The sequence below is a fragment of the Neltuma alba genome, unplaced genomic scaffold (assembly GCF_004799145.2).
Source record: "Neltuma alba isolate B1F8T4 unplaced genomic scaffold, ASM479914v2 tig00012612_pilon, whole genome shotgun sequence".
NCBI classification, from domain to species: Eukaryota; Viridiplantae; Streptophyta; class Magnoliopsida; order Fabales; family Fabaceae; genus Neltuma; species Neltuma alba.
In genome coordinates this window covers 1-64,602 of record NW_021637056.1, presented here as the reverse complement: position 1 = coordinate 64,602, position 64,602 = coordinate 1, and the positions used below count along the sequence as shown (strand labels likewise).

The 64,602-nt window shown below is 33.8% G+C and overlaps 2 protein-coding genes and 3 pseudogenes across 2 annotated transcripts; 1 reads left to right on the top strand and 4 right to left on the bottom strand.

The window, feature by feature from the left end:
• The first annotated feature begins 1,562 nt into the window (after positions 1-1,562).
• Positions 1,563-3,921, top strand: LOC114729186 (glucan endo-1,3-beta-glucosidase-like; annotated as a pseudogene).
• A 17,640-nt stretch (positions 3,922-21,561) lies between these two features.
• On the bottom strand, positions 21,562-25,114 carry LOC114729187 (transmembrane protein 256 homolog). Its single transcript, XM_028916162.1, has 5 exons — positions 25,036-25,114; positions 24,825-24,895; positions 24,634-24,714; positions 24,456-24,499; positions 21,562-21,864 (listed from the first exon to the last, which is right to left on the bottom strand). The coding sequence occupies exons 1-5, from the start codon at positions 25,082-25,084 to the stop codon at positions 21,765-21,767; spliced, it is 345 nt and encodes a 114-aa protein (XP_028771995.1). The 5' UTR covers positions 25,085-25,114; the 3' UTR covers positions 21,562-21,764.
• Positions 25,115-27,699: 2,585 nt separating this feature from the next.
• LOC114729184 (3-ketoacyl-CoA synthase 2-like) lies at positions 27,700-38,300 on the bottom strand (annotated as a pseudogene).
• A 5,486-nt stretch (positions 38,301-43,786) lies between these two features.
• On the bottom strand, positions 43,787-45,274 carry LOC114729185 (3-ketoacyl-CoA synthase 11-like). The gene is made up of 2 exons (XM_028916161.1): positions 44,666-45,274; positions 43,787-44,554 (listed from the first exon to the last, which is right to left on the bottom strand). Exons 1-2 carry the CDS (start codon positions 45,272-45,274, stop codon positions 43,787-43,789), a joined length of 1,377 nt encoding a protein of 458 aa, XP_028771994.1.
• A 7,370-nt stretch (positions 45,275-52,644) lies between these two features.
• On the bottom strand, positions 52,645-54,056 carry LOC114729188 (3-ketoacyl-CoA synthase 2-like; annotated as a pseudogene).
• Between the last annotated feature and the right edge of the window lie 10,546 nt (positions 54,057-64,602).

Genomic DNA, 64,602 nt, shown 5'->3' with positions numbered 1-64,602 from the left:
TAGTCCTTTATCTTTACGTAATATTTTATTTTGATCCTTTAATTTAAAAGTAATTTTTAGTCATCTAACTCTATAACCACTAACAAAAAAAATGATGATATTAAGCTCTTCAATATTGATAAACTATTACCAAATGCTAACATATTAAAAAATAATCATGATTATTAAAAAAAATTATAATTTAAGACTAACAATTTTAAAGTTAAAAGAACAAACGTATCTTTTTTTAAAATTAAGAGACTAAACTAAAATCTTATATAAAATTAAAGAAGCAAATATATACTTCAACCAAAAATTTATTAAACGTAGGTTGTTACTTCCTACTGTTGCTAGAAATAATAAAGAGGGCTTTGAGTTTTAAAACAAACGTTAATGTGACAATTTTTTTTTTTTTTGGGGGGCCAACAAAACTTTAATCCTATTTCAAAGGGTTAAAACGCTTTCGCCGAACTCAATCAAGCACTCTGTTCAATGCAAGGAACAAAGGAAGATAAAGGAAACAAATATGCATCAACATGAAAAAAGTTGGAAAAATGACCAAAAAACTGTCAAAATAAAAACATTGTAAATAAAGACTCATGACATATGGGGTTTAATAACAATAATATAGATTTTGATGGTAATTTTGTGAACTGGTTTTTTGTACAATTTTTTTTTATTTTGATGCTCTTTTTTTTGTGATTTTTTTAATAATCATCATTTTCCACCGTCTCAGATAAACTAAATAAAAGTATAGAACTCTGGAATGTGCTCGGAAAACTCGATATATTATACCTGCATGATGCATGTACGATCTGTAGTTTCCAATAATAATGGGAAATGGACAAAATTACAATCAGAGTAAACAGTGAAATTTATTCCAAAACATGACCATGTGAGCTTCTGAACGTTACTAATAATAACAACAAAAAAGTCCTCCTCCCTCTAATTTCTAACCACTTTTCATTCCCAGTTTCCAGTTAAGCACGCTCTTCTCCTCACTATCAAGTACTAACGTTACAATTTCCACGTAAATCCCTTTTCCGGCCCCTTAATCACTATTCACCTGCATCTCAACACGTGGCGCCATCCCTCACGTTGAGATCACATCATTATGCTGCGCCTGATGAGTACCGTACCCCCTTTCCCTCTGATTTCACTGTTCACAAACGTTAACATCCCTGTGCACAAAACGGTCGAGTTGTGTGGGGCCACGTGACGGATTACTATTGAACTACTCTAATAACCAATAATAATAATAATCCCCATGTGGTGGGTCCCCAATTCTCTCCCCCTCCTTTCTCCTTCTGCGCCTCTTCCCTGACGTGAACCCTAAACACTACCTCCATTACTTTGTTCATCGCCCTCTCCCCAAGTTGCGTTCATTGTGGTCCCCATCATTCTCTGTCCTCTGGTTTCTGTCGCTGCCACAATGTGGGTCCCCCGGCCTCGTTCCGCTCAATACCTCCATAAATAAAATGAGCACTACTTTCGCATTTGTTCTCGCACACACACATCCACTTCGCTAGTCCCGGCAGAAATTACAGCGCGAAAGTTTCCGCATTCTCTCGTCTTCAACCCCTCACGTGCTCTGTTCCTGCCGCCACAACCAGAGCATGAAGCCCCTCATTGTCTCCACCATCTTCTTCCTCATTTCGCTTCACTCTTTTGCAGGTAATGCCCTGTCGAATCTTCGCCATTTGCATTGTGCTTGATGGAGTTTTGTTCATTTTGTTTGGTTTCTCTTTTTTTAGATAATGCTGAGGAGCTTGTTGGTTTTTTTTTGTTTTCCCTTCCTACAGATGCTGGCTCAATAGGGGTGAACTATGGTCGTGTGGCGAACAATCTTCCGTCGGCGTTGAAGGTGGTTCAGCTGATGAAATCTCAGGGAATAGAGCGCACGAAGGTATACGACACCGACCCCGCCGTTCTTAAAGCATTGTCCGGTTCCGGTATCAAGGTCACTGTAGATCTGCCGAACGAGCAGCTCGTCCAGCAGCGAAAAATCCCGCATTTGCTTACGCATGGGTCCAGAGGAACGTGCCGCTTACCACCCTCACACGCAGATCGAAGCCATTGCTGTCGGAAACGAAGTCTTCGTGGATCCACATCACACCACTAACTACCTCGTACCCGCCATGAAAAACATTCAGCAAGCTCTCGTCAAGTACAATCTTCACTCCGATATCAAGGTTTTCTTCCCCCATTGCTCTCAGTGCTCTGGGAAACTCGTACCCTGCTTCAGCTGGATCATTCCGGCCCGAACTCATCGAACCCGTTTTCAAGCCACTTTTGGCTTTTCTCCGCCAAACAGGGTCGTATCTAATGGTTAACGTGTACCCATTTTTCGCTTACGAATCTAACGCTGACGTTATTTCTTTAGACTACGCATTGTTCAGGAACAACCCGGTGTGGTGGATCCCGGTAATGGGTTGAAGTACTACAACCTCTTCGACGCTCAAATCGACGCCGTTTTGCCGCTCTGTCTGCTCTGAAATATGATGACCTTAAGGTCGTTGTCACCGAAACGGGATGGCCCTCCAAGGGAGACAATAATGAGGTGGGTGCCAGCGTAGAGAACGCCGCTGCTTACAACGGCAATCTCGTCCGTAAGATACTCACGGCGGGTGGGACCCCCCTGAGACCCAAAGCAGATCTCACCGTTTATTTGTTCGCCATGTTCAATGAGAACCAGAAGCCGGGCCCCACGTCGGAGAGGAATTTCGGTTTGTTCTACCCCGATCAGAAGAAGGTCTACGATATTCCCTTAACCGTGGAAGGTCTTCGACACTACCACGGTCAACCGTCTTCGTCGTCGTCGTCGTCGTCTCCAGCTCCGGCAGGCGGTCACCCCCAAACATCGCCGTCCCCCGCTCCTCCTTGTCAACGGCGGAGGAGGGTGTCCAAGAGCACAACGGCGACCTCGTGGTGTGTGGCAAATCCGGATGCCGGAAAAGAGAAGTTGCAGGTGGCTCTAGATTATGCCTGTGGCGAGGGGGGTGCTGATTGCCGCCAGATCCAGCCAGGTTCCACGTGTTTCGATCCCAACACCCTCGAGGCACACGCGTCGTACGCTTTCAACAGTTACTATCAAATAAAGGCACGCGCGGGTGGTAGCTGCTACTTTGGAGGAGCGGCGTACGTGGTCACGCAACAGCCTAGTAAGTACCCTATCAAAACCCTACTTTTAACCTTTGGTATAGTAGTATATCTTGGTAGATTCTGATCAGGCTTAGAGTAGAAAAGTGGAACACTCAAATGCTAACGTGAGCCGAGTGGGCGGAGTGACATAGGGTTAATAAGTCCGCGACAGGTCAGTGGAAACGTCAAAAAGGCACGTGACAGGGTTGACAGTGAGGGAATCTTTTGCAATGACGTGTCGCGACTTTATTGGGTAGAGTGTAACTTTATTTTTTGTGGCATGATCATTAGGTCCTTATACAACATCGGTAGATGAAGATGTCTTTACTGCAACTTTTGTGTTACCGAGGGTAAATTTAAGAATACAGCGTTTAGTGGAATACGGCGACATGAATAAATAAATTTGTGAAATTTACTAGGACTGTTTCCGCCCGGCAACGGTAAATTTAAATACTAATACTGTACGGAACCAACTATTAAAATAAGGACAATGGAATTGGTGAAATTTGGTGACCTGACAGGTCTGAGAGTCAAAAAGATTGAGCTGTCCGTCACTCAAGTGTCATTCACATAGGATTCCAAAAATGACCTTTGGTGAAGGAAAAGACCAACTTGATTTCCCCGTTGTGTTTACAAGTTATTCTCGGATTTCCATAATTTTTGTACTGACAAGTGTGTAATTTATTTGGGCTTGCTTGCTGCAGAGTATGGAACCTGTGAGTTTCCAGCATGATGCCGCTGAAGATGAATTGAAGAGAACTGACATCCAATATATAAAGAATATACAATGACACATTTGGGCTGATTTTGCTGTGTAAAAGGTTCGGTGGTTGAGCAGAAAGGGTTAGGATGGGGAAAAGCAGTGCGAGATATTTATTACAGTGTGGCTGTCTGATGATTTAATTTTTTGGGGTTTCGGAATGTATTAATAATGACGATGCCATATTTGGTGGGGGTTTGGTAGTGTATTAACTTGGAGGAGACCTCATTTGCATGTAGCTGGAACTTCACTCTGTTGTACTAGTATATATATATGTTGAGTTGGCTGTTCGTTCACCCTAATTAGTTTAAACTACTATCATGTTTTTTGTTTATAGCAGATTGTGTTCAACGTTCTTGTTCTTCCACTCTGCACAAAACAACTGGACTTCTCGCATGTTAGATAGAAATAAACATAACATACATACACAGCAGATTTTCTGATAGACAGGTAGGATTAAACTGTGATTTTCTACTTGTTGCGGATCTTTCATGATACTAGCCTGGAAGGTGCAATGCTTTAGTGAAAGCAACTGGGAAATTGAACCAAAACTGGCTATGGTTCGGTTCAGTTCAGTGTCACTTGAAAACGAGAAATCCAAAGAACGATTGAAGTGGGAGACAAGGTTGGAGGTTGAATGGAATGTGTTGGTACTTACTGTGGCTCTCTCTTTAAAGCAGGGAGATGCTCTGCAACTATAATCTTCCTTCTTTTTACTCAAAAGTATGCTTATGATGGGGATTCAGATCATTTCAGTATCTATAGTACTGTTTTTCTTAGCATCAAAAGGTTTATTATTTTAAATAAATCTTGTTATCCTAGGGAATCATGGTGTAGATGTGATTATAACAAGAATAGATAAAGTATATAAAAGAGTACGGAGGAGAATGAAGGTAAGAATCCAATGAAAAATATGACCTAAGTGGGGGCACCCTATCAATAGGGATATGACTACAGATTGCAGAATCCAATTTTTTATCTTTACAAAAAATGCAGCTTCAACATGCAATAATGCACTTTCATACCATACCCACTAACTTTTTATTTATTTCCTTATTATTGATTTATAATTTACATCTCCTACTTGTACCAACTTGTTCTTTTTTAGTCCTTCCCTCAAAATCATCTTTTTTTTATTTTCACTTCCCCACTTGCCTTCATTTCATCATTTCTTTTTATTTATTTTGTGCTGGTTTTCTACATCGTTTTGAAAAGGAAAAAAGGAATTATTTCATGTTGGGTAAAAACTCCTAGAGTTGGGGCTTTATTGGATTTTGAAAAGATGTATATGAGTAAGTTTATGATCACATCTTACTCTGTAATATTATTCTTAAAACATTGACTTCATGGGTTTTTAATAAATTCATAAAAGAACAGGTCATTTAATTTTTAAGCATACTTTCCAACAATTTCTGGGGATTATTAATTATCTTCGGGATTTTATCCCTCATGTGTCAAATCATACCAGCCAGCTGTCCAAACTTCTCAAAAAGAATCCTCCCGCGTGGGGACAGAGCAGACCTCAGCTGTCAAGACCCTCAAAAGAATTGCACAGCAACCACCTCCAAAATAATTTTTTCATTTTCTTATTTATGTAACAGGAAAAAGTTATTGAATGACCCTATGACAAAGAAATATAAAGGAAAAGCACTTATTGAATGACCCTATGACAAAGAAATGGTAACAAAGCACAGCAAATCAAATATACTTATAAACTAAAAGATTTCCATCTGATTGAAGTCTTCACTATTCTTTTAAACAACACGATTGCAAACTTAATATTAACAAATGAACTGAATTTAATTTTTCTCATATATTTATTTATTTATTTTTACATTGGTTCCAAAATTCTAGAAATGGTTTCCGCAAACCTAGCTAGTAGATAAGGGGGACAGGAAAACAAGTTACTGTAAAAAGGTAACCACAGTCCACAAGCCACTCTCGCTTGTCAAAAGGGCCAGTTTTACGCTTTAAAACTATTAGTGTGCCCTCCCCCTTTTATTCTCATTAATCATTAAATAAATATAATAAAATACAATAAATAAATTGAGTTTGCCCTTTTCATTTTAGTTGAAGCCATGCGGCAAAAGCGCCATACAGGAACGCACAAAGATTTGTTATACTACTATCCAAACTAATTATAAGAACTAGTTGACTAATTTGAGGAGATTAGAAAAGTAAGTTATATTAGTTATTTGTCTTAAATAGGTATTGTCTTTCCTAAAATATCTTGCTAATCAAGTATATTGGTTAGAACTATCATTATTAGAAAGAACTATTTTGAAAAAATGTAAGACAAAGTAGATTAAGATTTATATTAAAAAACAAAATAAAAATCAAACAAAGTTTTATATTAAGGACCGGAGGAATATTTAAATACTATCTCCTAAATACTACATCCGGTCCTTAATATAAGTCTCATTTTGATGTATTACCTATTTTGTAATGTAAATTACATTACAAAATGAGTCTTATATTTTCGAGTAGTCGAGTAATATTATTTTCCCAGTTAATCTAACCTATTTATTATTTTGTGCCATCTTGTGAAACGTGATTGGGATGGTAATAAATATATTTTATGTACTTTTTTATTCACACTTTTTTTTTGCATCAACTTTACTTTGTTCAATTAGGTTTTACTTAATTTTGCTTTAATCCGACCACTATTTTCAACAAATCACACATAAAAAAAAAGCTATTTTTGTTCATCAAAATATTAACATAGACCTTTGCATGTCTTTTTTTTGGTTGCCGAATTTGATAATACATATGTGAAGCATCGATCATTATTAAAACAGTTTGAAAAGTGGAGGCTTGTGACTCTTACGTAGAGCCATTTTTATCTTCTAAAGGCCTTCCACTTTCTAACTAACAATGGCATCAATCATATTAAAGTCTAGTTACGTATTCATATTTATTTGTCTTTTTTTAATAATTGTTCAAATGATATGATAAATATGTAATGTCAACAAGTATACATGTTAATGCCAATAAGCATTATATTAAGGTACTATACTTTGAAATATTTCTCAATATATATATAATATCATAAAATATTTGGTAATACATCTAGTATTTGAAATATTTTTTAAGTAGTGTGTATGCAAAGTATCTGTTTAGAGTACTCTTAGTACCAAAAAATTTTTTTTGTTACATCCAGCACCAGGAGAAAAAAAAATACTTCAGGGTGCTGGTGAACCTAAAAAATATTTTAGAATGCTGATGAATCACAAAATATTTTGAGGTGCTGAAATGAAGTTGAGAATATATTTCAGAATATTGAATGTACTTTAACCATAAGCATTCTTTGAGGTATGAGACTTATCATAGTCCTAATGAGCTCGAGACATAAATTTTTTATTAAAAGATAATCCCTGCATTATTTTTTAATTAAAAAATTGAATAGTAAAAATAAATATATAAAACTAAATATACAATTTTTCCCCTACATAAAGCTTTATTAGCAGCACCTTCGATTATCCCTTTCAATGTTCATAAATAAAATAAAAGCATGATGTTATTTAAAAAAAATTAATCTTTTAGTTTTTAATTTTTAATTTATTATAACTTAATTGTTTATCTTTGACTTAATGGAACTCTATTTGACTTTTATATACTTATCTGTAACTGCAACTCACTCTTAACTCATTCTATGTGGCCGCCAACTCAGCTCCCTGGGGACTTTTAAATTAGATAAACTTTAAGCAAAGAAGAAGGTACGGGAAAAAGTGAGGGCGGTGGAAATGAACGGGATACGCTGAGTGTGATTGTTGGTGTTGCACGGTGGCAAGTCCCAACCAATTCGAGGAGACGCTGCTCCAGTTTAGAGAGTCGGTATATGAAAAGGTTTGTTTGGGGGGGGGGGGGTATGACGGGCAATTTGAGTCAAGCACCGGGAGTGGTGGGCCGTGCCGGCACCGGCATGTGGTGGCTCTTTTTGCTTGAAGGATTCTCTGGTCGGGTGGTGGCTCCTTTCTTATGACAATACCAATGCTCCGGTGCCGACAGAGCCACCCGTTCACCGAACTCTCCCGAAACTCAGTAAGAAATATGGCTCCGTCATGTTACTTCACTTTGGCACTCTCAAAGTTCTGGCGCTCTCTTCACCATTCGCCAGAACGGAGTATATGCCCCTTGGGATATGATGATCATGGTAGCGGCTTTTGGCGGCAATTGAACGTGGAGCTTTTTCTCTGTCTCTGAGCTGACTCGCCATATTGAGCAATGTGAGAGTCAAGGTGGATGAAGTCCTGCTCATGGCAACCTGGGGCTTTTCACAGAGCTTAGATACACATTCACGGGGATTGAACACACCACCTTCCATTGTTTTAAAACTCATTAAATAGAAATAAACATGACATACATACAAAACAGATTTTCTGATATTTTATGCTTATTGAGGATCTTTTATAATACTAGCCTAGAAGGCGCAATGCTTTGCTGAAAGCAACTGGGAAATTCAACCAAACTGGCTATTGTTCGGTTCGATTCAGTGTGTCACTTGAAAATGAGAAATCCAAGGTAGGATTAAAGCGGGAGACAAAGTTGGAGGTTTGTATGGAATGTGTTGGCAATCCCGTGGCTCTATCTTTGAAGTAGGGAGATGCCCTGCAACTATAATCCTCCTTCCTTTTGAGATGGATTACTGAAAAAGTATGCTTATGATGGTGATTCGGATAATTCCAGTATCTATTGTACTGTTTTTTTAGGATCTTGGCCTCATCAGATGAAAAGGTTTAATATTTTAAATATATCTCGTTACCTTGGGAAACATGGGAGACGTGATTATAATTTATAGCCAGAATTGATAGAGAATAAAAGATTACGGAGAAGAATGAAGGTAAGAATCCAATAAAAACGTGACAAAGTGGGGTCACCCTATCATCAGGGATATGACTACAGATTGCAGAATCCCATTTTTTATCTTTTCAACAAATGCAGCTTCAACAGGTAATAATGCCCTTTCATACCATACCCACTAACTTTTTATTTATTTCGTTTCTACATCGACGGGTGTAAATGACCCAAATCTTATTATTCATTAATAATTTACACCTCCTACTTGTACCAACTTTTTCTTATTTTAGTCCTTGCCTAGAAGTCTTATTTTCACTTCCCCACTTGCCTCAAGGGATCTCCATTCACTTCATCATTTCTTTTCATTTATTTTGTTGGTCTTCTACATCATCTTGGGAAAAAGAAGAAGAAGAAGGAAGTATTTCGTGTTGGGTACTAAAAACTCCTAGACTTGGGGTTTTATTGGATTTTGAAAAGATGCATATAAATAAGTTTATGATCACATCTTGCTCTGTAATATTATTCTTACAACATTGACTTCATGGGTTTTTAATAAATTCATAAAAGAACAGGTTATTTAATTTTTAAGCATATTTAAACTATTTGATATAAATAATTAAAATATTTTTTACATTTTCTTATTTATATAACGGAAAGACAATTATTGAATGACCCTATGACAAAGAAATGGTAACTAAGTACAGCAAATCATCAAATATACTCTTAAAACTAAAGATTTCTATCTGATTGAAATTATCACTATTCTTTTAAACAACACGATTGCAACTTTAATATTAATTTTTCTCATATATTTATTTATTTTTACATTAGTTCCTGAATTCTAGAGATGGCTTCCGCAAACCTAGCTAGCAGGTGAGGGAGACAGAAAAACAAGATATTGTTAAAAGGCAACCACAAGCCACTCTCCCATGTCAAAAGGGCCAGTTTTACGCTTTAAAACTATTAGCGTGTCCTCCCCTTTTATTCTCGTTAATCATTAAATAAATATAATAAATTATTTTTTGGCTAACAAATACAATAAATAAATTAAGTTTGCCCTTTTCATTTTAGTTGAAGCCATGTGGCAAAAGCGCCATACGGGAACGCATAAAGATTAGTTATAATAATTATACTATCTTCAGTGTTAATTATAAGAGCTAATTGACTAATTTGAGGAGATAAGAAAAGAAGTTAAGTGAGTTATTGTAATAAATACGTGTTGTCTTCCTAAATACCCTTGTTGATCAATTATATTGGCTAGAGCTACTATTGTTAAAATAACTACTTTGGAAAAAAATACATAAATATGAGAGACAAAGTAGATTAAAGCCTTATATTTATGATCAAAATAAAAATTAAATAAAGTCTTATATTAAGGACCGGAGGTAGTATATTATTTTCACAGATAATCTAACCTATTTATTATGATAATAAATATATTTTATTTACTTTTTTATTCGCACCTTTTTCTTTTGCATCAACTTTACCTTGTTCACACTAGGTATTGCTTAATTTATGCTTTAATCCGACCACTATTTTCAACTAATCACACCTAAAAAAAAGCTATTTTTGTTCATCAAAATATTAACATAGATCTTTGATAATACATGCCTTTTTTTGTTGGCCGAATTGATAATACATATGTAAAGCATCGATAATTATTAAACAACTTGAAAAGTGGAGGACTTGTGACTCTTACGTAAGAGCCATTTTTATCTTCTAAAGGCCTTCCACTTTCTAACGAACAATTAGCAAATTCATATTTATTTGTCTTTTTTAATAAATGTTCAAAAGATATGATAAATATATAGTGTCAACAGCTACACATGTTAGTGTCCATGAGCATTGGGTTGAGGTAGGTTTAGCACTCCAAAATATTCTTGCATACATCTAACATCTTAAAATATTTTTTAATATATCCAGTATCCTGAAATATTTTTTTAGGTGAGTCAAGTATTATAAAATATTTTTTGATGCATTGAGCACCTCAATATTTTTTTAAGATATATCCAGCACCAAAAAATATTTTTTGGTGCATCCAGGGTGCTGGGTGAACTTAAAAAATATTTCAGAGTATTAGATATACTACAAATAGTTTAAGGTATTGGATGCAGTTGAGAAAATACTTTAGGGTGCTAATGCACTTTAACCCATAAACATTCTTCGAGGTATGAGACTTATCATAGTCCTACTGTGCTCCAGACATAAAATTTTTATTAAAAGATAATCCCTGCGTTATTATTTAATTAATTAAAACATTGAATAGTAATAAATAAATATATAAAACTAAATATATCAAATTTCTCCTTACATAAAGCTTTATTCGTCAGCACCTTCCATTATCCATTTCAATGTTCATAAATAAAATAAAAGCACGACGTTATTTTTTTTTTAAAAAAAACTTGTTTGGTTTTTTATTTTGAAAACAACTTTTTGTTTTTAAAAACAAAAAGAACATAAAAACTTGTTTAGCAATTTGTTTTTAGTTGATTTTTAAAAAAAAATAAAAAAAATAATATGTTTTTAAAAACTGAAAAACCAAAACAATTTTTATATTTTTTTTTGTTTTTTTTTTGTGTTTTTTATTTTTTGTTTTAAAAAAATGGGAGAAATCTTTTTCTCTTATCCTTTATCACTTACCACTAGCACTATCAATGATAACTACCATTTGTCAAAGTGTATTTTTTTTTTCCAAATGTGATTTTTTAAAAATTATTTTCCAAACAAAATTTTTTGTTTTTTTTTCCAAAACTCGTTCTTAAAAACAATTTTATAAAATTATTTGAGAATAAGAAAACAAAGAACAAAAACAAATAGGCTCTTAATCTTTTAATTTTTTAACTTTAATTCATTTATAACTTAATACTTCATTTTTGGTGATGATGTGACTCAGTAGTTCTACTTTGACTCATTGTCAACTTTTCATTTTTTATGTTATTATTCTGCATCTGCAACTCACTCTTAACTCATCCTATGTGGCTGCCAACTCAGCTCCAATGTGGATTTTAAATTAAATAAAAATTAAACAAAAGGAAGAAGGTATGGGAAAGAGTGAGGGCGGTGGAAATGAACGAGATGTGGCTCAGGTGTGATGTTGGTGTTGCGCGGTGGGGAGTCCAACCAGTTCGGGGAGACGTTGTTCCGGTTCAGAAAGTCGGTATATGAAGTGGTTTTTGGGAGGTAGACGAGCAATTTGAGTCAAGCACCGGGAGTGGTGGCCGTGCCGGCGCCGGCATGTGGTGGCTCTTTTGCCTGAAGGATTCTCTGGTCGGGTTGGAGATGAATTCCGTCACTCCTTTCTTATCAAATACCCATGCCCGTTCATCGAACTCTCCAGAAACTCAGTGAGAAATATGGCTCCATCACGTTACTTAGCTTTGGCACTCTCAAAATTCTGGCGGTCTCTTCACCATTGGCCGTCAAAGAATGCTTCGCCAAGAACGGAGTATACGCCCCTTAGAATAAGATGATCATGGTAGCGGCTTTTGGGAGCAATTGAACCTGGAGCTTTTTCTTTCTCTATGAGCTGACTCGCTATATTGAGAATGTGAGGATCAAGGATGCATGGAGTCCTGCTTTTGGCAACCCGGCGCTTTTCATAGACCTTAGATACACATTCAGGGATTGAAAACCCATATCTCGTCCGCACCTCCTCCTATTGTTTAAACTTTATTAAAAACATCCACATGGGAGGTGAGTTAGCAGCCACATAAGATGAGTCAGGAGTGAGGTGCAAATGACAAGGACAATAATATAAAAAGTGAAAAGTTGACGGATAAGGGATAGGATCCAGCAACCTTTATTGGTTTATTCAAGGAAGAGGCGCAATGATTAGTTGTCTAGGGTGTTTTAATTATATTAGTTATATTTTATGTATGTCCTATATTGTCACACACGTTTCTCTATGTTGGTTGTTTTATGTTTATCCTTCATCAGTTGCTGTATGGGTAGTTATTATCAGTTATTAGCAGTTGAGGTATTAAGTATTAGTACCAGACTTGAAGCAGTAAGGAATATGACGTATTATTCAGAATTATTTGGTCATGTCTAGAATTCAGATTCTGGTTCTAGTATCTCCCCTCTTCCCTTCTTCCCTCTTCCTTTTCCCTTCCTTCCCTCTTTCTCTCTTTATCTTCCCTCCCTCACAGACTTTCCTTCTAAATTCTTGCAAAATAACCTTCAGATTCTACCAAATTGGTATCAGAGCAGTAATTTCCTCTGGCCTGATGGTTAATACCCGCAACTCTTCCAACAGTAATCCACCCCTTTTACCAGACCCTATTTTAGAAGCCCCTAATCCACCCTCAATGTCCAACGAAACTAACCCATCTTTTTCCCCAAACAAGTTGTTCCAACAATTGTCAAACATAGTTAATAAACTAGACCAGTTAGATGCAGACTTTTCAGAGATGAAGAAACAAAGCATGAATCATCAAGAGGCAACCAAGCAGTTTCATGTTGAAATGGAAGATAATGATCAAGATAGCCCATGGTGGAGTAGAGTACCTTCTAAGCGTCCTCACTCTAAGGTTGAATTCCCACGGTATGAAGGGCGGGACCCACGTGGATGGGTAATGAAGGCTGAAAAATATTTTCGTTATTATCAGACTCCTAAAGATTTAAAGATTGATGTGGCAGCAATGAACTTGGAGGGTGATGCTTTGGATGTATTTACTTGGATTAGTTCTGGAAGAACTATAAGACATTGGGAAGAACTAATTCAGATTTTTCAAGAGCATTTTGGACCTGCAGAGTTCCAAAATCCAGATGTCTATCTGTGCAGCATTAAGCAAGTGGGAACTGTACAAGATTATAGACAAGAGTTTGTTCGCCGTTCATCAAGGGTAAGGGGCTGGCCAGAACACTGTTTACTGGGTGTGTTTATTAATGGGTTAAAAGAAGAATTGCAAGTAGAAGTTAAGATGCAGAAGCCTCGCACTGTATACAAGGCAGCCAGTATAGCCTTAGAAATTGAAGCTAAGTTATTGGCTCAACAATCAGTTCGATATAACCAGCGCTCAAGCATGACACGTGGAGCTGATATGTCTTCTGGAATTAGGGAAAATAAAAATTATGGCATACAGAAGCAGTTACCAAATACGACAGTTACAACTTATAGCACTAACAAGCAGTTATCCTTGCCTTATGGGAGCAGTAACTCAGCGGTTACTAACAGTTATGGCCTGACAGAATCAGAGAGGCAGTTGAGGAGAGATAAGGGCCAATGTTTTCAGTGTGGAGAGAAGTTTGCTCCTGGGCATAAATGCAAAACAGCCTCTTTAAAACTAATGGAGATATCTGAAGAAACGGAAAATACAGAAACTGGAGAGATGGAGGCTTCTCAGAATCATACTGATGACCTTGCAGAAATTTCCCTACATGCCATTCTAGGGAGTTCTTCTTCTGCTGCCATGAAACTTCAAGGCATTTTGAAATCAAAAAATATTCTGATCCTTGTAGACAGTGGTTCAACTCACAACTTCATTTCTGATAGAGTTGTGAATGAATTATGTTTACAAGTGGAACAAATCCCTTCGTTTGGAGTGCAAATTGGCAATGGGAGTGTAGTGTGTTGCAATTCTATTTGCAAACAATTGGAAATTCAAGTTCAGAGTCTGACCATCAAGGAGGATTTCTTCCCTTTTTCTCTGGGAGGAGCAGATATGGTGCTGGGAATCAAGTGGTTGGCTTCATTAAACACTGTGGAGGCTAATTGGCAGAAAATGTTCATGATATTTTGGGTCAATGGAAAGAGGTATAAACTCCAAGGGATACCTAGCAAGACTTCTACTATTGCTGCCTTGAATAGTTTTTCAGCACAGGAAGTCACAGCTTGGACTGAACATCGCTTACAGAATTTGCTGGACTCTTTTGATGAGGTATTTTTTGTACCTACTGAATTACCACCTATGCGTGAGCATTTTCGTGCTATACCTCTCTATCCTGGTTCTGCACCTCCAAATATCAGACCTTACAGATATCCTCATAGCCAGAAAAATGAGATTGAGAAGCAGGTGGAGGAACTACTTTCTAAGGGGTTTATCCGTGCAAGTGTTAGCCCTTTTGCTAGTCCTGTGTTGTTAGTAGAAAAGAAAGACAGAACTTGGCGCCTCTGCATTGATTACAGGGAGCTAAACAAGATTACTATTCCAGATAAGTATCCTATACCCACTATTGATGAACTTATTGATGAACTACATGGATCTTCCTATTTTTCCAAGATAGACTTAAGATCTGGTTATCATCAAATCAGAATCCACCCTGATGACATATATAAAACTGCATTCAGAACCCATTCTGGCCATTTTGAGTTTGTGGTCATGCCTTTTGGCCTTACTAACGCTCCTTCCACATTCCAAGCTGCTATGAATGACATGTTCAGACCCTATCTCTGCAGATTTATCCTTATGTTCTTTGATGATATATTGGTGTATAGTAGCAGCTTCCAAGACCATATGGAGCATTTGAGGATAGTCTTACAAACTCTGCAGCAAAATTCATACTTTGCCAACTCTAAGAAATGCCAATTTGCTCAGACCAAAGTATCATTTTTGGGACATATGATCAGCAATCAGGGTGTTGCAGTGGATGAAGAGAAAATTGCTGCAATTCAAGCTTGGCCTATTCCACAGAATGTTTCTGAGCTTCGTGGATTTTTGGGCTTAACTGGTTATTATAGAAGGTTTGTTAGACACTATGGACAAATTGCTAAGCCTCTCACTGATCTTACTAAGAAAGATGCCTTTCAATAGGATGCAACTGCCTCTACTGCATTTCAAGACTTGAAAACGGCATTGATTACTGTTCCAGTTCTACAGTTACCAGACTTCAACAAAAAATTTGTGGTGGAATGTGATGCTTCATCGGCTGGAATTGGTGCTATTTTACAACAAGAGGGACACCCTATTGCTTACTACAGTAAGGTATTCAGTTTTGCAAAAAGGCATAAATCTACCTATGACAGGGAATTATTGGCCTTAGTCTCTGCACTGCAAAAATGGCGCCATTATCTGCTTGGCAGGAAATTTGAGGTGCTCACTGATCATTACAGCCTTAAATACTTGATGGAGCAGAGAGTTTCAACACCAGAGCAACAAAGATTACTCATGAAACTCCTTCCCTTTGAGTTCACTATCACATATAGAGCAGGATCTTCCAATCAAGGTGCAGATGCGTTATCACGCTGCCCTCCTTCTGCTGATTTACTTATCTTGGCCATTCCACAAGCATCTGAATTACATGATCTTGAAGAACTTCTGCAGCAAGATGATTACACTGCTTCCATTATTACTTCTCTAAAATCAGATCCAACCTTAGTCCCTCACTTTGCTGTGGCAAATGGAAAATTATATCACAACAATCAATTGGTGATTCCTGCACCATCTGCTCTCAGTCAGAAATTGATTAGGGAGGCTCATACTTCTCCTATTGGGGGCCATGGAGGTCATCTTAAAACTCTCAAAAGATTGCAGCAGAGTTTCTACTGGAAAAATATGAAAGCTGAAGTTAAAGACTTTGTGCAGAACTGCTCTGTTTGCCAGCAAAATAAGTATCAACCCAGTGCACCATATGGGCTTCTGCAGCCCTTACCGATTCCAGCTAACATATGGGAGGATCTTTTAATGGATTTCATTACTGCACTACCAAAATCGCAAGGAATTGACACTATTCTGGTGGTTGTTGATAGATTCAGCAAGTATAGCCACTTTATTGGATTGCATCGTCCAATTAATGCAAAGACAGTGGCTGCAGCCTTTTGCAAGGAAGTGGCTCGCCATCATGGCATTCCTAAGACTATCATCTCTGATCGTGATACAATCTTTCTAAGTGCTTTCTGGCAGGAGCTTTTCCGATTGAGTGGCACCCAGTTGAGGATGAGTACTTCTTACCATCCTCAAACTGATGGCCAGACTGAGGTGGTGAACAGATGCCTTGAAACTTATCTCAGATGCTTTTCCCAAGAACATCCCAAGACTTGGTTTCAATACCTTCACTGGGCAGAGCTCTCATACAACACTGGCTTTCACAGTTCCACGGGTTCTACACCTTTTAAGATTGTCTATGGAAGAGACCCTCCTTCCATACTACCCTACACTCAAGGGACTAGCAGAATTGCTGATCTTGATGAATTCTTACTGGAAAGGGATGCCTTTCTCAAAGCTATCAAAGATAACCTCATATCTGCTCAAGCTAAAATGAAGATTCAAGCAGATTCAAAGCGACGTGATATTACATTTGAACTTGGTGACCTGGTTTTTCTGCGTTTACAGCCTTATCGCCAATAATTATTGGCCTCTAGACGCTTTGATAAGCTCTCTCCTCGTTACTTTGGACCTTATCCAATAATTAGGAGGATTGGAAATGCTGCTTATGAATTACAATTGCCCCCATCAGCCAAAGTTCATCCAGTTTTTCATGTTTCACTGCTTAAACCTGCTCAAGGATTCACTGCCTCTACGCCCTTGCCTCCTCTACCTATTTCTGATGATTGGGAACTACAGGTGGAGCCAGAAAAGGTCTTGGAAAAGCGTATTCTTTCTAAGAATGGCACACAAGAGTTAGAACTACTAATTCAGTGGAAGCACCGTCCTGCAGAAGAAGCTAGTTGGGAGGATTATGATCTCATTGCCAATCAATTCCCATCCTTCAGCCTTGAGGACAAGGCTGTCCTTCTAGGGGAGGGTATTGATAGGATCCAGCAACCTTTATTGGTTTATTCAAGAAAGAGGCGCAATGATTAGTTGTCTAGGGTGTTTTAATTATATTAGTTATATTTTATGTATGTCCTATATTGTCAGACACGTGTCTCTATGTTGGTTGTTTTATGTTTATCCTTCATCAGTTGCTGTATGGGTAGTTATTATCAGTTATTAGCAGTTGAGGTATTAAGTATTAGTACCAGACTTGAAGCAGTAAGGAATATGACGTATTATTCAGAATTATTTGGTCCTGTCTAGAATTCAGATTCTGGTTCTAGTATCTCCCCTCTTCCCTTCTTCCCTCTTCCTTTTCCCTTCCTTCCCTCTTTCTCTCTTTATCTTCCCTCCCTCACAGACTTTCCTTCTAAATTCTTGCAAAATAACCTTCAGATTCTACCAATAAGTCATAGGTGAATTAAAAGTTAAAAGATTGAGTCATAAATAATTTAAAAATTGAGTCAAAGATGAGAAAGTGAATTATAAATGAGTTAAAAACTGAAGGAGTAAATAGAAATAAATATGACATACAAACAAAACATTTTTTGTGGTAGACAGGTAGGATTAAACTGTGACTTTCAACTTACTAAGGAGCTTTTATAATATTAGCCTATGAGGTGCAATGCTTTGGTGAAAATAAGTGAGAAATCCAACCAAACTGGCTGTGGTTCAGCTGAGGTCAGTGTCACTTGAAAATGAGAACTCCAAAGAAGGATTGAAGTGGGAGACAAGGTTGGAGGTTGTATGGAATGTGTGGGCACATACTCCATGTGGCTCTCTCTTTAAAGTAGGAAGATGCTCTGCAACTACAATCTTCCTTCCTTTTAAAATATGCTTATGATGGTGATTCAGATAATTTCAGTATCTATTGTACTGTTTTTCTGAGTATCTTGGCCTTGTCAGATGAAAAGGTTTAATATTTTCAATAAATTTTGTTACCTGAGACATGTTAGAGGTGATTATAACGAGAATAAAATATAAAAGATTATGGAGAAGAATGAAGGTAAGAATCCAATGAAAATGTGGCAAAGTGCGGTCATCCTATCAACAGGTATGACTCCAGATTGCAGAATCCGGTTTTTTATCTTTTCACCAAATGCAGCTTCAACATGTGATAATGTCATAATGCACTTTCATACCATACCCATTGCCCACAACCCCCTTTTGCATTGATAAGTGCACGTATTCCCACCACCCTAGGTGCCCCAGTCTCATTATTCATTTATAATTTACATGTCCTCCTCACTCTTTTCGTTATGTAATGTAGGTCACTTTTGAAAAAATAACTTGATCTAAAATATAAGTCATTTAAAAAGTTATTAGTGCTTATTTATTAATTTTGTGTTTTTTTTCTTCTTCACAATCTTATTTAATAGGAGTAAATTTGAAAAAAAAATTAATTTTGAACATGTTTAATAGGTTAATTATTATTTTTTGATGTTGATAAATTAGTTAAAGTGGCTTATATTGTAGGTGGAAAGAAATATATCAACTTGTTCTTATTTTAATCCTTCCCTCCAAATCATTTTATTTTCATTTCCCCACTTGTCTCAATTCCTCTCCATTCATTTCATCATGTCTTTTTATTTATTTTGTTGGTCTTTTATATCATTTTCTCAAAAAAGTATATCATGCTGGGTAAAAACTCCTAGACTCGGGGTTTTATTGGATTTTGAAAAGATGTATACAACTAAATTTATAATCTATAGTTGACTTCATGGATTTTTGATAAATTCATAAAAGAACAGGTTATTTAAAAAATTTTTTTTGCCAACGAACAGGTTATTTAACTGTTAAGCATACTTAATTTTATTTTCTTATTTATGTAACGGAAAACAATTATTGAATGACCCATGACAAAGAAATGGTAAGTATATCAATCAAATCAAATATAAAACTAAAAAGATTTCTATGTGATTGAAATGATCACTGTTCTTTTAAGCAACAACCCGATCGTAACCTTAATATTAAAAATAAACTAAATTTTAATTTTTCTCATATATTTCTTTATTTTTATATTAGTTTCAAAATACAATTTCCTCTAGAAATGGTTTACGCAAACCTAGCTAATAGACAAGGGGGACAGAAAAACAAGTTATTGCAAAAAAGTAACCACAAAATTCTCCAAGCCATTCTCTCATGTCAAAAGGGCCAATTTTACGTGTTAAAACTAGAAGTGTGCCCTCCCTTTTTCTTTTCATTAATCATTAAATAAATATAATAAACTGTTGGGAAAAAATAAATATAATTAAATAAATGTTTTGCCAACAAATACAATAAATAAATTGAGTTTGCCCTTTTCATTTTAGTTGAAGCCAAGTGGCTAAAGGGCCATACAGGAACACACAAAGATTAGTTTTTTTTTTTTTTTCCCGCCCAAAGACAAAGATTAGTTATCTTAATTATATACTATTTTTGTAGATAATCTAACCTATTTGTTATTTTGTGGCCATCTTGTGAACTGCGCTGTGAACATGTTTGGGATGGTAATAAATACTAATATTTTATGTACTTTTTTATGCACACTTTTTTCTTTTGCATCAACTTTACTTTGTTCACATCAGGTAGTGCTTAATTTAATGCTTTAATCCGACCACTATTTTCAACCAACCACCCATTAAAAAAAGAAGAAGAAGCTATTTTGGTTCATCAAAGTATTAACATAGACCTTTAGTAATATATATGTCAAGCATCGATATTTATTAAACAGCTTGGAAAGTGGAGGACTTATGAGTCTTACGTAAGAGCCATTTTTATCTTGTAAAGGTCTTCCACTTTCTAGGTAAAAATTGGTATCAATCATATTAAAGTCTAGTTACATAATGCATATTTATTTGTCTTTTTTAATAAAAGTTCAAATAATATGATAAATATGTAGTGCTAGCAGTTACACATCTTGGTGTCAATAAGCATTCTTTGAGGTATGAGATTTATTTTGGTCCTAATGAACTCTCGAGACGTAAAATTTTTATTCAAAGATAATCCATGAGTTAGTATTTAATTAACATATTGAATAATCATTAATAACTATATAAAACAAAATATATAAAATTCCCCCCTAAATAAAGCTTTATTCATCAGAACTTTCCATTATCCAATTCAATCTTCATAAATAAAATAAAATCATTATGTTATTTCAAGAATAATTATTTCATATGTTACATAAGAGGCTAGAGATCGCTAGTGATCTTATAACCCAGTGACACTGGTATGAATACTCCCATATGGTTGGGTAGTCACGGATTCGTTTATTATTATTATTATTATTATTATTATTGTTATTATTATTTTTTGGCCATGTACATGTATCATCTTAGTTATCTTGTTTAAGACATTATTTGACACTAAATGTGGATCTTATTTCATTAGGGATTTGAATTTTAATTCGTTATATTAGGAGAAACTTATCTTTTTTGCTGGATTTTACAATCTTAGACATTTAGTACTTGCTTAGCTAATTTTTTTCTTCCTTTTTTTCTTTTGGAAAAAACAGGGGCTGGAGATCAAATTCCTGCGGACTCCCTCTTGCCCAGTGCCCAATATCCACAGGAGAAAAACCCGGCCCAGTGAATCCGACAAAAATCCGAGATCCTTATATTATGGGGAGTTTCTTTGACCATCACCTCGTCAATTCTAATGCATAACAAGACACCTTCCAAGACAATCCAAACATTAGTTCATATTCTGCGTCTTCCAAACCAAGGATCCAGAGCATTTTCTGACCAAAAAAATTTCATAAGCCCACCTCCTACGCAGCCAAAAGCGATACGTAGAACAACTTTATCAATTTTATCAATAAAAAAGAACAACTTTATCAATTTAAATCTCTAATAGTGAAATTTAACTTCGGTAACAAGGGGCAGAAAAGAAATACGAGGGAGTCTGTCTGTCACTCAGTTCCATATAACCTTTTCCTCCCCACAATTTTTTAGCAAAAGATTTCTCTCCGTTATCTAAAATTGCTTTAAAGATATTATTTATATTTAAATAAGCATAAGAAACCACCAAATATAAAGGAAAAATCCCACAAAAATTCAATTTGAATGTTAATACCCCAAATTAAGAATTCCTACATAAATGTGTTACTATTTGCTTATCAAGTGTAGCCAATAGCTATTGAAATATAGGAAACAAGACTCATTTGGGATTTTGAAATTCAAGTGATATTTTTTGTAAAATTTTCCCAAATATATGTGTGTGTGTGTGTATATAAACACTCCACCTACTTTCAAGTCTGAATTATTTGTAGCTCAGTTCATTACAGACAATCAGAAAAGGGCGCACTTAAAAAGAATATCTGAACAACTGCTGTATCCAAAGAAACTGAGCAAGTATCAACATTTTAGATAGAGGTTTCCATATATACATCACAAACCAAAAACATTATCATATCAGAAAAGCAAGCTCCCCCAAGCCGCCATGAATGCAAACCCGCCAAATGGAGCCAATCTTGCATATTTCCTGTCTTCATAAAATGCCGTAGCGTAACACCTGAACATGTTCAACATATACTTTAAGCATCTTCAATGGCACAAGCAATATTTACTTACTTTTCCTTTCCTTTTCTTTTCTTTTCTTTTCTTTTTTTAAATAAAAATCTTTTAGCGGAAAAGTTAGAAAGCAATTTCATCAACCAGCTAGAAGGCAGGCCTATTTGTCAAGCAATGGATAAGCACACCAATGAAATCCCTTCGGCCGCAGCACAGAAAGTTTCAAATTCATACAAGATATTTTTTCTTAAAAGAAGAGACTGAAGTAAAGTTTCTAAGTGGTTTGACAAAAAAGGTATCTTTGACGACTTCAAATTACCTCCTACTAAAAGGAAATGACTTAGACTATAATAAACTCAGCTAAAATTATCCTTAAGATGATATCAGAGCCTTCATAGACATGGATCCCAGAGTACCATCTTTGTTATGTCCATTGTCTTGAGTAAAATTAAATTTTGGCAAAATGTATGGTGAACTTTTGTTTCACATTTCAAGCCAAAGGGCTTTTATTTGGCATGGCTTTGCTAAAGATTGATAAAGTCATTCACAGGCCATTAACCACATTACCACAACAGATTTTGTGATTAAATGATCCTATACATGTGGTTAATTAACAACCAAGTGCAACATATAACATATTTAAGAATAGGCTTGTAATTTGTTCCCAATGTCGTATTTCTAACACAATTATTTAGTCGTTCAAAATAGATATAATCCATATCTATCATAATGTCTTGGTTTCAACACTTTCACATCATATGTTTCCCCATCCCTTTCAGCGAGTTCTCAAGAAAAACCCTTGATTGATTCCAAGATTTATGAAGCTCCCCACCCCGCAACGGGAATTAGTTCAATCATCCGACCCTGGTGACTAATTTTACGTTCTGCACAGCATTTGTTTCAGTTACACTAAAGCATGGGCACCCTAATATGCCTTGAGTCCTTGATAACTTCATATTTTACTTAGGGTGTGTTTGGATGAAACCAAACCGTAGTTTGAAAAAGTGATTCTGGAAAATAGATTCTGGGGAGAATAGATTCTGTGAAGAATAGATTTTGTAAAAAAGTGATTCTGAGAAGTGAGAGTGTTTGGATAGTTGTTATCAGAAGCACCTTTTATATATACAAATTACTAAAAAAAGATATAAGTTAATATGATAATTACAAAAAAAATAGATTTTATGATATATTTTAATTTGAAAGAATAAAATTGTTAATAATATATTTTTTACCAACATAATTAGTAATACATAAGATAATATAATTAATAAATAATTAATATGTATATATATTTATAAAATATAATATTAAATATGTTTATAAAAAATATGTTTATAAAAAACATAACAAGATACATATCCTATAGGCTCTCACTCTCCCTTTTTTCTCCAAAAGCAAAAATTTTTTGCTTTTTCCAAAACCATGGTTTTGGAGCCAAAACCATGGTTTTGACCCAAAACCATGGTTTTGATTTTTGGATGGGTGTTTGGGTGACTTAATCTCCAAACCATGGTTTGGGTCCCCAAACCATGGTTTGGGGTGTCACCCAAACACACCCTTAAACTAGGGATGTTACATTGCATGACATTACATTTATTTGTTTCTTTCCTTCATAGCTTGGGACAAATGATTTTAGATGCACCCATTGCCAAGGCAAATGGAATCAGGCCATACCTCCTTGAAAGCTGCTCACAATTGAGCATAAGCTTGCGGGAGCAATTTTTTAATGGTACAAGGTTTTTCTGAACTAACTGTGAATTAAAACATCATGCCAATTAATTAGATTCGGCCAATTATTACTCAATTAGCCAATCTTCCTGTCACTGATTGTTCAAGGAGGTGAAGCATCCAAGAGGCCTAGTTTACAAGATTTATAATCTAACCAGGTATACTGGATCATGTGTGTAGTATGGAGTTTCTTTCCCCTTGCCTACAACACGGCAAACTCAAAAGTTGTACTTGAATGTGCCTTCAAACAAGGCAGTCTCAGGTATACACCTACGGGCATAATCTAGAGTAAAAATTTATAAACACAACGGATTGCACCATAGTGCATACAGTTTTGTCTAGCTTGATGCTCGCTGAGAAGTCAACTATAATCATACACACATGGAAAGGGATCATTATGTTGGAGACAAACATTTAAGGACCCAATAACTTCATGAATTTATATGCTCATCCTCATACTCCAACTCTCTTCGTACTTCCTCACCCCACCCCACCACTGAAGCAAAACTCTGGGTTCCTAATATCATCAAGGACTTCAAACTTAACTCAATAATGATTCAAGCGACTAAATCAATATAGCATATCAGCGACGAAGCATTTCCTTGGTTGTCCCAAGATAAAGATATAAAAGCACTTTCTTTGTTCGTCATTGTTTGCATAAGAATAAGAGCTCAGTAGCCGGAAAGGGATCAAAAAGTTGACATCATGAAATTTGTTCTTATAATCAAAGCTCAAAGAACAAATCACTTCTGAGAATTACTTTGGATTTAAAAAAGAACAACCTTAACTATTAAAAAATCAGCTGGGGCTAAGAAGTATAGAGCATAATACCAATACGCAGGTAAAGCAAAAGACAGCACTTACGATCCAGAAAATGCGAGAATTCCAGTTGTTAGAAGGCCTCCGAACTGCTCAAACAGAAATATTACATCAATAACCATAATGAATTTCAACAGGTAAAAAAATGAAAAACAGCTTAAAGTAACTAACAGCAACAGCAAGAAGAAAGAATGATAATTATAATAAAAATTTGGGAACTCACAACATTGGGATATTTAGCAACAGGAGCAGCAACTAAGGCCGCGGTGTGAACCAAATGGTAGAGCGATGCAGTATGCCAGACCTTCACATTGTTCCCATTACCCAAAAACAACAGAAAGAAACAATCAATTGAAGCTTCGTGATAAAAACAGAACTCAGACGAGATAGAGCAATCAGAAAATGGGAAGAGACTTCTTTGTAGGCAGGGTTTTCGGGCTTGAAGACATGGGCGCCATAAGTACCCAATCCAAGTGCCGCTACTCCTGTTTCAGTGAGGCAGCGAGTAAGAAAGTGAACTCCAGGTTTTCTCTCAGAAAATTCGCAAATTAGAACAACAGATGCAACAAGAATGGATGTAAAGAACAAGAGAACAGAAGTATGGTGGACCGAAGGCAGCGATTACCAGAAATCGCCGCAATTTTATGCCATACTTGAGGATCCATTTGAACCATGCTTCTACGGCCTCGTCCCCACCCCAAATGCCAAACGGAGAGAGGAGAAAGAAACGCCGGAATGCCCTCGGTTTTACAGTTGACTCAAGGATATAATGGACATTTTAAGAATTTACGGAAACAAATCTCTTCGCTGCATTATTTTGTGCTGGAATATTCCGGCAGACTTTTCATCAATACATACTATGAATTATCATAATATATAATTTTAAAATTTATGAATTTATATAAATAATCATCATTATTACACATTATTTTCCGAACTCAATCCAATACAAAATAAATATAAAATGTGTTAGTTGCTTTAAATTCAACTAATCAGCATAACATATGAAATAAAATTTAATAATGACATTAAATTAAATATGTCCAATAGATGTAAAATAAGAATGGAAATATTAAATTATTTTACTTGTTCATGTCAAACAACCTACAAAACATACATTGTAGCGGTCAACTTTTGTCTTGTTTCAGTTTCACTAATTGAGAACTTTTCTTTTTGTTTACAACTAATTGAGAACTTTAAGCAGCTGTAAGGAAAATTTCATTCAATACACAGCTTATGATGTTCTAAATAGCCCAATAGGCATATAACAAAATTGCAACTTGTGTTTTTGGTACAATATAAAGTTCCATGTTGAGGAGGGCGGGAGGCTTTAAGTAGCCCAAATGTTGTCTTTTTTTTTTTTTGAAAAAATAAAAGTACAAGTCCAACATCCATTTCCATACTATATCTTGACTGAAAAAAAAAAAAAAGCCCTGTCCAGCCCAAGAAGAAGAATATAAATTCAAATATCGAGAAGTATATTTATTAAGAAGGCTTTAACCTTAATATTCTTAGTCTGACAGAGATTAGTCTCAAACCTAAAGTAACTTGATAATACTGAGTTATATTAAAAAAAAAAAAATACAATTGCTTAGATCTAATGAAAGGAGTTAGTTCTTCACAACTTGGCGAACCAAAGTTTAGATCTCTACTGAGAGGGGTAATCATATTTAGTTTTTGATAGTGTTTCGCATATGATTGCCTTTAATAAAACGATATCTAAACATAGCAAAAAAATAAAAAATAGAATAAATAATTCTATTACTCACATGAGTTGGGTCTAATAAAAAAAATAATATCTCACAACATGATGAACTAAATTTTGAATTCCTATTATGAGATATATCCAAATTTTTGGGTTGTTAGAATTTAAAAAAAATTAAAAAAACTCATTTTGACTAGTTTTCTATTGGGTCACTCTTCGGCCAGTTTTGGATGTTTCAAACTAGACATATGACTGGCTGTTAAACATAAGACAGTTAGCTATGAACGCATGCACCGAATTCTAAAACACAACTTGCATGCTAAAAATAGGCTTCTCCTACTCAATCTAAGAATTTTGAGAAGCAACCTTAGTAGGGAATTCATGAATAACATACATACCACTCGTAATAACATACACTGTTTAGACAGACCATTATGCGGTTTAGCAGAGCGAGGTGGACCTTTGGCCAATAAAACCGTAGGAGTGGAAGGAACAGAGAGATGAAGTTCCCGTTCTTGTTGCAAAACAAGAGAGAAAACGCGGTTAATAGGCGGAAGCGGATCAAGGAGCATGATCTGAGACTTTACAGAGGCGTACTACTCATTCAATCTTCTCAAAAACCGAATCACATAGTCCTTTTCTATATGAGCTTGAGCACTATCAGTGGATCCACAAGAACATGCTTTGATTGGACGAATATTTGAGAGTTCGTCCCACAAAATTTTCAACTAAGTATAATACTCACTAACAGTTAAAGAACCTTGTCTCAAACTATAAATTTCTTCCTGAATTTCAGCAATGCGGAAGATATCAGATTGGGAGTACCTTGATTGCAGATCTTTCCAAATCTCTGAAGCACTATCAAGCCAGAGAATGCTCTTTGCGATTGTTGGAGTGAGAGACTTGGTCAACCAGCCTTGCACAAGATTGTTGCACCGCTCCCATGCCGGAAAAAAATTGTCGGTGGATGAGGGACGAGAAAGAGTACCGTCGACGAACTTGAGCTTATTTTTTGATAACAGGGCCATTCGCATAGCGCGAGACCAGCCATGGTAGTTTGATCCATCAAGAGGGAGAGAGACAAGAACGAGAGCAGGATTCTCGTTGGGGTGAATATAGTATGGACTGGATTGGTCAATAACAGATTCGGAGGACGCAGAGGATGCCATGGAAGGAGCTTGGAGAATATCGAAGAAAGAAGAAAGAAAAGAGGAAGCGGAGAAAACGAGGACCTGAAGCTTAAAGTGAAGAGAGAGAAAAAGAAAGTGGAAAAGTCAAAAGGCTCTGATACCATGTGACCGTATGTGGAAAAATGATGAGATGATTTTCATTAATGAGAAAAGGGAATATATATACACTAGAGGTCCGGTGAAATACATAACAAAAAGCCTAACTGAAATACATTGAGAAATAATATAACTTAACAGAAGTTACACTATACTTGACACCCGCTCCATTTATTATCTAAAGAGTTTTGAGAAGCATAGACATTAAAAAAGGAATTCATCATGAACAACGTAAAAACCACTTATGCCAAGCTAGGGTCCTCCTTCTTTCTTCCCTTGGTTGATTCAGCTGTTCAATCTAAGAGTTTTGAGAAGCAGCAGAATTGACAGGAAATTCATGAATGTCATCAGTCCATGGATTCTTCAAGGAACCTGAATCAATATTGTCCAATGCAACCCACACTGCGCTATTACACTTAAATCCTGACCCAAATGCTAATTGCCAGATTCTGTCACCTTTCTTGATTCTTCCTTTGGCTTCGCAGTAGGCCAACTCATACCATACAGAACTTGAAGATGTATTCCCAAACCTGTACAAAGTCATCCTTGAAGGTTCTATGTCCCAATCTTCAAGCTCAAGACTCTTCTGCATTGTATCTAACACTGCCGGTCCTCCAGCATGAATACAAAAGTGCTCAAAGGCCAACTTGAAGTTTGGAACATAAGCTTCAATCTTCATTCTAAAAACCTTTCTTCCCACAAAAGTTACTAGAAACTTGAATTTTTCTGAGACAGGAAGGACTAGTGGAGCCAGAGATGTGATATGAGACTTGAGGACTTGGCCTGCAACGTTCATGAGGTCTTTCGAGATGGCAAAACCAATGTGTTGTTACTCATCTTCTTGTTGTTGGGAAGCCATGTGGGTACGAAGTGTGTGGATGATTTGGTACTTGGAACGATGACGATCTGAAGGAAGGTTAGGGAGAAGAGAAGCAGAACCAGCCATGCGAAAGAGAAAATTGACGAGGAGCATTGAGGGGTTGTTGCCTAGGTATAAGCTTGAGATTCCACTTTCAGTACTTAGCACCATGGCGTACGAGTTAGGATGCAACTGTTATCACACAATGGAGTTTAAGAATTTATTTTGGATATTTATTATTTTCACTTAAGCTCTATTATCCACCGAAAAGAAAAATTAAGGAGAAGTCTTCCATTGAAAATTTTGCGAGGAAGAAGGACTTGATAGATTTTTATACAATGAGCATACCAGTACTCAGAAAAGTTTAAATTGTTGATGCTATGATTTATATCCTTCTTATCAATAAAATTTTCAACGAAATTTTTTTCCCAATTTAATTTGATATGTTAGCTAATGTCATAAGCATAAGCATTTAAGATTTTAAAGTTTAAACCCATTAGACAGACGACACCCTTACATAATGGAACTTAGAATTTTTTTTTTGTATATTTATTATTTTTACTTAAGCTCTATCACCCCACAAAAGGAAAAAAAGATCTTAAGCCCAAATTAAAACTTTGCCTTTTTTGTTAAATGTAATTTTAATAGCTACAAGTTACACATTTTTAATATTATTTATTTATTTATTTACAATAATATTTACGCATTTAGGTTCATGAGTAGTTTCACGTTAATGTAACCGATAACTATGACATTAATGATAAGAACTACTATCCCACAATTTTTTTTTTTGATACACTAGAAAAAGAAAAACTAAAGCTACCAGGAGGAAGCTGTGAGCACAGCCACAGTTTCCTGACTGATGACCTAGAGCCCCAGTGCTCCATTCAATGCGTGTTTCGCTAAGAGGTCAACTATCAGGTTCTGCTCTTTACTGATTGTGTGAAGTTCCACTTTCCGACTCCAAGCCAGCATTTCCTTTATTTCAAGAATAGTTGCCCAATCACCATGCATGCTGTTATTATCTTCGAGGATTAATTAGATGGCTTATGAGGAATCACACCGGAGGATCACTTCTCGTCTCCCAAGATCCCAGGCTCGTTTGAGGCCCAATAAACAGCTCCATAACTCAGCTGTGAGGCTGTCTCCCTGGTTTGGCTTAAGCAGGAATCCTTCAAGGATCTGGCCATCAACCTGCTTGATAACTCCCCCACATGCCACCTTTCCATTTCTGTGCGAGAATGCACCATCCGTCTTAACCACCAGAGTTTTGGTTCTGGGGCCCGAATCAATTTTTGTGGTCTGTTGTAGGCCCGTGTTGATCTTAACAACTTGCAGCTTTGAAGTAGAGGACCTCATACAATCACTGATTGCCAAAGCTTTCCCAAATATCATGGTGAGGTCAGTGTTGATATTCTTATGCGTGTACTCGTTCCTCACTCTCCACAAAAGCCAACAGATAATAAAAAAACAAATCTTTCCACTTTAACATCAGCTGTGCAACTTGGTTTTTCATATTCAACCGTATCCAGCTTTTAAGGTCACTAGTGAAGAATTGGTGGTGGAATTTTGGATCAATGATTCGATCCTAGAACTTGCGTACTTCTGGGCAGTCCCGAAACACATGTTCCTCGCTTTCTTGATGCTGCCTACACTTATCACATAGCCCATTCTGATGTAAACCTCTACTGAATTTTCTTTGTTTTGTGATAACCCGTTCATGAAGCAATATCCACGCTAAAACCTTGCACCGTTGAGGTATTTTAAGTTTCCAAACACTGTTCCAATTATATGCAGGTGCTTCGTTTGGTGGGTTTAGGGCCATATATGCCGATCTGGTAGTGAAGATCCTGCTCTTCTTCCCGTTCCAGTGAGCAATATCCCGACCTTCGGGGTCTCTGGCCAACTGTATACCCTCAGTGGCATGTTTCTAGTTATTCTTAATTCCCCGCCAAGTGTTAGAGCCTGGTCTTTTCATATTGATATGAGGCATGAGATTCATTCCACATCCGTACTTGCGTCGTATGACTTTTACCCAAAGTGAGTCCCGCCTGGCAACGAGACCCCATCCAAGCTTCATCATATATGCTCTATTTTGTTGCTTGATGTGTCTCATACCAAGGCCTCCAAATTGTTTCCCGGTGCACACTTTCTCCCAAGAGAGGGAATGCACCCTTCTTCTCTCATCTGATGATCCCCAGAGGACATTGTGAGCTTGTTTTTCGATAAGATTGTAGGTACTTTCAGAGATGTAGGCCCTCTGCATGGTGTAGGTTGGCATGGCACTTATGACAGATTTCACAAGCGTACCTCGCCCCACAAGTGAGAGGCTGTTGATCTTCCAATTGCTTAGCCAACTTTTGACTCTGTCACATATGTATTGATAGGTCTGATTGGTGACTCTGTCATGGTGCAACGATACTCCCAAATATTTGTCGTGATCGATAGTCTGAGTAAAGCCCAACGCCTCACTTAGTTGTAAGGCTCTGTTGTGATTAATGTTTGTGGAGAAAAAGATTTTCATCTTTTCCTGGATAACTTTCTAGCTTGATGCTTCACAGAATCAGTCAAGACAAACTTTTATAATTTCTACTTGCTCCAGACTAGCTTTTGCAAAAATCAACAGATCATCAGCACAAGTAGGAAATTGGGGGGCCGTGCTTACATAGTCTTATCAGCCTCCATCTCCTTGCATTAATCTCGTGTTGAATAATATGGGCCAAGTTTTCCATGCAGATCACGAACAAATATGGAGAAAGGGGGTCCCCCTGACAGAGGCCTCTAGATGGATTGAATTTTCTGGCTTTATTGCCTTCCCATAGGATTTGCAATGAGGGAGATGAGATGCTCTCATGTATGGTCTTTTTAATTGTTTCAGGAAAGCCAATTTCCTCAAGGAATTTCTTGAGTAAGCTTCATCTGATTCGGTTATAAGCTTTCTCCAAGTTGATTTTAATAGCCATGAAGCCTCTCTTCCCTGTTATGTTTCTCATTGAGTGAATCACTTCCTGCTCAACTATTATGTTATTTGAGCTTGTTCTGCTTGGGACAAAGCTACATTGGTTTGGCGCAATGATTTTAGGGAGGCAAGGCTTTAACCTATTCACCACAACCTTAGAAATAATCTTATAAATCACATTACAAAGACTAATAGGCCTGAAATCTCTTATAGATTCTAGTTGATCTACCTTAGGGATGAGCACAATAAAGGTATGATTTATAGAGCTAATAGGAGTAGGGTTAGAAAAAACTTTCTTAACCATAAGAATGATCGAGTCGCTTATCAGTTCCCATTAACTTTGGTAGAAGAGAGCATTTATACCATTGGGACCAGAAGCTTTCAAAGCTCCCATGTTAAAGAGCGCATGTTTAATTTCTTTACTACTCACCTCTTTCCTCAGAATCTCAAGCTAGTCTCTTTCAATAGCAGGAAAAATAACATCACACTCAGAGAGGCAGAAGTCATCGTACGTACCTCGTCCACTTACACTGTTGTCATCCTGGAACAGGTTGTAGAAGAAATTGGTGGCGGTGGTTTTGCTTGGGCACTTCAATGTGATTTCTTCTTTGCCTTCCATTTGCTTTAGCATGGAAATACTTTGAGTTTCTGTCCCCAAGGGTATAACACTCACACTTTGTTTTTTAAGCCCAAAGAAGCTCTTCTTCAATAATGACCTCTTCCAATTCAAGCCAAAGCTTCCTTTGAAGTTGCTCTAGGGAAGACGTTTGGCACGAGCTAGTCACTGTCCGTGAGATACCATTGAGGCGTCCCATAAGTTGGCTCTTGCGACGACCCAGGTGTCTGTACATGGTTTTGCTCCAGTCAATGAGAGCCTTGGTAAAGCATTTAATGTTTTCCACCCAATTCAAGTTGTGGTCCCATTCTTCTTTTACAAGTCTGTTGATATCATCATGCAACACCCAGGGGGCATTAAAATGAAAAGGGCGAGGAAACTTATTGGAAGAGAACATACCTTTTCTCATTTGAAGCAAGATAGGCCTATGATCTGATCCCATAATTCTTATATATCTACCTAAACTATTTGATTGAAGACACATCGCATCGTCATCACAAGACCCACAAACAATTAAGTAGTGAGCGGCCGCTTTCATTCTATTTTAACCAAGGAACAAAGAACCGGACCGGACACTGAACCGGTCAAGACACTAGTTCAAGTGTTAATGGGTTAGATTGGGGTCAAACTAGGATCAGATCGGTAATAATTAAAATAATTTAATTTAATTAAAATTAGCAAAAATATTCATATTCTAACTATAAAAATAATATTTAATTTTTAAATGGGTAATCATGTTATAAAATATTTAGGAAAAATGACAAATAAAGACCCCTGAATTACCAAAATTACAAGGAAGTCACCTAACTAAGTCAAATTACCAAGAGGGACCTGGTCTCAAATTGCAATTAGCAAATCATACCTAAAAGACTAAATTACCCTTTAGTTACTCAGATTCAATAACGAAGGCAAACACTAGCAGGAGAAGACATGAAGGTGGTCGGTGATGGAGGAATGGAAGATCGAGGACGGTTTTCTATGATTCTAAAATAGGGAGTGATTGTGACCTTTTTGTTGAACAACGAGGGTCAACCTTATGGATTGTTTTCTCTGTTAGCAAAGAAGAAGAAGGATGAGTTCTCTAAGCTATTGATAGAAGCTACAGGGTTTGCTAGTTTGAATATTTTAAAGATTTTGAAGATGGTCTGGTTGATTTTCTGGGTTGGTATGAGTATAGGGAAGATGAAAGCTGCTCAAGGCTGGTAGGTTGAGTTGGGTGGTCTGCTGTTGGTAGATTTCTGATTTTTTTTAATTGTAATTCGTTTATTGTTAAGAGAGTTTTTTAGTGATGAAGCTGATTTTAATCATTTGAATTCAAATGGCTAATTGTAGAAACTGGCTACTGTTGAAGCACACCTGGTTTTTTGTTATTTAGCTTACCATTATTGTAATTTCACCTACCAGTGTTGTAACTGCAAACTTGTTATTATGATGGTAACAACATGATATGACAATCTAAAAATGTTGGTCTTTTATTAATGGGTAGAACAATGTTAATATTTTGTATTTATCAGTTCTAAATGGTAATAATTTAGATCTATTGAATGTTTTGAAGTTATGAGAAACCCAGTCATAGACTTATAATTTTGCTTATCAAAGTTGTTATTTGTCTTACTACTTTTGTCATTTGGCTTACCACTCTTGCCATGTGGCAGTGAAATATGAAAATAATGTCAACTTTTCATGAAACTTAATTTTATGAGAAATCCAATGACAAAATTGTTATTTCGCTTACCACTCTTATCATTGTGCTTACCGCTCTTGTCATTTGGTAGTGAAATGTGAAAATAATGGCAATTTTTCATGAAACTTAATTTCATGAGAACCCAATGACATAATTATTATTTTGTTACTACTCTTGTCATTTGACAGTGAAATGTGGAAATAATGATAATTCAAAATGAAACATTTAATAATCTCAAATTCAAATGTCATTTCAATAATACATAACTATCATTAATAATTCATAACAGTGGTTACTGATCAACAAAGTAAAAAATATTAAACTCATCTTAAATACAATAACAATATGTACAATTCATCCATATTTTCTATTGAAACTATCTATAATGACTTCTTCTTTCTTTTGGTCTTCCGTCTGTTGTCAGCTCCTGTAAATTTAGTATAGCAAATAACAATTTAACTATCCTAAACAACAAGTTGAGTTTAGAAAATGATAACTTAAATATTACATAAAATAAATATATCAAATAACAACTTAACTATTGCAAATAACAAGTTGAGTTTAGAAAATCACAACTTAAGAATATCAAATTACAATTTTGTTTATTTCCAGATTTCTTTGACGAATGACAATTTAAGTAAGCCAAATAACAAATTATGAAAAGCGATTTATATGAAATTCATTTTTGTTTGTTCAAATAACATTATTTTCAAATTTCTTTGGCTAATAACAAGTTGAATAGGCCAAATAACAAGTTATGAAAAGTAATTGACAAGAGTAGAAAGCCAAATAACAACTGTGGTAAGTGACATTATAAGTCTGTGAATGGGTGTCATGAATTTTAGAAGATTAAATAGATTTACATTGATACCATTTACAACTATAAATACTAAATGTTAACATTGCTCTGCCTATGAACAAAATACCAACATTTTCATATCGTCATGTCATGTTGCTGTGATCAAACTAACCAATTTGCAGTTACAACACTACTAAGCAAAATTACAATAATGGTAAGTCAAATAACAAAAAACCAGAGGTGTTTTGATAGCAACCAGTTTTTGCAAGATTTAGTGATAAGTGGACCTCTAACTAACTACAACCTCTTCCAACTTACATTTTCCATCATTAACTTTACAACTCATTCTCTTCCACCGTATAAGCCAGCGACCACACTGCAACACACCAAGATGATGACATGCTAATCGTGACGTATATATACCTTTAGTGTCTTGGGTAGCTAGAATCTCATCCTCTCCAACATTGATTTCATATACCATCTCCAGAGCACTAGTGCTATCAACTTGAATCTGATTACTCTTGCCAACTAGCATTAACGATGGATCACCACCTTTTTTGTAATGAAGATTGGAGGAAATGGCCACAACTTTAATCCCATTGATAAATGCATAAGCGGGAGATGATTGTTTTTGAGAGGGAGAGGAATAGAAACAAGAAGAGAGAGAGGGAGAGGAAGAGGGAGAGAAGGACGAAGAGAGAGAGAAAGAGAAGGGATAATAGAAGAAAGAGAAGAAAGGCATTTTTGTCTTTTTAGCTTGATTTCATAATTACAATTTGAGAGTGGGTCCCTCTTGGTAATTTGGCTTATTCAGGTGATTTTATTGTAATTTTGGTAATTCATGAGTCTTTATTTGTCATTTTCCCAAATATTTATGTATATTAATTTTTTTTTCCTTTTTTCTTTTCTTTTTCTCTATCTTCTCTCTCCCACGTGCTATGCCCAATTCCCTCCTTATATCACACATCACAAAGCAATTTCTCTCTCCTTGGAAGTTGAACAAGCATAGTAGACTAGGGTGGCAGCAGTTTATCTTACCTCCTTGAACATGCATCACCCTTTCTCCCTCCTCTCTCTCAAATTACTTCCTGCCTTCCTCACTTCTATTTCTTTCTCAAATAGAATGGAGAAATAGTGAAATAACGAAAGACCATCACCATTTTTCTTCTCTACATTTTATTCATCCATCTTACTCTCTATTATCTTTCTTCTTCTCTTCTAGTCTTCTGCGAATATATTTCAAAGCAGAACAAACAAAGATTCCTCTTCCTTAGCCTCCATGATCTCCTCTGCTTCTACTGCCTGTCTCTACAACATTCATGGTTTCTGGCAAACGATAAGACATCCATTCTTTCTTCGGCAAACGGTGAAAGCAAGATTAGAAGTTTTGGGGGGGGGAACGGCCAACCCAGTCCACCCAGTGGTTTTTTCCGATTTTTTACCGATTTATTCCGGGTGGAATGGGGTTTGGTTTTTAAGCTAAACTAGACCAGACTTTAGACCAATTCACCGATTTTCCGGTTGAACAGGTCGGTCCAGTTTTTTTCCCTTGATTTTAACCAATACATTTAAAAACTATTGGACATATATTAATGTAACACAACAACATATATACTGACAGAATTTGGTGAAATAAATTATTGAATTAAAAATAATTTAGTTTAAACTTGGATCCCCTAGCATCGACTTTCAAACTAGATCAGAGATAAAATTGATTTTTTTCAATAGCACTATGATAACATATTATGTATGTAAATAAATGTATAATTTTTATAACTAACAACATGAGCTTTATTTAAAAAAAAAAATCATTTTTTAGTTTTATTTGAAAATAGTTTGCAAAAAATGTAAATAAATGCAAACAAATGCAATTGATATTGTGTTATCTTAATGATGTGAATATAGAATGTCATGACTCGACATCACAATTCACAAGATCAATTTTTCCCCTAAAAAATACACTTTTGTGTACTTTATTAGAATATTGATAGCAAAAATAAAAATAATAACCCACAGCTCTAACCAATATTGGATCGAATTAAATGTATGGATATACTTTATTCATATCAACTTATCTAAATTATTGATTGCATGGAGTAATATGTTTTAACATTAAAAATTCTTATCCAAATTATTGATATAGAATTCAACAACGTATCTACTGAAAAAAATTGATCAAATAATTTAAACTATAAGCCCCGGTTATCCACTTTGAAACCAGAAAAAAACTAAATTTAAAGAAAAACAAGCATCATCAAAATAATTTTTAAAAAAATTAAAGCATGTGTATACATGCTTTTTGCTAGTCTTTTTCTTCCCTTTGCTGCCGCACAATGTCTCTTTCACTATGTTGTGTAAATTTAAAGGTTAACATACAGCTTCGGGTTCAACGGTGTTCAAGCCAAAAGTTTGAAAGGCATGACATGCAAGTTCAATATTGTGAAGCAGTATCATGATTTACGTGTCTAAGTTGGAGCCAACTCAAAGAGCAGTTATAAGTTTAAAGTGAGATCAGAGCCTGTCTCAAAAGACTAGTTTGTTGGGTCAGAAAGCTTCTTAAACTTATAATCCATGCTTCACTTCTAATGCTCCCAAAATTAGGATTTATAAGTCATGACAATACACCTCGTTTGAGAGCCGACCTCTCCAAGTGGCTCTGCTCCATGGTACTTTAAATTTATTCAATTGCCTGTAAAAATACTTTGTGGGTAGCCTTTTCTATTAGCATCGGCCTCTCAATGAAAACAAGAATGTTAATAAGTACAAAGCCAAAGAAAGAGCACATTCCAAAGGAACACCTATGTTATAATGTACAAGTTCAAAGAAAGAGCACATCTTAAAGGATACTCCCTCCGTTCCTTATTATAAGAGACAAATAACCAAATTACGTTGATCAAAAAACCAGTTAAAATTAGTTGAGGACAATTAATGTGTAAAAAGTATAATGTTTTTTCCAACAATGCCCCCCATTAATAAGGAGAGAGAGTATGAGAGAGAACAATTAAGTTATTAAAAGAAAGAGAAGTGGGAGGGAGAAAGAGTATGAGTTGGAGACAAAATAAATAGGGGTAAAATAGGAAATCAGTACCAAAAATAGAGACAACTTTAAGTGTCTCTTATATATGGGAACATATCATAAGCATCAAATATCTCTTGTAATAAGGAACGAAGGGAGTATTAATTAGTCTGTAGGGTGGGAAAGTCCCTTAAAATTAATTATGAACCACATCCCCCTTGTGAGGCTCTCTAATATAAGACTCATGCCACAGGATTTCTAGGTTGTACATGAAAACTTAATGTGTTCAATTATGAGTTTAATTGAAACAACATCGTTAAAATCAGAGTACAAGGGTATACCTGAAGGAGGCGTTTGGCAAAGTCAACAGCGAGAATCCCAGCACTACATCCCATGCCACTAAGGTCGTAGCACGATACATTGTCTCTGAGCTTATATCGATTCACAATCCTATCACACAGAGACCGTTCAGGACAAAAAGTGCTGCAATTGATTATGAGAATTCCTATATCCTTAGGTTGGACCCAATATGTTTTCTGCAGAAGTTCATCAACTCCAAAAAACACACTCTCTATCTCCTTCCACGCTTCAACCAGAGAGGCCTTTGGTGGGATCTCCATTGGAGCTGGAGCTGTGTAGGTCTTAAGATCCCACTCCTGACTTTTCAAAAATCTTTATGCAACGCTTCAAGTTCTCCTCTGATAAATTCCCAGCCGTCTCTGCTCTTTCCACCAACATGTCCTTTGTGACAGCACAAGTATCGTCTGGTTTGTAGCATGCGAAGTCTACTAGGTATGCCTTCGTTGGTTGTCTCTTCAAGTGATGGAAGATGATGGCTAGGGCTAGGAGGAATATTATTGCAGAGAAGCAAGAAACCATTAGATCTGGACGAAGATAGTTGGGCTGGTGAATACAGGCAGAGGATGAAGCTGCCACTAAAAAGGAAATGAGCAGTACGTTCATCATGATGTTGAACGACGATGGAGGCCAAGTAGTAGCAGTAGTACTTGAGAATTCTCTTTATGCATGGTTGAGCTTATATAGACAAAAAAGTAAGGAGAAATTACCTTTTTCTTTTTCTTTTCCTTTTTTTTTTTTTTTTTTTTGCAAAACTAAAGTTTTATTTCAAAATGTAATGCAAACCAAATATCTCTTTGAATAAATTACTGAAACAACGCTTGGTTAGATCTTTGTTAGGTGTCAGCATTACTTTTATTTCGGAAGAGAAACGACCCAAAATAATGCAGATAGTATTCAAGTGGCGGGGTACTTCTAGTAGTTCACATTTAATTTGCACATACTTTGTGAAGGGCATCTTTAATTATGATAGTTAATTATCCCAGAATTTGTATAGTATTTTAGCCAAAAGTGATATTGTAAATCAAACAACATAACTGGAAAAAATAGACACACAAATTAAAAAATATATATATATTTAGTTATTGAATTCATATATCAACAAAGTTTGTTAAATTCATAATCTTTCGTTTTTATTTTTTTTTTGTCAATCTGCGTCCAATATCAAGAATGTCATCTTCGACTACTCTATTATATATGGTGATTTTAGCTGGAGGGTATAGTTTAAAAAAGAACAAGAAGAATTAGTTTTAAAAAAAATATAAAATTTATATTTACGGGCTTTTTTTTTTCGATCAAAGAAATAGATGTCTTTGAAAATTGAAAACACCTGAATTTAATAGTTTTAAACACCAAGAAGAGATAAAGGATTTTAAATGGGGAAAGGTTTGAAAAGTTTTTTTCAAAGAAATTTATGGACATACATATAAAATACATATAGTGAACCGTCCCGTTCTTTATATAATTCATAGGTCATGTGTTTATATATAATAGTGTGTGCACGTAACTATGTATTACCTTCCTTTCTTAGTATAAAAAAATTTGTTAAGTTAGTTATTTATAATAAATACTTCTCCGATCCTTAATATAGGATCCAATTGTTAAGTTGCTTTTGGTCCTAAATAAAAGACACATTTCTCATATTTATCAATTTTCTTTAAATTACCCCTATGGATACTCCCTTAACCATAATCAAGTAGAAAAGGAAAAGAGGTATTAAGAAAGATAATTATGGTATTTTAGGAAAAACGTGTTATATCTCTTATAATTAACTAATTTATCTAACCTTCTTAATCTAATCAAATTAGTTAAATGGGTCCTATATTAAGGACCGGAGGAGTATTTGTTGTCTTTCTTACAATACCCTTGTTAATAATATTGTAAGTTAGAACTATCATTTGATGGAATGTTTAACATGTTCAATAATTACAATGACTACTTTGAAAAAAAATAGATAAATATGAAAGATAAAGTGAATTTGAGTCTTATATTTATGATCAAATTAAAAGTCAAACTAGCTATTATATTAAGTATTAGAGGTAATATATTGACGATATACACAGAGTACATATGAAGAGACATGCCGCTGGCACCCAAAAAAAAAAAAACATGAAGAGACATGCTTATTATCTCCCATCTTAAATATAGGATATACCGATATAGTTTTTATTGCCAATAAATACAGGACGTAATTGATGGATGTGTTTGATCCTAAATATAGAAATTTAATCCACTTTATTTTCCTCATTTAATATTTTTTTCCACGTTATCTCATTGATTTCCTATTTTCTCTCAATTGATCTTTCGCATTCAATATTCTTATTTAAAGTATTTTATGAACCTGGCACACACTTTTTATAAAATCACTACTACAACTGATGAACTTAACCAACTTTTTAGTTTCTATAAATTAGATAACAGAATTTTATATTTAGGATCTTTGATTGTAGTTCTTCGAAAGTATTTTTAAAATAGTAGGAAACTTAAAAAAAGTAATTCTCCTTTCTGTTCTATTTATAAGTTTCAAATTTAAGAAGAAGTATGGCTCATTTTATAAGTTTCAATTTGGATTTTTTTTAACATTTAATGTATTTTTTAAAATATATTTTTAACATTATTATTTTTAACTAATTTTAACTAGTTCATTATTCATTTAAAACTTATAATAAGAAAAGGAGTGAGTATTTATTTGCAAAAGTTATAACATTATGCAAGCATTGCAAGTGCAGTAGTGAATTACTCCTCCGGTCCTTAAAATAAGACTCATTTAACTAATTTGATTAGATTAAGAAAGTTAGGTAGGTTAGTTAATTATAAGAAAAGTGACACATTTTTCCTAAACACCATAATCATCCTTTTTAATGCCCCCTCCCCCTCTTCTACTTGATTATGGTTGCGGGAATATTTATAGAGATAATTTAGAGAAAATTGATAAATATAATAAATGGGTTTTATATTTAGAATCAAAACTAATTCAAGGATTGAGTCCTAGATTAAAGATCGGAGGAATACTATGTAATACTACCTCCATTTGCAATTATAAGACCTTCTTTGTATACTATAAATAAAGTCTTATAATTAGAATAAAATATAATAGTATTTTACCCTTAGATGTGGCGGGGTTTGAGATTAGACATATGTTGTATTTTACGTAAAATTTTTGCTAAATATAGTATATAATTATTTGAGTAATGCTAACTTGTTAACAAATACTAGTAGTGTTCCTATAAATTTATATATAATCTTTATATTTATAGATCCCTATACAATATAAAATTTATATAAATTTTAATATTCGTAATCATGTTATATTTTCATAGTCTAATTTTATGGGTTCACCAAGAAAATACCACATGGAGCAATAGATCTTAGCATTTAATGGTTGTTGAAGTGATGAGACTAGACGACCCATCACAATGCAAAGAAATTAAAGATACTCCTAACATTTAAGATGTAAATTGCAAATAAAAAATTATTGTGAATAAGATTTCTGCTGAAATTTTCAAATTTTAGATTAATAATTTCATTACAAGGATAAAGAAAATATGGCAAAAAAAAAAAGTATCAACTAAAAATCGGTGATATTATTAGGAAAAGGTGTAAAAATACGTACTAACTTTTTTCAAAAATGTCCCTAACACCGTATGCTTTGCTTAGATGCAAATGTAAATAAAAGTTTAAAATGGGTACAAAAATGACAACATCGATAAAATGAGATAACTGTCATTATTTTTGGTGGTGAGGTCACACCATTTTTTTTTTTTTTATAAAAGTATAAAAAATACTCCAAATTTAAAATTAAAAAAAAGGAGCATATTCTCCTCTCCTCCCGCAACCTTTCGATCCTCTGAAATGAATACCCAAAACAACCATTCCTTCTCCCAATCAAAACCACACCGATCTTAAGAAAAAAATTCGCAATCAATATCAACCCAAACTGGCACCAGTCGAAGATTAGTCTAGCAAGCAGCCAATAAATAATCTCACAAAACTAGATCCAAGTGAAGCCATCATAGCACAAGGGAAAAAGCCAAAGCATCTGACCTTCGAGGAAGTTGAGCTTGAGGATGCCAGATTCTAATTTTTGGTGACTAAACTAAGAGAAGTTGATGAGGAAACTCAGATGGCGCCGCTGCCGCCTCCAGACGGCGAGGAGATGACGGAGGTGAGGGAGCGCAGGAGCCCATTGATGGAATCCTCAAGGAGCTCGTGGCAGTCCTCATATGCCGACCATTCGTGCTGATCCATCTAGACGACGGTGATGGCAGTGGAGAAATAGAAGGCTTTGCTTAGGTGCTGCGATGTCATGTTGAGGGAAATGTGGACGAGGTCATGCTCGATGCGGCGATGGAACCTGGGAAATTGACGAGGGACTTAACACGGAGGAAAGGGAAAGGGAAATATAGATGATGGAGATGTCATGCTCAGTGATGGGCTGCTCACTAATGACCGGCTAATCTGGACCCAAGAACATTCAAATCAATCTTGAATCATTTCTTGTCTTGATTGTGGCTTCAGCCATTTCCGGCATGCTACTTGTCAGGAACTCAAGAACAACACGCTTTGGATAGCCTCCCAATTCCCAAACTAGTACGTATAATCCTGATGATCTTGAGATAGATTTATTTCATTTTTTATTCTGGGCATGCAGAGCAACGGAGATGAATCGAAAGATTGTGGGAGGAGAGGAGAATGTGCCCTTTTTTTTTCTTTTTTTTTAGTATTTTGGTACTTTTATAAAAATAGTGTGAGCCCCACCACCAAAAGTAACCGCAGTTATCTCATTTTAACGGTTTTGTCATTTTTACACCCATTTTTGACCGTTCGTAGTTAGATTTGCACCTAAAAAAGTATACCATGTTAGACGCATTTTTTGAAAAAAACTGATAGATATTTTCGCATCTTAACCCCATTATTATTAGATTGATTCAAATGCAATCAACAATAAACTAATAGTAGTGTTTGATTTCAGCAATAATTGGCTGCTGCTTTTTTCCCCCACTAAATTGTGGTCATGAGGAGACATATTTTTTCAAGTATTACACAAACTTTAAAATTAATTTCATTATTTTATGATTTACAAATGCTGTTTCCGCACTAACGAGACGCGTAATACTAATAAAGGATTTTGGTCCATTTTGTTAACAAACAAAAAAACATAAAACTGATAGTGCGTATAACATACTTGGGAATTCGAAAAAACATTAGTACAAATTTGTTGCCATATCTATGTAATGATGCGATATATAACTGCACTGAAGCAAAGCTTCCCCCCCCCCCCCAAAAGTTTCAGCATTATTGCATTGGCAGCATGGAAAATAAAAATATATTTAAATGTTTTCGAAATTAAAAAATATTCGGAGATTGTAGTTATTTTTCAAAATCATACATGTGTATTTCAATGATTGACCATATATTACGTTTTTAATCATAACGTACAAACCTATGATATATGTGGCCAAATTACGGGTGTTCATAACATAAAAAGATCTAAAATAACCAAAATGCGTAGAGAGCTTTAAAAGGTCAAAAAAAAAAAGAAAAAAAATTAATTTTCTAGATTTTTAACTCATAACTCACTTATAATTTGATCTCTAAACTTTTGACTCGTCTATAACTTGATTCCTTATTTTTTCAAACTTTTTATACTACTATCTTTTTATACACCACTTTATTCCTCATTATTTGTCATTTGTAGGGTTGAATTTTGACCTTTTTTATTTGTCACTTGTATCCTATTTAATGTTTTATTTTCAATTTTATCTCTATTAATTGTAGTAAAAGTGAATAGAGAGAGAGAATGTATGCTAGAAAATATACTATTAATTATAGTATAAGTCATCCTACGTGGCGAAAATTTGCCTAGTAGTCTAGTACTACCGAATCAAAACTAATTAATTTTACCTTTATAATATTTATACATCTTCCGTGCTATGCTAAGAAGAATCAACTTGAGAATATAAGGGTTTTAAACAAACACCATTAACTATGATTGAACATTTAAACAAGGGATCAGACTAACAAATGACCCATACAGGAAAGATCAAATTAAAATTCACTTATTCTTTATTTTAGCTATGGCTCAAATCTAAGAGCTAGTTTTGAGAAGAAACACTAACAGGGAATTCATGAATCTCATCCATCCATGGATTCTTCAATAAAGTTGCATCAACATTGTCTAATGCAACCCACACTGCACTATTACACTTGAATCCTGACCCAAATGCTAGTTGCCAGATCTTGTCACCTTTCTTAATTCTTCCTTTGGCTTCACAATAAGCCAATTCATACCACACTGAACTCGAAGATAAATTCCCAAATCTATACAGCGTCATCCTCGAAGGCTCCATGTCCCAATCTTGAAGCACAAGACTCTTCTGCATTGTATCTAGCACTGCCCTTCCTCCAGCATGAATACAAAAGTGCTCAAAAGCAGACTTGAAGTTTGGAACATAAGCTTCAATCTTCATTCTAAAAACCTTCCTTCCCACAAAATTTACAAGAAACTTGAATTTTTCTGAGAGAGGAAGGACCAGTGGGGCGAGAAATGTGATGTGAGACTTGAGCCCTTGACCTGCAACATGCATGAGGTCTTTCGAAATCGCAACACCAATATGTTGTTGCTCATCGTCTTGTTGGTGGACACAGTTGTAGCTTCTGTCATCAGAAGCCATGTGGGTACGAAGTGTATTCATGATTTGGTACTTTGAACGAAGGCGATCTGAAGGATGGTTGGACAAAATCAAAGCAGAACCACCCATGCGAAAGAGACAAAATGGTAGGATCATGGAGGGGTTCCTTCCCTTATACAAGCCCGCGGAAATTTCAGTGCTCAGCACCATGGCGTATGAGTTAGGATGTGACTATGTTATGATAATAATGAGGCTCATATGAGTATATATTAATATGATAAGTTTATGTCATTAAAATTGAGACAGCAACAATATTAAATTTAAAATTAAGAGAATATATACCTGGAGGAGGTGTTTGGCAAAGTCAATAGCAAGAACCCCAGCACTACATCCCATGCCACTAAGATTATAGCACAATATATTATTTCTGAACTTATACCGATTCACAACGATGTCACAGAGGGATGGCGTGGGGCAAAATACTGAACAGTTCACAACAAGAATTCCCATATCCTTTGGTTGAACCCACGTTTTCTCCAGAAGTTTATCAATGGCGCCGAAAAATATAGCTTCTGTCTCCTTCCTTGCTTCAACTAGAGACTCATTTGGTGGGGTTTCCAATAGAGCCTGACACCCGTACGTCTTAGGTCCTATACCAGACTTATCTAAAATCTTCTTCACAAGCTTCAAGCTCTGTTCTGATTCCAAAATGGTCTTCGCTCTTTCCAGCACCCTTTCCTTGGTGACAGCACAAGAATCGTTTGGTTTGTAGCATGCAAAGTCTACTAAGTATACTGGTCTTGGTTTTCTCTTCAAATGGTGATAAATGGCTAGGGTTATTAAGAGGAGAAATGTACAGAAGCAAGAAAGCTTTAGGGGTGATTGAAGATAATTGAACTTATGAATGAAAATAAAAGCCGAAGCTGCTACTAGAAACGATAGTTGGTTCATCATCTTAAAGGGTGAAGGCTAAGCGCAGTGATGGCAGTTGAGAATTCTCCATTTTTTGAGCTTATATATAGAGAAAAGTTAGATGAAAATCATATTATTTTTTTGGTTATACCTAGGAGAAACTACGGTTTATTTTTTGTAGACTAGGTTGTTGAACTAGATTATGAGATCATGTTTTGTACAAGTTTTGGGGTGATTTGTATTTTTCATTATTTATAAATTATTGATTAAAATGTAACCGAATATGTTTATATATAAATCATATAACTATGGTTAAATATTTGTTAAAATGTATTGCCCCGTCTTTAGTAAATTTAATGTATAATTAGAAGATATATATGTGCACATACACATTAATAATTACAAAAAATTATAATTTTAATTAAATAGTTTCCTATATAAGAACAAAAATTTAATAAAATTAATAAAATTTGATAATTGATAACAAGAAAACGGAAAAAAAAAATATAACAACATCAAAATAGATACAATATAATTGTTTTACTGCCCATATATGTAATAGTAATGGGAATCTTACTTTTTTTTTTTCCCCAACATCATCATCATAATATGTGATGCTTAATTGATTAATGGAATTTCTGCATGTTTTTAATTTAAAAAAGTATTCACGATCTTCTTTTCAATATAAACAATCAATAGGCTTCCTCTTCATTTTGATGGTTTCAGTGAATAGGCTACCCCGTAAGTAGTGCAGAATCAACTTCGGTCCGTCCTCGTATGCACATTAATTCATTTCAACTTATAAAGAATTAAATATTGTTGAAATGTAGATTTTGATGTTTTATTTTGCATTTTCGTAAGGTAATCATTAATTCACACATGGATTAATTATGTTAAAAATATAATACTCCTCCGGTCCTTAATATAAGACCCATTTAACTAATTTGATCAGATCAAGAAATTTAGGTAAACTAGTTAATTATAAGAAATGTGACAGATTTTTCTTAAAATACCATAATCATCTTTCTTAATACTCCCTCTTTCTTATCTACTTAATTATGGTTGAAAGAGTATCCATAAGGGTAATTTAAAGAAAATTGATAAATATGATAAATGAGTCTTATATTTAGAACCAAAACCAACTCAACAATTAGATCTTATATTACAGACCAGAGGAGTACATAATTAATATTGCACATTTCCTAAATGATAACATTTGACGATTGCATCGCTCTGGCCTGAAGTTATATATTTGTCGTTGAAAACGGATAAAACGAAGAAACTAACGAACGATGAAGCACATTATTACAAAGAAAGTCACGCTTACTCACACAAACAAATCATTTGATATGACAAATTCTACAGTGTGATACTATAATCCTATGTAGTATTATTTAATGGTTGTTGAAGTGTCCATATTAGTTGGAAAAAGGCATTTGTCAACCATGGAACCAAATCGGTACTCACCCTATATCCTATTTATAAGTTATTTTCAATTACTTTATATAAATCAGAAAAATAAGTCAATTATGAGTTAAAATTAGGGAAAGTTAGAATAGAGGACCTAAAAGGAATAATATTTACTGCAAAGGATCTTAAAAGTCCTAATTACTTAGAAAGACCAAAAACTAAAATCTAAATATACTAATACTAAACTATACCCCTAATAAACTTCCTTATACTCCCTCCAACCACATCTCAATTACTTGACAATTAGTAACTAAAAAATAGGAGAGCAATCTATTATCGTCAATTTTTATTCTTTTTTATTCAATCTACGCATTATAAAAATTTTACAATATAATTATATATAATAGTGGTCACTTAAATTTGATCATTAAAATTTAATAATCTGTGTCCTAATTTATTTTTACAAAAAGCTAAATTTTTATATACGAAGCTAATTTTATTTTTTATATAACATTAAATTAGAGCAAGTGTTCCAAAAGAAATTATATTACATTAATTTAAAATTTTTATAAAATTTTATGCATGTTGAAATATGTTATAAAAAATAATTTTTATTTTGATTTTGATTAAAATAATAAAAATAATTAATTATTAATTATTTTACAAAATTTATATTTATTTTTCTGTTTATATATTTTTATCAATATTTTCGCTCATTTACTATATCTAACTATTTTTTTTGGAAATTAGTTGATGTAATTTTTAAAAGTAATTAAATATATAAATTTTTATTATAATATATTTAATAGGACGAACAGGGGTGAGGAAAAAGTGGAGATGAATAATTTGTCCTCATCTTAGTAGGTGAAGAAAATTTTATTTTTGATTAAAAGTTTTGAGTGCATTTTGTTTCCAATAAATAAAAAAAGTGTCGATATTAATGGTAACTGTCAAATATTTAAGGCATGATTAGTAAAAATGTAAGTGATTTAATCAGAGGCAATTTGGTGTTTGCATATTTATTTATTTTATTTATGGTCCTTCTAAATAATTATAATTTTTAAGATCCTTTGTAATAAATATAACTTTTTCTTATTCCTTCTCTCTAATTTTCCCTTAAAATTATATCATCTTTCAACAATATTTATATTAAGGTCCCTACTGGAAAATAAATTGATTCATATATTTTGTAAAATGAATTATAAGTGCGGATGTTAACAAGAATTCTAATTAAAAGATTACTTATAAAAATTGTAGCTTCCACAATATAGGTTATAAGGAGCAAAAGTGAAGCAAAGAGGGAGGGCATTTTTGTCCGACCAATTTTTCCCAAATAAGAACACAGGTCATCCTTTATGGTATTTGTCAATATTTGTTCTTTTTAAATTCACATTGCTCACATTTTAAATGACCTATTGACCATAAAAATAACGTTTAAACTCACATTTTGTAACACATGAATTGCCACCCTAAACATATCCTTTCATGTGTGGTTATTGTTTTTTCGAAAAAGATAATGTCATTTATTCGTTATAGTTTTTAATAGGTAATGACATCTTATTTAATGGAAAATTACCCCTTGCCCTTTGATCTATATATCTTATTAAAATAATTTAATACGTATTTAAATTAAAACTTAAATATATAACAAAATATGTGAGGAAAATTAAAAGCTAGTGTCTTGATAGTATATATTGGATAAGGAAATATAAACATATTGATATTCTTGTATTGCACAGCTGAACATTTTGCTACTGCACCTTTTCATTCATTCCTCTTTTTTTTTTTTTTTATAACTGATCAGAATATCCTCAAATTACTTTGAGCTTCAGATTAATCTCTATCGAGCCAAAAGTGTTAAAATTAAAACCCTCTTAACAAATAAGCTTTTCAAGATTCAAACTTGTCTTCTCCTTACGGGAACCAATAGCTTGTTAGTATATCATTCCAAATTTAATCCCACACTGTATATCATATTCAGACTTGATTTGGCATATTTAGTTTCCTTTTCTTTTTCTTTTTCTTGTTCTTTTTCTTCGTACAAAAAAAGTGACTTGATGGATTTATATCAAAACGTAAAGGAATTACAAATAACAGAATGGGAGAACTAATTTGGACATCTCTATAGTTTTCCTTAAATTTTTTTTCCTTTTTTAATTTATTGAGTCTTTTAACCTTCTTAAAGTCCTTTGCTAAAATCAATCCCAAGTAGAATTGAGTTTGACTGCGCAATGCACCTTCAAGAACGAGAAGGAGGAGAGATCAGATGATCCCTACAAAAAATGAAAAACAAAGGAGGAGTTTGATTTTCAATACTTTGTGTATGAAACAAACCTAATTACTTTCTTGCCTTCACTATTCTACTCGAGATCCTTATCAATAAAACAAATGCAAGAGTAATCCTCATATTTAGTATCTAACAGTATATCAATATAATTGTCTTTAATAAAAGAATTATGTGCTTTGTCAAAAAAAAAAAACAAATGCAAAGGATTGGTAATGAATTTTTCAAATTTATTCATAGGATTATGATACCCACAATCAAGACATTGCTCATATATCATCTGCTTTTTAAGCAACGCGTTAATACAGATCATGCATCTTGTTACTATATTATGGTGATCTCTCGCATTAGTGATATCGAATACTTTTCATCAAAAGATTGCCATTAAAGGAGTCAAAATTCTCAAAGTTTATATGGCAAAAAAAAAAATCTCAAATTCTATGACAAAAGTGTGCAAGAAATCGATAGTGAAATATTCAAATTTATTCATAGGAGTTTGGTAGAAACAGTAAAGTCTCTGTCTCCTTCCTCGCCTCAACCAAAGACAAATTTAGGTGGGATCTCGGCCTCCTAAGTCTCAAACCAAAATTTTCTAAAATCTTTAAGACTGGCTTTTGGCTTTGTTCACCCACTACAGGAAAAAAAAAAATTTTAAGGGACTCTAAAAAGTCGTCACTGAAAATTAATTTTCTGTAATGACAATAAAAATCATCACTAAATATGATTTTCTTGGCTGTCTCCTTGAGTGAAGAAAAATGGCTAGGCTTATTAGGAGGAACAATGCAAAGAACGTAATATGATAGGTTCATCATGTTGATGTTGAAGGTTAATTAATTAAGCAGCAATGGCGCTTGAGAATTCTCTATATACGTACGTTTGAAATTAATAGTTGTTGAAGTGTCCATATATATAATTATAGTTGAATAAGACAGTCTTTAATTTTGAAATACTGTATTTGAAACCCTCCAGTTTTTATAGATTCATTAGCAAATTAAATTCATGTTGCTCACAGTTTAAATGACTAGCATATCTTTTGAATATAAAGCTAGGAAAACGAAATAATCTTATTTGGACATAAAAGAGACATACACCTCCATACTATAAGGGATTCATTAAGAACTATTATGTAAGCATGCATGCCAGAAAATATTACTTACACATTTAAAGCATTTTTTAGAATTTAACTGATGCAATATTTAAAAGTGAAATTGGGGGGGGGTCCTGCATTGAAAATTTTATTAGTGAGAAGAGTTTAAATCAGAGTACTGATATATATTTTTTGTGACAAGAGTACTGATACTCTGTGGGTACAAAATTTGCAAACCACCAGTAGTTTTTGTGTATTAAAATTATCAAAAAAAATTTATTAATAAAATTGTTAAAGGGACTTTTCCCAAATTTTTTTTCTGTTTAAAACAAGTGTGAAATGAAAAGGTGGGTTTCTGAAGCCCAAGAGAATGAGATTATAGATCCCAAGTGTTGGTAATGGAGTCTCTGCAAGATGGGTAGTGCATGTTGGGGTTTGTTTCTAATAATTTTCGTTCAAAATGGGCCATGTTTTGTCATTAATTATTATATTTATATTTAGATTTGACAAATAGTTAGTTAAAATTAATTAGTTAAGCATCAAAATATATTTTATAATTTTTCAGAATTACTCCTAAGTCTCAATCAAGTTAAAAAGAATGAGAATTCCTTTTCCACAAAATTTTCATTGAAAAAATGGTGGCTTCTTTCCCATCACTATCCTAACTCTTGGTTCTCACGTTCTTGGAATGCGCCGCTAGTTAAAGCCATATACTGTTTAAGGGTGGTTGTTATCATTCTTTAAACATCTATCTCACTTGTAATAATGTGACTTCATTGCCAAGTAGTGTTAAATAGGACGACGCTTTGTCTATTCAGAATGCTATGATCAAGCAGGTCATTCCATTTAAAACTTTGGGATTTCATATGAAATATCCATCTGCCTCAGACAACTCCTATTTACTTGGAAACTAGTCCATTCTGCAATGACCGTTAGAAAGCTTTTGAGAAAGCATCATCAAATGTAAAAGTTGGCTATGTCTTTGGTTGTCATATGTTTGAAACAGTTTATCATCTCCTCTACTCTTGCCTTTATATAAAGTCTGTCTAGTTTTGCTGCATTATTTTTCTGTTGAGGTGACTATTCTGCACAAGGCTTTCTTGCATCGCTTTATAGAACAGTGCATCAGCTATCTTCTGACCGCAACTCGACAATGTTAAAATGACCGATCATCTTACTAAATCTCTTCTAGATTAAGTGAATTGAGGCTCTTCATAAAGAATTCATCAACAAACCATGACAAGTAATTCAAAAATTCCAAGGTTACTTTCACAGCCTCACTGAAATTTGTAATTGGTAAAAGCCTTTCTTGTAATTCTAATGCCTTCAATTCAGTTCATACTTCTGAATTATCCAGTTATGATATTTGCAATATTCTCAAGTCAGCACAGGGCTAGAAAATTTACGCGAGAAAGGTTAAAATTCCAAGGGAATATTTCTTACATTACCACAATTTTCTCTGGCCATGATAAACTCAAACATTCATATGAGTGAAATGAAACAACCTTCTTTTGATCCTGGTTTTTTTCCCCCCGCATCTCCTGTCTAAACATCTCATTTGCGATTGGTTTGCTGCTGGCAAATTAAAGTCTAATTTGTAAGCGTCGATATTTCATCAATGATTGCCACTACTGAGAAAATTCAAATTGACCTCTGATTATAGTTGGATGTGGCTAGACCTTCTTCTTTTTTTTTTTAAATCATACATAATATTAATAATCGAAGGTTAGGTTGTTATATGAATAAATGAATAAATCTATAATTTGCTTTAAGGCTTCGATATATAGAGTTGTTAGTATGTGGGATCCATATGCTCTTCATGCTTACCAATATAAACTTTTGCCCCTATATTCACTGTTTTAAAGTGCCTTTTCAATGAATTGAGTTCAGAAACTACGCTCTCATGAAAAGAAAGTCAACTTTGGGTGTCAACTCTGCTAATGATTTATTAATATATACTTATTCTTCCAAGGCCCTATTGTAAGTATCTATCTAGTACAAAAATTAAAAAAAAATTAATTAAGCGTCAAAATCTTTTGTAGTTTTTCATAATTACTCTTAATAAAATTTAGAAAATAAAAATTCATTTCTCACTATGCTTTCATCGAAAAGAATTAGGGTGGCTTCTCTCCATTGTCTCCCACTTCTAGCAGTCAATTATCTAGAAAATGCGAAATCCTCATCGTAAACTTCTGCAGTGTCTATCTTTTTAATTTCTATTGTTTTTATATGGTTACTGGGGGAGAATGACGAGACAAAGGACCCCTTTAGAAAGTCTTCATGTTTAGAAGCATATGAGTGGCCTTTAAATAGAGCTGGAGGAAATATTTTTCTTATGTAGGTGAATATAATCAAGGGTATGTTGAAAATTAAAGACCAAATGAAAGATTAGTGGGAAGAATATAGAAGATTGATTTGCAGCTAATTAAGGGATCACACACCAATCAACAATATCATCAATTTTCATTTTCTCCTCAATTCCATCAAAGCCACAAGTCTTTATTCCACAAAACAGTAACATATTTTTATAGCACAACATAGCGACCCAACCATAATAATTAGGACAATAGTTAATAGGATTGCATATATACACACCAAACTTAGTAGCTAGTATTGACCGACATATATCTTAACTAACGGGAGTTACCCTCTCCAACCACATTAACAGGGAATTTATGAATCTCATCATTCCATGGATTCTTCAGTGAACCTGCTTCAACGTTGTCCAATGCACCCCACACTGCACTGTTACACTTGAACCCTGACCCAAATGCTAATTGCCAGATTCTGTCACTTTCTTGATTCTTCCTTTGGCTTCACAGTAAGCCAATTCATACCACACTGAACTCGAAGATGTGTTCCCAAACCATAAAGTGTCATTCTTGAAGGTTCCACGTCCCAGTCTTGAAGCTCAAGACTCTTCTGCATCGTATCCAACACTGCCCTTCCTCCAGTGTGAATGCAAAAGTGCTCAAAAGCCGACTTGAAATTCGGAACATAAGCTTCAATCTTCAATCTCAAAACCTTCCTTCCGACAGAGTTTACAAGAAACTTGAGTTTTTCTGAGACAGGAAGGACCAATGGGGCGAGCGATGTGATGTGAGACTTGAGGACGTGACCTGCAACGTTCATGAGGTCTTTTGAGATGGAAACGCCAATTATTTTCTGGTCATCGTCTCGTTGAAACACACAGTTGTAGCTTCTGTCATCGGAAGCCATGTGGGTGCGAAGTGTGTGAATGATTTGGTACTTGGAACGATGACGATCTAAAGGATGGTTGGAGAGAAGAGAAGCAGAACCACCCATGCGAAAGAGACAATTGATGAGAAGCATTGAAGGGTCGTTTCCCAAGTACGTCCCCATAATTGCATTTTCAGTGCTCAAAACCATGGCATACGAGCTCGGGTGTGACTGCCAAAGCATAACAATAAGGTGTACAAGTTAGATAGGTACGCAAAATAATCAAGTTGTTTGATTACATAGCAACTAGCCTAGTTCGTTTTAGGGTTTGGGGCCTCTAACATCCCTCCATATAATGCCTTTTGCAATGCCCTAACTTCTGAAATGTGTTTTGTTTTTTTTCTTGTTTCTTTTTGCAATTAGATTATTTGGAAAAAGAATATGAAGAACCTGGAGGAGGCGTTTGGCAAAGTCAATAGCAAGAACTCCAGCGCTGCACCCCATGCCGCTAAGATCATAGCACAAAACGTTGTGTTTGAGTTTATATCGATTCACGATCATGTCACAGAGAGATGGTGTGGGACAAAACGTACTACAATTCACAACAAGAATTCCTATATCCTTTGGGTGGACCCATGTTTTCTCCAGAAGTTCATCAATGACTCCGAAAAGCACAGTCTCTGCCTCCTCCCTGCCTCAATCAGACATACTTTTTTGGTTGTTCTGCATTAGAGCTCGAGGGATGTACGTCTTAGATCCTAAACCAGACTTATCCAAAATTTTCCCATTCGTCTCACGTTCTCCTCTGAGAAAACTCCAAAGCTCTTTAGTGTTTCCAATAACATTTCCTTGGTGAGAGCACAAGAATCGTTTGGTTTGTAGCAGGCAAAGTCTACTAAGTATACTTTGCTTGGCTGTCTCTTCAAGTGATGAAAAATGGCTAGGGTTAGGAGGAATGACGCAGAGAGAGAAGCAAGAAAATATTAGAGATGGATGAACATATTTGAATTCATGATGAACACAAGCAGAAGCTGAAGCAGCTATCAAAAAAGACTTGAGGAGCACACAGGTTCATCATGTTGACGTACGGCTAAGTTAGGAACTAAGGATACATGCGATGACCTCATTTGGCTGAGCCTTAAATAAGCCTGGCGGTGAGGGTGGGGTACAGAGAGGGAGATAGCCGCCTTGTTTCGAGCTTATCTTGGATTCTAAATAAATGCATGGATCCACACCCTTTCATGTTTTATTTTTGTGTGAGAGAGAGAGAGAGCCGCCTTGTTTCGAGCTTATCTTGGATTCTAAAATGCATGGATCCACACCTTTCACGTTTTATTTTTGTAAGCTAAAGATTTCTTATTTTCTAAGTTGCTAGAGCAAACAATAAAATATTGAAGGCAACGGCACAGTGTAAAAGCTCATTTGAAAATATCTACAAAACAGTCACGTGATAGAGTGTCTTGTTGCAAGTGACTTTGCTACTACTAGAGGATTTTACTGCCCTAATAACATTAAGGGTGTGTTTGGTACGAGCGATTTGGAAGAAAGGGGAGGGATTTTAATCATTTTTCCTTGTTTGGCAATACACAAATTTTAGGAGAGGAAAAAATTTTTAAAATTTTTCCTCCTCTCTCCTCTCAGCCTCCCCTCCAAAATGGGAGGATTTGGAGGGAAAAGGTAATATTTTTCCATATTATGACTATTATGTCCATATTTTGTCATGTTGTGACTATTATGTTCATATTCTGTCATATTGTGACCATTATGCCCATATCTTAAATAAAATAAGAGCAAAATTGTCCATACTAAAATATTTTTTCCTCCCCTTCCCTCTTTTGTTATAAATCCAAACAAAATAATATTAAAATCCTCCACTCTCCTTCCCTCTCCTTCCCTCTATTAAAACCCCCCTCCTCTTTCTTTCATTGAATCAAACATACCCTAAAGCAATCACAGTTGAATCCGTCTCAATAATCACCTTCCTCAGATGTACTACCTCCAATCTTAATATAAAACCCAATTGATTAATTAGAGAGATTAAAAGAGTTACTAAATTACTTAATTATAGTATATGTTACATGATTTTTCTAAAATACTGATGTGTATCATTAGATGGTATATCAAGTTATAAAATAAAAGTGAATCAAATTAGTTTGGAGAGAAAATGATAAATGTAAAAACTTTAATGTAATTTATTAACTTTTTTAATTTTTTCAAATTAGTCAATTGGGTCTTATATTAAAAATAAGAGGTAGTACTCCTCCGGTCCTTAATATAGGACCCATTTAACTAATTTGATTAAATTAAGGAAGTTAGGTAAGTTAGTTAATTATAAGAAAAATGACACATTTTCCTAAAACACCATAATCATCTTTCTTAATACCACATCTCTCTTTTCTACTTGATTATGATTGAGAGAGTATCCATAGGGGTAATTTAGAGAAAGTTGATAAATATGAGAAATTGGTCTTATATTTAAGACTAAAACTAACTCAAGAATTGGGTCCTATATTAAGAACCGAAGGAGTATTATTTACTAAAAGGTATCGCTTAACAGCATCTTTTTTTTAATGTTGTTTTTTTTTTCTTTTTTCGTCTTCGTTCTATCAAACTTCAAAAAGGACTCAAACTATCTATTCAAGATCTCCTTAACAGCGCCTCGGATGATCAGTTTTGTACATATCCTCGCCACCTTAAATGATTATACATTTTTTTCCAATAGACGCGGCTCTTTTTCCCCCCCCCTTTTTTGGTATATGTTATTACTTATCATCTTTTATATGATCAAATATTCATCTTAACATTCTTTACTACACCAGCTTTTTTTTATCACGTTGCTCTTCTTTATAGTTGAGCTGTCACTACCAATTTCATAGTAATTCGAACCTCTTATCAAACTTGCATGGATTGCGTATTAAACTGATATGATGAAAATATATCCATATATATATACATATATATTGATTCCAAACTGATCAAAACTTGCCTAATTATAGATCAGCCAGCCTTTTTGTTCTTTGTACTTTTTTCATATAAAAATAAATTTATTATAATTTACTGGCTAAATAAAATTTCGTTACATATATAGCCATTTTATTGCAAACACAACTCATAAGTGAAAAATAATTTTTTGTGTGTTGCTGAATAAAGATTATGAAAAAATAGCCATAAATATTAAATAATAAAAATATAAGAGAAAATATCCATAATCTGAAAAGCATCACTATTTAACCATGAATTTTTGTAAAATCCGCTTCTGCTTCGATACAAAAATGGAGTAACAGTCACACCCTAAACTTTCCATTAATAATGAGCAGGTACAATGTTATCAGGAAAACTAATATTTCGGTGTTTCATGAAGACCTGTTGAAAATTCAATCTGGTTCAAATGCGTACGTTCCCCAATCAAATCAAGTCATTACTACTCCAACGAGCCTAAAATATCCGGATAGTTTTTATAAGACAATTCTAAATGTTTTTTAAGAATTGAAGACAAGTAGGCAAACCATCAATTCTATATTTTGAAGGATGGTACAGATATCTTTTGATTAGAGGAGGTTCATATTTGAAATACCTAGACACTACATGTGAGTATTTCTTTTACTAAAAATTCGAACCTACCATATTATGAGAGGTGAAACTATTCGAAAATGGAAAAAATGTTCAATTATACCTTATACTTAGCTTCCTCCGTATCCTCCTCCTCCTCCTTTCTGTGAAGGAGTATGCTTGTGAAGTTTTTGTGGGTATAAATAAATTATTGATGGTAATGTTATGGGAGGGAATGAAACACGTGGAAGGAGATATGTGGTCGAAAGGGGGCATAAAGAAGATACCGTCTTTATTTTATTTTATTTTTTTTGACAGGAGGGTGTTTGGGTGATTGCCCAAACCATGGTTTGAGAAAAAAATAACCTAAACGCCCATCAATTTTTTGAAACCATGGTTTGCATATCAAAACTAAAGTTTTGTAATAAACAACAAAATTTTGCTTTTTGAGCTGTTCTTCCCCCACCCCCTACGGTAATTTCTTTTGGTTTGAAAACAATTATTTATTTTTCAAAAAACATAATCTTATATTTTATAATTATATATACACATATTAACAATTACTACATCATGTCTTTAATATAAGACCTCATTTGACTTTTATTTGGTCCTAAATATAAAACTTCAATCTACTTTATTTCTCATATTTGTCTATTGTTTTTCAAGTTATAACCAATAAACTTGATTAATAGTGATATTGTAGGAAAGACAACACCTATTTATTACAAATAAATAACTTAACTTATTTGTTTAATCTACTCAAATTAGTCAACTAGCTCTCATATTTAGAACTAGATATAGTAATTAATATATGTTTTTATACATTGTTTAATATGTTGGCAAAAAAAAAAATTAACAAATTTATTATTCCAGTCTTTAATGTAAGACCTAATTGGATAGTTAATATTGGCCTTAAATGTAAGATTATTATTCCGGTCATTAATGTAAAACCTAATTTGAGAGTTAATATATAGACAAGGTCTTAAACTTTTATTGAAGGAAAGCTTCAACCAGACTAGTAATATGTAGTTTAAAAAAACTTATTATAAATGCTCCATATTGATGCAATATCTTAATTATTATGGTACTTTTTTATTCATTTTTCTATAAACATATTTAATCTTTTTTATAAATATATACATATATTAATTATTTATTAATTATATTTTCTTATATATTATTAATTATGTTGGTAAAAAAATATATTATTAACAATTTTATTCCTTCAAATTGAAATATATTATAAAATCTATCTTTTATGTAATTATCATATTTGTATGTCTTTTTTAGTAATTTGTATATATGAAAAGTGTTTCTGACAACAACTATCCAAACACTCTCACTTTTTCAGAAAATCTATTTTTCCTAGAATCTATTCTCCAGAAGCTATTTTTCAAACCCTAATTTGGTTCGATCCAAACACCTCCCAAGAAGGAGATACCGTCTTTATGAGGGTTGGTTTTCAACACGATGTAATTATATTCCATTTGCGTCAAAATATGAATTACTTAGAAAAAAATTCATACTTATTTATTAATTTTGTTTCAGCAATTAATACTTAGATGTGATTTTTTGCACTTTTCTCTCTCATTTGACAATATCATAATATGGGTAAAGTTTTAAAAAAAAAAATTTAATTCGAAATAAATTTAATGGGTTAACTATTATATTTTGATTTTGATAAATTCGTTAAAGTGACTTACTTTAAATCTGAGGAAATATATATAATCCATAATAATTAGAGGTTAGTTAATTATGGTGCATACAGTTGGAAGAAATTAAGAAAAAATTATGAAGAAAGACCAAAAAAATAATATTTATTGGGAATGATTTTAAAAAATTATAATTATTTATGGGGGTGAGAATATATATATATATATATATATATATATGCCCAATCGCCTTATCAATCTTTATCCTAACTTTGAAAATTAAAACTCTGCATATCAAACCTAAACAAATGTAATCACAATATTTTGTTTTAGATTCTACTTGATGTATGTTATTATTGTGCCAATCTGATGTCTCACGCATCATGTTCAATCTTGATCACCACTTTATATTAGGGCTGCACATGGACAAGGCTGGGTAGGGCAAACCTCTTGCCTGATGCCCAGCCCGAAAGATGAGCGGGCTGCGTTTTGCAGCCCGCTGCCCAGCCCTGCCCAGTGCAAGCCCTAACCATTTTGGGCAGGGCAAGAGCAGGCTGGGCTGGGTAGGGCGGGCTTTTTTGCCTAGCATAATGACACCATGCCCTATATCATATGTAGAAAAAAAAAATTCAATTATCGTGTTTTGAGACAAGTCAAAGGAAAAAAATTATCATGAATGAGTTTATCGATCATATATATATAAGGCCTATGTAGTCTTGTTCTTCAGCTCTCAATTTCTTATGGGAGGTAAAAAAAAAAATTTAATAAGTAGAACATTTAATAATTAAGCTAAATTAGTAGTGAAATTCCTTAGTTTATTCATATATTTGGCATATTCTTATAATCATGTGAAAGCACAAAATTTAAAAGTGGTTTTATTTTTCTTTTTTTTGTTTTAAAAAATTGGATGTAAAGAAAAAGAAGGAAATTTGACTTGGAGTAATTTAGCATATTGAATCTTATATTTTGATATTTAGCTCTTTTATATAATTATAATTTTATGTTCCTTTCATTTTTTCTAATTTTAGCTAATTTTTTTGGCCAAAATAAAAGAGATAATTGCTTAAAATAATATTATCTTATATATATAATTATATATTTTTTTGGGCAAGGCCAAATGGGCAAGGCAGCATACCCTGCCCTCCCTGCCCTGCCCGTAAATCAGCCCGGCCTGAAGATGTCCATTTTGTTTGGGCAGCTTTTTACTAGGTTGGACTGAGCATTTTTCTTGCGGGCTCGGGCGAACTCATTGGGCATACGGGTTTCATGCACACCCCTACTTTATATATGTGGAATAATGATTATTAAATCTAAGTACTATTTTAAAGTAGTAACATTAGTCGAAACGAAGCCATCAATCATAGGTTTATAGATAACGGTAACGTTATAGTTAACAAGTACTATTGCTCTAATTGGTAAGGATTTGATTAATAATCTATATGATGATGGGTTTAATCTTACCACCAATGTGAGAATCTTATTGGTTAATGATTAACAAGGACATATAATGAGACCCTAAGATGTAAAATATGTACGCAAAATTTAAAAAAGTAAAATAAAATTTTTATATATTTATAATAAATCAGTGATATATGTCTTTCAAAATATAAATTTTAAGATAAAGATTGAGCAAAGGCCCTCGAGGCATTCCCGCTTCACATCCGTTGGCAACTTGGCATAGTAGCTACCAAGTGTTTCAGCTCGACCTTTGTTTTCTTGACGGATGAGAATTATATTCAGGCATCTCATATCTAGGCCCAAACACAGCTATTAATCACGTTAAAATCAAGTTACAGATATTTCTTATTTGGTTGATATAAAACAGGCTAAAGTATATTTTTAATCTTTTAATTTTGTAAAAAGTTTCAATTTGTTCTTTTAACTTTAAAAAATATATTTTTAATCTTTTAACCTGAAAATATTTAATAAAAAATTATGATATTAAGATCTTAAATGTTGATAAAATATTCTCAAATACTAATATATTAAGTTTAATCTTCAAAACAAATATGATTTTACAAAAATTCATTATTCAACACGAATAATTTTAGGTTTAAAAGACTAACAATATATTTTTTAGAATTAAAACCTCATATAAAGTTAAACCACCAAATATACACTTTAGCTTATAAAATATTTTATATTCATTTATGCTATATAAAATTTAATAATTAGTTAGTTAAGATTGGTGTAATAGTTAGTTAAGGAACCTCCTCACGGCATATAGTATTTTTTTTAATTATTCTATAGGAGTTTCTTTGTTTCTTAATTAAATGGTTTGTTTTTACATATGAAGGAAAATAAAAAATAAATAAAAGTAAGCTACATTACCGATTAAAAAAAAAGACTATTCTTAGCTCTCTTTAAAAATAACAAGAAGATACAAGTTAATGAGTAGTAATCATAATTATAAAATATAAAAATTAATCATTTAATCTTTATAATTTTAATTAACTTTAAAACCCAATCATCGGAATTTGATTTGATACAACTCAATCACTATAATTTTCATTTGGTTAAAACTTAGTTGATTCAATACAATTTAATCCCTACAATTGTAATTATATAAAATATTGGTCCCTCTATATTTTAAAAATAAAATTATATATTGTTGAAACTATGCGAATTAAGTGGTAGAAAGTTAAAATCAGAGATTGAGTTTTCAATGAATCAAAACTCTAAATTCTTTTAAAAGGTATATTTAATATGAATAAAGTAAACAATATCTAATTTTTAAATAGAATTCATGCATTTTATTTTTTATTTTAATAAAAAATTTATAAAAATGACTTATAAAGAGAGTGGGAATGAATATATATAGTTATGAGGTCGAAAGTTTGAGTAGCTGCAATCTCTTAGCAAACAAAGTAGTTGCAGCGAACTTATTGCCAAGCAACTAGCATTGAAAAGTTAACTTCAATGAAATCGATCAATTTCCAAAACACATTGCAATCTCTATCACTCAATTGCCAATTCAAGATCCTTGCAATCAATGCACTTGCAAACAAATCAATCTCAATTTCTCAAATGAATAATCGTGTTTCATTTTGGATCCTCATTCGTGCTCATCACCACAATCACATAATGAGTACCAAATCAGTTTCAGTGCTTATCGTAGTAATGAGTACCATGATTCTCATCAAATCTCAACCATTCAAATTTAATATGAAAGACCAAGATTTAATATTTAATATTTAATACTTTTGCTTCTCAAAAAATATTTTCTTTTTAATAAGTACATAATCTAAAATAAATGTAATATCTTAACTGTAAGTTTTTAAAAAATAAATTTTTACCTCAAAATCACTAATTAAAAATTTTAAATATAAAATATTAAAATTGATTTTGAATAATTTAGATTTTACCGTAGTGATCAACGTCATAATGCTCATCACTATGATGAGCACTGAAATTGGTTTCTGATGAGTATGATGTGCTCATTACTATAATGTAATCTAAAATATCCAAAATCTGATATAGATGCTTTAGATTTAAAAATTTTAATATAAAATTTTGCAACGATAAACTTATTCTTTTAAAAAAGTGTTAGCTATAAGATTATCTTTATTTTTAAATTTTATCTATTAAAATATATATAAAAATTAAATTTAATCTAGACTATCTAAATCATACAACATCAAAAGATGAACACTCTATGCTCATCATTGTGATGGGAATGGAATGTGCTTCCATCGTGTTCCTTCTTTTCATTCAAACCCAATAAAAAACTTCAACTCATAAAATAGTAGTAAATACAGAAAGGATTATATTTTATTTCATACTTTCCACCCACTCAAACTATGTGTAGCTAAATAAGTTATCCAAAAACCAAATATCACTGTGACAATGTTCTTCAACAACATCTGGGGAAGTAAAACAATCATACATATATAGTGATTATACATGTTACTTAAATACAGTCACAAGTATTCCAATCAATTTGATGTATGCAACTTCCAAGACACCTCTCGGTAGTTTTTGACACACACACACATTGTCCCTATATATCATTAAAACAAAACTTCAATCCTTCTCTCCCTTGAAAAAGCAAGAAAGGCATCATTTGGCAACAAAATGAATTCTACCATTAAATAGATAATTTTTAGCAACAACAAAAGATGCAAGAAGAATTATATGTATTTTTAAAACTACATCGCCCTCAAAGAGTGACAGGGTTCTATTCAGACGTGCTTGACGTTCTCTTCAAGGAGAAGCAGCACTAAGTTTTACTGATATATAAGTAATAACAGCCGCTGAGGAGAAATTAAGCGTTTATATCTATAATTTGCTTAAATAGCTGAACACGCCTCATCATCTGTTTGAACCCACTGTCACCAAAAGCTGGACCTCAGTCAAAAAATGCTACATTGGAATATATTCTATTAAAACATTTTAAAAAATCTTGGCTTTTTAATGTTGTGTATCACTTTAATAATTAAGCACAAACATTAATAAGACTTAAAAAAAAAACAGAAAAGAATAGTTAAGTGGGGAAACCTAGGAGATGAAGTAAGAAACTAAGGAGAGTCTTAATTAACGTGTGTGGCATTTCATCATAGCAAAGCAATTGCTCAAGTGCATAACCTGTTAGAATATTTTTAAAATGAAAAAGAATATGTTTTTTTTTAAAAGTGATATGTAAATCTATTAAATTAATAAATTTGTGTGAGTATTGTGTTCTCATATAAATTAATATATTTATATGAGATGCTATGTCTTTATATAATTTAATACATATTCATATGAAAAGTTATGTAAAAAGTTACGACATCAAGGGATACCAAAATTGATTTCTAAAGGCATATGTAAAAGGTGTAATGATCATCACTTGGTCAAATGATGTGTTGTTTTCTACAGCCAACTCTACGTATTAAAATGTGTAACTATTATAGAAAAAGATATTAAATATCTTTTAGTAATTTAAATCATGTTAGTTTATAAACCAATATATGATTAGGACTTTTAATTGAAAAGGTATTGCTTCAAGAAATATCTATATATCATTTCATATCTATATAAACTCTTTACCATCACTTAATTTGAATACAATACAAATACAATACACTAAGATTAAATGCATTGTCATTGTAACGCACGTAGAGATAAAGTCAAATTATTACTCTGTAAAGACTATTGTTGTTTTGGACTTAGTCGTCACAAAAAATTCGCCGACCCAACATTATATCTTACAAAATAAGAATAAATGGGATAAATTTAGTTTAAAGAAAAATGCTACCCACACCTCTTAAAAAAAACATCTACGTGTCATTTTCTTCTTCACGTCTTCTTGTACTCCTCATATAAACCATTCCTAGCAACAAAACCCCTAAAAGTCTAAAGGAAGAAAATAAAATCAAAATCGAAGTTACGATAATGAATGGTTTAAGGGACAAACTTTTTGAATAGTCCCGAGGTCGAAAGTTTGAATGGCTGCAATTTAGTAAACAAAAGTTGTTGCATCAAACTTGTTGCCAGGCACCTCACGATTGGCGACTTCCAATAGCAGTCTAGTCTGCAGGGTGGGAACGTCTTCTCAAACACTGTAGGTGTATTAATTAGGAGGAGGGTTCCGGGCCCATCATGGGGCCCACCCTTCACCATTATCTTATATGTTTCATAAAAATTTTTTAAATTTTATTAATTAATATTTTTATTTTTATTTAATATACATTAAATAGAAATAAATTAAAAACTTATTATATTTTAATAAAAATTTAATGTAATTTAAATTTTTATTAATCTACATTAAAAATACTTAAAATAAAACTAGAAGAGTATTTTTTTTTCAGAAAAATAACTATTTAATGAAAATTTAATAAAATGATTTATAAATATAAAAAAAACTTCATTGTTGAAGTGGTAGTTTACATCTCTTTTTATACATCTCAGAAGTGATAAAATAGGGCGCGCGCGCGCACATGAGGAGTGTATGAATGTTGGCCTTATAACGAAGGGGGATTTTAAATTGTTAAAATCAAACATGTGTGTGTGTGTAGTATTCTTAGACAAACATTGTTTGGAAGATGATTGTACAGTTTCTTAAAAAAAAACTAATTAGTTATGTTGTTTGTCTAGAGTGCACTTATTCTGGTTGGCATTAAAAAAAAAACAAAAACGAGTGTACTTCTTCTGTCTTTCAAGGTCTCAAACTGTTTTAAAAAAATTTACTACTTTTTAAGATAAAATCTATTTAATTAATTTAAAT

Excerpts from the sequence above, each read along its gene's own strand:
- LOC114729187 (XM_028916162.1), bottom strand. The coding sequence starts at position 25,084 with ATGGTTCAAATGGATCCTCAAGTATGGCATAAAATTGCGGCGATTTCT. Across the intron at positions 24,500-24,633 it reads TTGCTAAATATCCCAATGTT|TTCGGAGGCCTTCTAACAAC; the intron begins GTGAGTTCCCAA and ends CTGTTTGAGCAG. Across the intron at positions 21,865-24,455 it reads ATTCTCGCATTTTCTGGATC|GTGTTACGCTACGGCATTTT; the intron begins GTAAGTGCTGTC and ends GAACATGTTCAG.
- LOC114729185 (XM_028916161.1), bottom strand. The coding sequence starts at position 45,274 with ATGAACCAACTATCGTTTCTAGTAGCAGCTTCGGCTTTTATTTTCATT. Across the intron at positions 44,555-44,665 it reads TTGCCAAACACCTCCTCCAG|TCACATCCTAACTCATACGC; the intron begins GTATATATTCTC and ends ATCATAACATAG.